We start from the raw sequence: 72,089 nt of genomic DNA, 5'->3' as shown, positions 1-72,089 counted from the left end.
GTAAGAACTACTTTAGGTGACGGGAAAGACAACACACAATACAGGCGAGGTCAGCACAATTGGACTAAACCAAAAGCAGTTTCCTGAATAAAGTGAATGTTTTGAAGGCCAGTGTAGCAGGGACGGAGGTTCGGGGACCATGGTTTCAGGGGACATCTAAGTCAATTGGCATAATAAAATTTATTAAGAAAATATTCTGCATCCCACTTTGGAAAGTGGTGTCTGGGGTTTTAAACCCTACCAAGCGGCCATCTAAGATGCATCAATCAACCCACCTGGATGAAAGGAGAATGAAGTACACCAAGGACACAAGGTAGTTACGAGCCCAAGAGACAGAAAGGGCCGCAAAAACCAGAGACTACATCAGCCTGAGACCAGAAGAGCTAGATGGTGCCTGACTACAACCGATGACTGCCCTGACAGGGAACACAACAGAGAACCCCTGAGGGAGCAGGACAGCAGTGGGATACAGACCCCAAATTCTCATAAGACCAGACTTAATGGTCTGACTGAGACTAGAAGGACCCTGGTAGTCATAGCCCCTAGACCTTCTGTTGGCCCAGGACAGGAACCATTCCCAAAGCCAAGTCTTCAGACAGGGATTGGACTTGACAATGGGTTGGAGATGGATGCCGGTGAGGAGGAAGCTTCTTGGATCAGGTGGACACTTGAGACTATGTTGGCATCTCCTCCCTGGAGGGGAGATGAGAGGGTAGAGGGGGTTAGAAGCTGACAAAATGGACACAAAAAGAGAGAGTGGAGGGAGGGAGTGGGCTGTCTCATTAGGGGGAGAGCAACTGGGAGTATGTAGCAAGGCGTATATAAGTTTTTGTGTGAGAGACTGACTTGATTTGTAAACTTTCAATTAAAGCACAATAAAACTTAAAAAATAAAAATTGTGGTACTGGTATAACAATAGACACATAGACCAGTGGAAAAGAATTGAGGGTCCAGAAATAATGTCACACATCTATGGTCAACTGATTTTTGACAAGGGTTCTAAGTCTAACTGAGGGGGAAAGAAGAGTCTCTTCAATAAATCCTGTGGGACAATTGGATTTCCATATGCAGAAAAAATGAAACAGGATCCATGTCTCACAACATACACAAAAACAAATTAAAAATGGATTAAAGATCTAAATGCGCAAACTGAAACCAAAAAATTCTTAGAATAAAATGCAGGGGCAATGCTGTCATGCCCAACTTTTAACAAAGAATTATATAATAACAAAAGCACAAATAGCAAATGACAAAATAAATGGGATCTCATAAAAATGAAATTTTTTTCTCTTTTTTTATTGTATATTAGATGAGGCCTTACAGAGAAAACTAGTTTCTCATTAAACAATTAATACACATATTGTTTAGTGACATTGTTTGCCACCCCCTCGACATGTCAACACTCTCCCCCTCTCGACCTTGGGTTCCCCATTACCAGCTTTCTTATCCCCTCCTGTCTTCTTGTCCTTTTTATCTCATTTTGTTTTATGGGCCTGTCTAATCTTTGGCTGAAGGGTGAACCTCAGGAGTGACTTCAGTACTACGTTAAAATGGAGCCCAGGGGCCATTCTCTTGGGGTTTCTCTATTCTCTGTCAGGCCAGTAAGTCTGGTCTTTTTTTTATGAGTTAGAATTTTATTCTATATTTTTCTCCAGCTCTGTCTGGAACCCTCTATTGTGATCCTTGTCAGAGCAGTCAGTGGTGGTAGCCAGGCGCCATCTAGTTGTGCTGGACTCAATCTGGTGGAGACTGTGGTACTTGTGGTCCATTAGTCCTTTAGACTAATCTTTCCCTTGTGTCTTTGGTTTTCTTCATTCTCTCTTGCTCCAGCCAGGGATGAGACTAATGGAGTATCTTACATAGCTGCTTGCAAGCTTTTAAGACCCCAGATGCTACTCACCAAAGTAGGATGTAGACCATTTTCTTTATGTACTATGTTATGCCATTTAAGCTAGATGTTCACTTGACAACATGGTCCCCAGCTCTCAGTAATTTCCTCAGGGAGTTTGGTTGTGTCTATGCAGCTTCCATGACCTAAAAATGAAAAATTTTGTTCATCAAAAGACTTTACCAAGAAAGTGAAGAGACAAGCTACTGATTGGCAGAATATCTTTGGAAACCATATATACAATAAGAATCTAATAACCAAAATATATATAAATCTTTGACAACCTAACAAAAAAGACAAATAATACAATCATAAAGTGAGCAAAACTTGAATATACATTTCACCAAAGAGGAAATTCAAATGGCCACATAATACATGAAAAGATACACAACATCATTAGCCATCAGAGAGATACAAATCAAAATCACAATTAGATTTCACTTTACTCTCACTAGGACGGCTAAGACAAAAACAAATGTTAGCGAGGATGTGGAGAAGTTGGAACGCTTATCCATTTCTGGTGGGAAGGCAAAATGCTAAAGTCATTGTGAAAACAGTTTGGCAGTTCCTCAAAAAACTAAAAATGGAACTGCCATAAAAAAGACCCATCAATTCTACTCCTAGGTATATACTCAAAAGACTTGAAAGCAGAGACTCAGAGACTTGTACACCAATGTTAACTGCAACACCATTCACAATGACCAAAAGGTGAACATAACCTAAATGTCCATCAACAGATGGATAAACCAAAGTGGTGCATACATACAGTGGGATACTACTCAGCCAGTAGAAGAAATGAAGCCTTGATACATGCTACAATATAGATGGAGCTTGAAGACATTATGCCTGGTGAAATCAGTCAGTCACAAAAGTATAAATATTGTATGGTCTCACTTACATAAAAAGACAAGAAAAGGCAAATATTTATAGAGACCAGCCTTATTAGTGGCTACCATGGGCAGGAGAAAGCAGGAATGGGGGGTTAGTGGTGACGGAAATACTGCATTGATTAAGGGTAGGGTTCCACAGTTGATTATTGTAATTGCTGTCAATATGTTGTGCGCCTATAAAAAGTTGAACTGGCAAAAAATTGTGATACATTTATTTACAGAAAAAAAAAAGAGTAGCTCCTGGAACTGTTTTTGTACAAACAAAAATCTCATGAAATCTGGCTCCTTGGTTTGGAGGTTTAGGGTCATAGTTTCACAGGATATCCTATTTAATTGGCCTAATAACGTGTTTAGCGCTCCTGTTCTACCTTTCAGTTTGTTGATAGTGCCTGCGGTCTTAAAAGCTTACAAGCAGCCAAGCAAGGCATGGCAATTGGTCTCTATTCACCTGGAGCAACAGAGAAAAAAGGAGAGTCAGGAATAGGAGGAAGATAAGGAATGTGTGGCTAATTGTCTCCATGAACAACTGCTCCCTTTTCCGTGAGTCCAGAAAGAGCTGGATGATGCCTAGCTACCATTACTGGACAATTGATCAAAGATTCTATAGAAGAATCTTGGCCGAAAGAGGGAAAATGAAGAACAGAATTTCAAATTCTCATGAACTCTAGACTTTCTGGAGCCATGAAGGCTGGATGAAACCCTGGAACTATTGTGCTGAGATAATCTTTAAAACTTAAACCAAAAATGTCCTCTGAAGTCGTCTTAAAACCAGACAAAAATTTAGCTTAAATAGTAAAGTTCTGCCTTGAACATATGCTCTTTTAAGAACTATCTATATAGGATCAAAGTAACAACAACAACTTGAAAGATTAGATAGGAACCCTGAGGGGTAGTGAGTTTATGTTAATGGAGGAGGAACAACTCAGAAAAGGAGGATGAGGGTGATTGCACAACTCAAAGAATGTTACCAATGTCACTGAACTGTACATGTAGAAACGGTTGAATTGGTGTATGTTTTGCTGTGTATATTCTTGACAACAACAAACTAAGAATATCTACTGTCTTCCTGTTAGAGGCAATGCAAGCCAGGAAACAATAGAAATAATAAAAAATTAAAAGGCAAAAACTGGCTAATATCATTGCAGCATACATGGAAAAGGGTGGTCATGAATATATATGTAACAGTAACAAAATGAATAAAGGACACAAATAATTCACAAATGAAATCTAAATGACTGAGCACTACATGACAAATTTTAACCCCTTTAGGCATGTAAAGGCAAGTTGAAATGAAGTCATTTTTCACCTTTAAATTTGACTTTTTAAAATATTATGTAATAGTTGTGAGCTGATGGATGCATATATTAATGGAATTTTCCTGGAGTTTTCATACTGTGGTTATATATACACAAATGTTGATAAATGTTTTTAGTCTTTGACTCACTAATTTCATTTATTAGAAATGATTCTAAAGGTCTAATGGTGAATATATAGACAGATTTAGCTAGGACAATCATTTTACCACTATTCGTAATAACAAATATAAAATTTAGAAATGGCCTAAAGTTACATTTATATAATAGAACATTCTTTGGCAGCTATATAGAATGTTTCAGCTGAATATTTACAGACATGTAAGGGCTAAATATAAGATATAGGAAACATATACATATACACACACAGAGATCTGAGTTAGAAGATTATATATTAGAGTGCAGTAAACCTTGACCAAAGAAAGGTTTGGCCCTTGACTGACCCTGGGAGGAAACTTCTAAGCCCTTGGGATATCCCACCGGGTAAAATTGTCTTTGTATACCTTGGGGTTATGGGCCATGCTGGATAGTTTATGCTAACAATGTGACTTATGGTAGGGGCTTTGGCCTACACTGTATCAGCTTAACCTCTGGAAGGGTTGGAGACTAAGGTCAGCCACATGGGTAGTCAGCCATGCTTATGTGACCAATTCCCAATGAAAACCCTGGACACCAAGGCACTGGTGACCCTCCCTGGTTGGCAATACTGCATGTATGTTGCCACACATAATTTCTGGGAGAAGTAAGCACTGTCTGTATGACCCCACTCAGAGGGAACAATTGGAAACTCACACATGGATCTCTCCTGGACTTTGCCCCCTGTGCATTTTCTCACTGCGATTTTAGTTTGTATCCCTTCAGTGTAATAAACCATAACCGTGAGTATAACAGCTTTGCTGAGTTCTCTAAGTCCTCCTGGTGAATTATTGAACCTGAGGGCTGTCTTGGGGACCTCCCAAACTTGCAACCAGTACATTAGTTGTGTTTGAATATGTGTGTATGATTACGGGGTTCTGGATGGTCTGTAATTTTTCTACAGTAAACATATTTTGGTGATTTAATAAGAATCCGCCTACTAGTTTAATTCTTTAAATGTGTGTATTATTTGACATAGAACTACTTTAAGAAAGCAATCATATGGATGATTATGGTAGTGTTGCTTATAATAACTAAAATGGAAAATAACCTAAATAAAAAAAAAATTTTTTTATACAACAGAGGATTCACTCAGTAAATCATGTACAAATTTATGCTTTATAAGAATATTCACTGTCATGAAAAAATGTCAAATCTATATTGCTAAGTGGAAAAAACAGAGTAAAATATTTGTATTTCTATTATTGTTAAATATGCATTACAATCTATATTTCCAGAGGAAAAAATACAGAAAAGTATAAAATATGATTACTTTTGAGTGGTGGGATTAAAGACAGTTTTTATTTTTTACTTTGTGTTTATCTGTTTTACACATTTCTTTTTGAGCATGCATTACATTTATAATTAAAAAAAATAAACTTACTTTAAAAATTATTTCCCACCCCATCCCACAAGAAATTTTTAAATCTCTTGGACTAATTTAATGATAAATAGAGCCTAAAATTGTTCAATAGAAATGGAAAAAGTGACAAATTCAAAAGATATTTGGTAAATATAATAAAGTGCAGTTAGAGAATGGTTGGAAATGGGGGCAGGCAATTAGTGAAAGGTGATGAAATTAACACTATGTTTTCCAGTTTGGAGGCACTTTTGGACACTGAAGCCCTTAACTAAGGAGACTACCAGAGGTTGGGTACAGGGATATAATTAATTTACATTTGAACGTCCTGTATTTGAGGAGCATGCAGGATGCTCAATTAAAGACAGGCATTTTGAAATACGGGCCTAAAAGTCAGGATAAATTTAAGCCAGGGAGATATAAATTTGGGGCCATTAGCACATAGTTGATAATTTCCCTGAGAAAATATACTGGATATGATTGATAGTGGCCCAAGAATGGAACTTCTGGACACACAGAAGCTAAGGGATGACCCAGCAAAGAAAATGAAAGCAGTAGTCAAAGAGGTAGGAGGAAAACCAAAGGAAATGAGGTCACTGAAATCCAAAAGAGGGAAGGCAGTTTCCAGGAAGGGCTAATCAGCCATAGCAAAATTCAAGCCAGAGAGGCATTTATTTGTACTTGGTAGTTTGGGAGGTCACACAGATGAACTATCTGTAAAATGGGAATATTTGCCTTCCCTTTTCTGGGTTTTTGCTTTTGTTGTTATGAGTCATTGAGTCTATTCTGACTTATAGAGACCATATGTAATCTTTATGAAAGCAGATCCCCAGGTCTTTCTCCCTCAGAGCAGCTATATGGGTTCCAATTGCTAACCTTTCTGTTAGCAGCCAAGTGCTTCACCATAGCTCCTTCATGGATTCTTTTGTGAAGCTGAAATAAGAAGTGTAAAAAATTCTATACAAATTATCTAACCGTCTTCAGATGCAGATAATCAGAAGAACTGATGTATTTGAATTAAGATGTGGGCAAAGAATATTGAACATACATACCATGGACTGCCAGAAGAACGAACAAATCTGCCTTGAAAGAAGTACAGCCAGAATGCACCTTAGAAGCAAGGATGGCGAGACTTCGTCTCACATACTTTGGACATGTTATCAGAGGTGATCAGTTCCTGGAGAAGGACATCATGCTTGCTAAAGGAGATGGTCAGCAAAAAAGAGGAAGACCCTCAATGAGATGGATTAACACAGTGGCTGCAACAATGGGCTCAAGCATAACAATAATTGTGAGGATGGTACAGAACTGGGCAGTGTTTTGTTGTATTGTGTATAGGGTCTGTATGAGTTGGAGCTGACTCAACGGCATCTAACAACAACCATCCTCAGGTGCAGTCAGATTCCTTACAATTACAGGTATACTCATGACACTTATCTTCCTTGAATAATTCCTGAATATTCACTGTTCTTTTGTTCCCTTTTACCACCTTACCTTTCTTGACCTTGACTCTTCCAGACACTGCCTGTCTTCACATAACCCATGACAAAAGCTGTTTCAATGGTACGATGCTAGACTCTCCTTTTATTTTTGTAGGGGAAGAAGGTCATAGGAAATAATGATGCTAGCTTAAGTTGGTTTTCAAGGAACAGAAAAGTTTTTTTTTTTTTTTTTTCATGTCAGGATATATGATAGCCAGAGCAAGAGAATTATCAAAGAAAGGCCCTAGAGGTTATCTCTAACATTTCATGAAATTAAAATGTACTATTTTTTTATGAAGAAAGCTCACTAGCAACATAGACACTCCTGATGTTTTCTGAGTGGATGATATAGATTTGAAGCAGATTCCAGGGGTTTAAATTTTTCCCATCTCAGCAAAGGTAAAAGAAATAGTGAGGGGGAGCTAGAAAAACAAGGGATATTACCCACCCACTGCCCTTCCCTGAACTGCGCACTTGGTATAATAAATGCAATTTTTAAGGTAAATTTATGGAGTATCTAATACAAACCCAACACTACAAAAGATTCAGACAAGAAAATCACATCTCAGAGCTCTAAAAAACAGCAGAAAGTCATCTGCTTCTTTCAGTACCAAACAGGTCTTTCATGCTTCTTCTATGAAATTGTGGCGTGGAGAGAATGGCTGGGTGTGGAAGAAGTGGGATTGGATTCAGATACTAACCACCGGAAATTCACAGTTGGATGGGGTTTACCAGCTTTGAGAGCAAATCCATACATCTCCCACACCTGCCATCTTTATACTCACTGTTGTCAAGGGGGAAATGCTAATCTGCAAAGTTGATAAAAACTTTTTCAAGAACTACTTTGGGAATTTAACAAGCACAATTTCAGAAAAATTGTGGAGCATTTGAAGAATGTCAATTTATATTTAAACAGTGTACCTAAAGAAATTAAAATAATGTTGTAGGTAACAAGCAACAGCTGATCAGTGGTGACAGAATGAAAAGTCTTGCTATTCTGAAACTTTAAAAGAAACCAAATTATAAAGTAGAAAATCTTAAAGGGACCACATGGCATGTCTTTTTGTCATCTAAAAGACTTGAGAAGAACAAAATTCTTGGATATCATTTTCATTACACTTTTTCTATTATTACCCTTCTACAATTTAGTTCTTTTCTTTTGCTGTCTGTGTGGGACAAAGAACTCTATTTGGCCTTTTGTCTCTGGCTTCTGAAAATAGCTCTTGTAATTAGCCAGCAATCAAGGGACTTCTGTTTTATAAAATAGCCCAGGCAACACTTAAATATGAGTAGGGGGCTACACAGGCCTCACCCTGGCAAGAGGTTTCAGGAAGGGAGGGGGCATGATGTAATCATACAGATTCATTGGTTGGATTGATCATAACTTTGCATTAAGGCCCCAATTATGCATATTTATTGAAGTCCCAATGACTACAGGACACTGGACCTTGGGACCCTTTTTCTGGGCCTCCTGGTTTGGTGAGAAAATCCATGAACAGGAGGGGGCAGTACAAGCCTAGGGACAATGGAGGCCTCAGGCTGGGAATTCTCCCAGACCTTGACAAATACATCTCTTCGCCTGTATCATTTCTGGTTGGAATTAATGGGTAACTGTGAATTTTGTGATGTTTTAGAGAATTAATAAACACATAAGGGGCAATTGAGCCTGTTGCCGTCAAGTCGATTCCGACTCACGTTGACCCTATAGGACAGAGTAGAACTGCCCCATAGGGTTTCTAAGGAGCAGCAGGTGGATTCGAACTGCCAACGTTTTCGTCAGCAGCCATAGCTCTTAACCACTGCACCACCGGGGCTCCTATAAGAGGCAATAGGATTCTGAAATAGCTCAGGGTGGCTAATCAGAAGTCAAACTAGAGAGGAACCAGCTCTAGGTGGCTGGGTGTCAGAGAAAGGCTGCATGGGCAGTTGATGAAGAAGGACAGAGTCCTTCTAGCTTATGACCCAGATCCAGGGGGAGAAAGAGGGACAGAGGGTGTCTTAGGCTGGGTTCTCTAGAGAAACAAAACCAGTAAAGCGTATAAATATATATTCAGAGAGATTTATATCAAGGAAAAGACTCACACAGTTGTAGAGGCTGGAACATCCCAAGTCCATGAGTCAGACTGGAGGCTTCTCCTGATTCACATTGCTACAGTGGCTGGCGAACCCAAGGTCAGCAGGTCAGACAGTAGGGCTTTCGCTCACAGGCTGAGAAGATTGACGAATCCCAAGATAGGCAGGCAAGACGCCAGGCAAGCTCAAGTTCCAAGAACGGGAGGGCAGGCAAACAGGGCCAGCAGCAGGATCCATTGCAAGCAAAATCTCAGGAGTCTTGCCAGAAAGCCCACTTGTATTGAATGCAGGCCACACCCCCAACGGAACTCCCTTTCAACTGATAGTTTGATTACTCATAAGATCCCATCATGCATGTGATCATATTATACCAAATCTCATTATGGAGATGATCAAATCATAATACAACTACCAAACTACATCATAACCATCAAACCACCGAGAATCATGGCTCACCCAAGTTGACACACAACCTTAATGATTACAGAAGGGCTGGCTGGTCTGAAGTGTAGAGAGTTGTACAGACTCCTGAGCCTTCAACTGGTACCTGATGACTTGACTCAGGTGGCCAGGGATGAGATTTGACTAAGTGCGAGTGGTTTGTTTCAGAGAGAGGAAGTGCCATGGAAGTGGCTGATGACAAGCAAGTGATAAAAGGTGTGGTTTGCCCACTTGTCCCTCTAGAAGTGCAGTTGGCAACAGTGTCACAATCTCCTCCTATCCTTCATCTTATAAAAATCATAGTTTTGTTTCAGCTGTTTGTCCATCCGTTCTCAGACAGATGTCATTTTCGTGCACGGTAGGAGGGGGAGCAGAGAAGCCCATACAATTCAGAATTCAAAAGCAGGTGTGGCGCACCATCTCTTTCAGTCATGACCAGTTTATTCAGAGAATTCAAATTTTGTTTTGGCAAAGTGTATCCTGGGGCAGTTTGGGATAATCATTTTATTGGAGGCAATTACATATTCTAGAGCTAATTGTCCATTTTAGAGCTAATTGAAGGAAAGAAGGCAAACACCTTTAAATAATTTAGTGTGGGGTGGGGGTGGTAATAGCCAACTGCACAACAAAGAAAACACACAGCTTATACAACTAAGTTATGAAACACGCTGATAATAGTATTAACTCTTTATTCAATTTAACACGTATTAAGCACCTAATTTGGGCAAGACACTAGGCTAGGTGTTGGGAGTTGAGATGAGAATACAAAATTCAGCAAGAGGCGAAGTTTCTGATCTAGTAACAGCGCATTAAAAAAATGAGTGCCGTGAGTTACAAACAAGCCCATTGCCATTGAGTTGATTCCCACTCAGAGCACCTCTATAGGACAGAACAGAACTGCCCCGTAGGGTTTCCAAGGCTGTGAATCTTTTTTTTTTTTTTTCAGTTGTATTGTTTTAGGTTACAATTTACAACGCAAATTAGTTTTTCATTAAACAAATTTATACACAAATTGTTTTGTGACACTGGTTGCAAACCCTGCCATGTGTCAGCACTCTCCCCCTTTCCCTTTCCATCTGGGGTTCTCTGTGTCCCTTCGTTCAGTTTTCCTGTCCCTTCCTGTCTTCTTATCTTTGCTTTTAGGCAGGTGTTGCCCATTTGGTCTTGTATACTTGGCTGAACTAAGAAGCATGTTCCTCAGGTGTGTTGTTGTTTGTTTGATGGGCCTGCCTAATTTTCGGCTGAAAGATGGACTTCGGGAGCTGCTCAGTTCAGCAGAGTGTCCAGGGGCCACAGTCTCGGGGCTCTTCCAGTCTCTGTCAAAGCAGTAAGCCTGGTCTTTTTCATGAGTTTGAATTTTGTTGTACATTTTTCTCCTGCTCTGTCCGAGACCTTCTATTGGGATTTCTCAGAGCAGTCAGTGGTAGTAGCTGGACACCATCTAGTTCTTCTGGGCTCAGGGTGGTGGAGGCTGTATTTTACGTGGTCCATTAGTCCTTTGGACTAATATTTTCCTTGTGTCTTTGCTTTTATTTATTCTCCTTTGATCTGAACGTGATGGGACCAATAGATACATCTTAGAAGGCTGCTTGCAAGCTTTTAAGACCCCAGGCGCTACTCACCAAAGTAGGATGTAGAACATTTTCTTTATGAACTGTTCTGCCAGTTGACTTAGATGTCCCCTGAGACTATGGTCCCCCAGCCCTCAGCTGTAAGTACATCCCTCAAGGTGTTTGGATGTGTCTCCAAGGCTGTACATTTTTATGGCAGCAAATTATCACATCTTTCTCCAGTGGAGCAGCTGATGGGTTCCAACCATTGATTATTTGGTTAGCAGCCAGCTGAACATTTAACCACTGTGCCATTAAAAACGTGGAGGGAGGAGAGTTTACTTTCTGGCAGAGGTTAAAATTTGGTAGTGTCAGTGAGAGGCGGAACAGTAGCACTCAAAATAATCTCTTGTATCTAAACTTGTCTCTGCAACGAGAAATAATCCAGTTCCTCTACACCTTCAAATGTGTTAATGGGGTAGCGCATTCAAAGCTATTTTTATTTTAATCCCTTTCTTTATTAAATTAGAATGAAGATGACAATATAAAGCTTGAAGAGACAGGGACGTAAACCAAAAATGAAACCCACTGCCATTGAGTCGATTCCCACTTATGATGACACTATGTGTTACAGACTAGAACTGTTCCCTAAGGTTTTCTTGGTTGTAATCTTTATGGAAGGAGCCCTGACGGTGCAGTGGCTAAGCACTTGGCTGCTAATCAAGACTAGTGGTTCAAACTCACCAGCTGCTCCAAGGGAGAAAGATGTGACAGCCAGCTTCTGTAAAGATTACAGACTTTATGAACTGCTCTGCCAACTGATTTAGATGTCCCCTGAGACTATGGTCCCCAGGCCTATGGGGTATTTCTACTGTCCTATGGAAACCCTGGTAGTGTAGTTGTTAAGAGCTACAGTTGCTAACCAAAAGGTCGGCAGTTCGAAACCACCAGGTACTCCTCGGAAGCCATATGGGCCAGTTCTACTCTGTCCTATAGGGTTGCTACAGCCGACTCCAGGGCAAAGGGTTTTTTTTTTTTTTTTTTAATAGGGTCGCTATGGGTCGGAATCGAATCGACAGCAACGGGTTTGATTTGGTTTAGTTTAGTCATTATGGAAGCAGATCACCGGGTCATTCTTCCACGGCATTGTAGTTGGTTTGAACCACCTACCTTTAGGTTAGTAGTCTAGGGCAAACTGCTTGGCCACCGAGGGAATAACCTAATTGCTCTACAGCTTCAAATGCATGAAAAGGGAGAGCATTCCAAGCTATTTTTATTTTAATCCCACTCATCATTAGTGTATTATAAGGAAGGGATTAACAGGAAATGGTGACGATATAAATTTTGAAGAGCAGGGACTTAAGAAACACAATTTTCATAGTTTTAGTGCAAACCCAGCCCGTCTGTATATACACATCTAGTTGCTTAAAGAACACTGTCAAACGGGAAAGCCAAGCACTGATAGGGCCATTGTTGATCATGCAGAACATGGTCCCTCCTGTTAGACTTTAGAAAACTAGTGCTGGCTACTGCCAGTGATAGATAGTAATGGTACACGAAATCAAAATCCTTATTTTAGACAGAAGGTTCACAAATGTGCCCTCCTTAATGAAGCATGAATGACAGAACAGGCTAGATCATTTGGGGACAGAGGTGAAATCTTTTGGTAGGTTAAATGATCTCATGATGACTCTGGGTATGCTTTATTTCTCATTTAAAGATATACAGGATGAGCATGTCTTTCTTGAATAAAAATGTACCATGCACAAAAAAGAGAACTTTAATGGATACTACTAACCAAACATCAGTTTCTGCTTTTATAATTACTAACCAAACATCAGTTTCTGCTTTTATAATTTATACAAATTATGTTAATTATAATACTTTCAGGAACCCTTACAAACACCACCATATATAATAAGCTGTTTTATTATTATTCATCATCCTTAACTTCTGACAGTTGGGCTTATTATTTTATCTCAAAGGAAAATTACTTATCTCATTTTCCCAAAGAATACACCACCTAACTTAAAAAAAAAATTTTTTTAAGCTGTCCTGTAAGCCTTTCCCAGTGGTTAACTGGAATTCATACACTTGCCAGGCTTTAACGAAAAAAAAATAAATAAACATAAATAACTGACATAAACTAAAAAAAAACCTCATAAACCCAAAGCCTTTGTTTGAAGTATAAATCTCAATTCTTCTCATCCTCTCAGTAAACTGTTAGTCAGAATTGGAGCCCTCTCCCTGCTAAGAACTGTTCTGGTCTGTTACTCACACAAAATATAGTATCGCTTAATATCAATGACTAATATCCTACCATGGATAAACAGCTTTTTTTTTTTTAACCAAAATAAATTCTAAAGGACTGGGAGAACAGTTATAATAGCACATTGAAATGATTTATTAAAAAGTGGAAAAAAAAAAAGTCATCTATCCTGGTCTTAATTTAAATTAAAAATCAAAAGATGAAGTACCATTTCAGACCTATATACATCAAGGTGCCAGTTTCTTATAAAAATGTACCTTAGTTGAAAATGCTAGACTATGCAAAAATATTTTATATTCACTTTATTTTATTTGAATGAATTTCCCCCAACCTAATATTAAAAAACATTAAAAGAACTTAAATTTTAATGGCAAAAGTTCCTATTTTTTTCCCATCTATTTAAAAAAGGTTGTTTTCCCTTATTAACATACAATGCCCTATTCTTAAGGCACAACTTTTTTTTATGATAAATATGAAACCATAGTTGACTAGGTTTATTTTATACAACAGTTACAAGACAGACTTTTTGCACACATATACTAAAAATAATTAAACGAGTCTTCAAATTCATTCAAGATCTAAAATGCAAAACGATTTTTCTTGTCCAGGACCAATCCAACACGTAGCCAAGAGATAGGTAGTTACAACTAGAATAACCTAAGATTATCTCCATCAGGCCATCTCGAAGAGAGGAAGCTGGGTATTTTCCTTCCTTTGGGATAGGGGAGGCACCCCAGCTTGCTTTACTTAGGCTGGGCTATCAGAACTGGTTGTCACCTTTCAGGCCTGAGTGCAATCCCTTCTTTGAATTAAACATCGGAGATGAGGGCACGTTCCTGATGGTACGGCTCAAGGCAGATGTTTACTCTGCAGCTGCCCCCTGCTATCCTTCCACTGAGGGACTTTACATTCTTTCCATTCTCTTCTGGCCTCTGCTCCTCCCTCACCTCCTCTGACATAATTTGCAAAATATTCAAAGGGTGCATCCAGCAAACAGGAAAAATTTGCCCAACTGTTATTTAAAATAGACAAAAATGCTTATGTTATTTCATTATACAGCTGTGAACACTTAATTTGAATATTACTGACTTAAAGAAAAAACACTAAAATTCAGGAAGAGGACAATCGAAACACATAACAAAAACAAACACGACCCATCTTGTAGGCCCCTGTAAGGTCAATGAAATGGAGATACAAGCATCAAATCTTACAGGAAAACAAAGTTTTCTTAAACAGACTTATCCACCCAACTCTCCTGTACTTTCTACATTTTTATAATTGAGGGATGGGTCAGAATGCTTTGTAAAGACAAAGTACTAGATTAGAGCTTACAACTTAAAGCTTTGTGGTTTTGAAGGTGGTTTTCCTTTCCTTTGTAAGGCCAGTCTTTGAAAACAAATGGTCAAGTATGCTTCCGCTAGACTTGATCTCCTCCAGTGAGAAGTTTATTACGGTCTCAGTTCTATTTTAAGAGTGCAGTCAATCCTGACAGAAATGGGTACATAAGAAAATTTAGGGGTGAGTGTTCAGAGCAGTACACTAAGAAAAGAGGAAAATGGGTGAGGGAAGTAGACAATGAGGTAGAGACGGGACAAACGAAGGGGCCAGCTGATGGATACTGAGGTTATTGATGTCATGGCTTCTACTAAATGCCATGTGCAAAACTGACTTTTAATTGAAAATTATCCTCTAAATAAGGGTCAAAATCAAGGGAAGAGAAGACCAGGAGTTGGAAAGGTAGGGATCACTAAAGCAAATTGCCTACTTAGTTATTTTGCTATGTGTTAGAAATAATTTATGTAACCTTGGGAGACATTACGTGCCTCAGTAATTCTACTTATTCATGAAGATATTTTACAGGTATGTTCTGGCACGATATCTCACATAAATAAATATAAATACTGTTCTTTGTACTCATAGTAATTCTGTAATGTATATTGATTTTTAGAAACAAAAAAATTAAAAAAATAACATTCTGTAAAAGCACTTAAAAATCATTAGTAACTAGACTACACCCAACATATTATAAAAACAGTACATCTGTCAGCCAATATCTTAATTTTTGCACCCAATATGAACCCTTCACAAAGTTATTATCTACTTGCAGATGAATGAAATTAAAAATAAAACCAAAGCTATGTTTAAAATATGAACGTTTCGTTTCCATTAAATCAGAAAGTTTCCATATAATGTTGAAGGAAAAAAATAAAATTCCAATTCTATTCCCTACTCTGCCAGTCCCATTTCCCAAGAAATTTGACATATGCCAAAAAAACTTAACCCACAGGTCTCTGACAATAACCTAAGTGAGCCTTTACCATCTCTTCTGAGAAAAAAAGGTTTCCTCATCTCACTGCAAACTAGAGATGAGGCCTCTGATAGTCTTTTCAGAATTCCTAAGGTCTGTTTAAATGCCAAGTGTTCCAACCATCAAAAATTTCACTGAACAGAAGCCCACTTGATGAGGCCCAGCACCTTATCAGATCTGTGACCAGTTGCTGGAGAACAGGTGGAAGAGTGTGCATTGTACTGGATTCAGCTCACTAATGAGGCATTAAAAGTTTGGAGAGTGTAACATCCAAACCTAAGTTGTATGCAGAATCCATCAGGCTAAAATATCCATTCTTTGGTCAATTTTACCTCCAAGATAGGAAAAGAAATGGAAAGTTGCCCTAGCGTTAAAGTTAAAAAAAAAAAAAAAAAAAGAAACAATGAGATATCCCTCTCCTTATCAGTGTATTATATGACATAAGGACACTGAAGTCACCTAAAATATTGTTTACACGAAGTTTTCATGTACCACACTGAGACAAACTAGACTTCCCGAGGAAAGACAGCTCACAAAGCTAGGTTCCAGTGACAATGACACAAGAGAGTGTGTCACAACATTTCTTCCAACCAGATTCTGCAGACTGAACTAAAAAAAAAGTCATTAAAGAGCAGCTTTAACCTTGAATGTTTTAATCTGAAGGGAAACTATTTTCTCACAAGATATTACTTTGAGAGTCTGATCAGGTTAGATCCATTTATTACTGGTAAAAGCAACCATGGCAAAAGTAACTACGACTCATTCTGAAAACAAGGGAAGCTTCTACATACAAACCTGTCTTTTTTTTTTTTCTTTAAGTACTAAAACAAAGTTAAGTTTTGTGTTTTTGAAAATAACGAAAGCTAGTTCAATTCATGTAATGTCAAGTAACTTTCAATTAACAGAATCATTCATATTCTCACACTGCCTTATAGTATATCTTAACCCTAATGAGAAAATGTACCAAAATCCTAGTCCTAGCCCTGAAACCTTAAACCGAATCTTACGGGATAAAGACTGAATGTTGGTAGAGAAGCAAAGACGGATGGAACCAAGCATCTTTCACAGGGAAAGTGAAAATCAACAGCAAGATGGTAGAAATGTTAAACTCATGGGTTTAAACATGTCTTGCTTAAAAGCAAAACAAAAAAACCCAAAAAGCCATACACACAGAAATTACAATTACAATGCAAACCATCATATGTGTACATTTTCTATTAGCTGGTGAATCTGTTACTAAAATATCAAAGAAAAAAATCAACTTAAGCTTTTTTTCTATTTTAACCCATAAGAAAGAGTAACACAGCATTTGTTGCATATTAATTGATGTGTGGCTTCTTGTGCTTTCCATCCAAATTAGGGGTAGGTATCCCCAACTGCTTTATTTTCAATGAGATTTCAAAGTTATATTAAACATCTACACAAAATCAATCCTTTCTTCAGCCAAATTGTGTATGAAAACACTAACAAAGTGAAGTTTCATGATGTGTGAAAATGGTGACTCATAACCATGTTGACTCAGCTACAGATTTTAATTTGCAAATATATATATGCGCCTTGTGTATGACAAGTGTACGAAAATAGTCTCAAAAATAAAGACAATACTTGAGACACGAAGCAACCCATTTTCTCTGATCTGGCATCCTGTTACAGGGAAAATAAGTCTCTGATGCTTCATAAATACTCAAAAGTTCGATGGCCTTAACCATGCATAGTCTTCACCTAGAAATGCCCCTTGAAGCCTCCGGACGTTCGTGGTCCGGAAGAACTGGGCCCTGTAGTCAATTATGCTAATTGTGTCCTATCTTCTCCAGGTCCGGGAGTTTTCTGACCAGAGCCTGGTGGTTCATCTTGATGCTGGCAAGGAGTCCCCCTTCAATGCCGTCAGAACCAGTGTAACTGATTTCTTCACCACGCAGGGTAGTCATTTGCCCCCCAAGCGCTTTCAAGATGGCATTGCCAGCACATATGTCCCACTTCTTGATGTATGTCACGTGGATATACAGATCAGCGCTTTCTTGACTCTTATCTGGCACATCCAAAAGCGCCAAAACTTTATAACCTAAAATAACAACACAGGATTGTGGTTATTATTTAGATGATTTTAAGAAAGCAGCTTACTTTTTTTGATTAAGTACACTGCTAAAGGTAACAGCAGGGGTGTGCGGGAGGCCTCGGTACTATGTTTGTAACTGCTCTCTACATCTAAAATTATTCCAAAATACAAAGGTTTTTAAAAAGTAACAGCACAGACATTAAACTCAAATGAGCAAAAATATGCTGCAAAGTAAACTTATTAAGCTAATTTCAAGTATAACCAAATATATGCCTGTAACTTTTTAAATCTGTTTTTTGGTTTTGCTTGCTTTCTATGGAATGAAACACAGTATGTGTCATTTCCTATGGAATGAAATATAATGATGCTAAAAAAATATATATACTGATGCTAAACACCCCTAATTTTCACCTGAATGTCTAGGCAGGATGATTTGAATAGAGACAACACAAAGTAACAATATCATTTAAGTCCTTTTATTAGCAAGGTGGGTTTTAAACAGTGAAGTAGTAAAACAAGACAAATGCAGAAGAAACTTGTTCTAGAATCTAGTTTAACCCATTCTTGGTGTTTTGGACGTTACCTTTACCAGCCAGTCTAACAGAGAACCCTCAAGAAAATAATAAAGTTATATTATGGAAGGCAGATATATGCAACCAGCATATTAAAATCATTAGGCTTAAAAGTTAATAAGCTATACTTCTCCCTTTACTACTGTGTTGATAAGGTTTTCATACACAAATATTTTCTGACCATAATTTGCTGTTTATCTGGATTAAAACACATCTGTCATGATGAACAACACTCATAACAGAGGTCAGCAAACTCAGGCCCTAACCTCTTTCCCTGCAGTCCTCAATCTAAGAATGGTTCTTATATTTTTAAACAAACAAAGAAACAAAAATCAAATAATATGCATCAGAGACTGTATGTGGCCCACAAAGCCTTAAGTATCTACTGTCTGGCCCTTCCTGAGAAAGCCTGCTGACCGCCAACCTGTAACAGGTAGGTATACCCTGGTATAGAATCAACAAGAAGCTAGACAGGCACTAGACACCCTGGCTCATCCCAGCCATGTTGCTGCCTTGGGACAAGCTGTGGAGTTCAGGGTGTTAAAAGTAACCCAGAGATCAGCCATCCTAACGGTCCCAGGAAACTTCTGGCATCTTTCTGCCATATAAAGCACCCTGATGAGCTTGATCTTTCCTCTCCTCCCCAAAAGCCCCATAGTTAAACTAATAGGACAATTATTTCGTAATCACACTGTATATGAAACATTCACTGATGGCACAACACTGATGGGAAAATGCTTCTGTGCTACTTCAGGGTCAGGGCATCACTGTTGTGAGACCGTTTCTTTCTTACAAGAAGGCCAGTGCGAGTGAAAACCCACCCTCCAGGTTACCAAGTATGAACCAGGCCTGCCATTAAAGAACACTCTTTATTCTCATGTTCTTCCCTACTTGGGACAACCAAGCTGGTCTCCTGACACAAGCCTGGAGCCCGGTGGCAACATTCCCTGTAAGCAGAAGGGAGCAGGAACATACCAGCACCACCGGCAGGAATAATTGTAGTCTGGTTTCCAAAAGTCTGAAGAGCAACCTGTTTGACCATTCCTGAATGAGAACGGGACACAACGATCCTTGGGGTCTTCTCATTGTAAGAAGTACGGGCTTTCACATTTGAACCACCATCTACCATTGCCCAGGCTGAAAAGCAAAAATAATACCCATTAATAAACTTTGGGGGTTTTACGGATTGAACTGTGTCCCCAAAGATAAAAAAAAAAAGATATGTGTTGTAAATCCTAATCTATGGATATAATCCCATTTTGGATTAGGACTTCCCTTGTTATGTCAATTAGGCCCTAGCAGTGTAGGCTGTGTTTTAAACCAATCACTTCAGAGATATAAAAAGAGCAGAATAGGCAGAGAGACAAGGAAGCACACGTGGGGAATTGCCACGTGGGCACCATCAAGGAACTGAGGAGGAGAAGCTGAAAGAGACAAGGACTTTCCCCCAGAGCAGACAGAACGCCCCTAGCACTGGCACCCTAAATTTGGACTTCTGAACTCCTAAACTGTGAGATAATAAGTTTGTTTGTGAAAGTCACCCATTTGTGGTATTTCTGCTATAGCAGCACTAAGACACTAGCACAGGGAGACACTGGGGTTTTTAAACTAGATGTTAGAGTCTTCAGAACTCAAAGTACCAAGTAACTGTAAAAACGTATGCTCTTTCACAGAATTATTCGCACTGATTTTTTTTCCAAAAGAGAAAGCTTTATATTTTTCTGAGTACAAAGCGACATTTACATTTTTTACATTAAAATAGACACGTATTAAAAAAGTTAAAAGTAAAAAAAATCCCACATAATCTTGCCCAGCCAGAGATAATGACTATCCACCATTTGGCCTAAGAGCGCCCAGGCTCCAGAGCACCCTGTGAGGTGTCCCCTGAGACTACACTGGGATTGCACAGCCACCCACCCACCTTCTCCTGCACCCAATCCTACCTACTTCCTTCCCTCCTCTCCCGCGTTTGATCCTAACAGCACACCCCAATGAACATCTTACATGCTCGTCTCCATCTCAGATGCTGTTTCCCAGGAAACTAACTTCCTGAATAATTCAAATTTTAAAATTGATTTTTCTCCTCTATTTTTGGTATATTCATGCTTTCACTTATTTGCATATGAGCAAAAAAAAAATTTTTTTTTTCAAGTTCCTAAGTGGTTTCAGAAACGTAAAACAGTTAAAGAGGTAACAGTGTTAGTTTTACATGTTTGTTTTATCAAGAATACAAAAAGAAAAAGCCCTAGATGTTAAAAGAGAACAGAAAATTTTAAAAGGGGAGCACACCCCTGAGATGGCTTGAGATGTCTTTTTGGTTTGGAAGTTTTCCTCACTGACTATACCAATCTGTACAAGGAAACAAACTTCCTCAGATTTATCCTGATTAGATTGTTGTTCTGGTGCTCACTCCAGTGGTATATAACAGTCCACCACGCTAGCAACGAAAACTGCTGCCAGCTTTCTTCTGGCTGCAGGGAAAAACAAAATCCAGCAGAGCTTGTGTTTCTGAGTACCCCAAGGATGATGATAGTCCCCTAGGATCTTCTCATACTTTTTTCTTAAAACCATACAGAGCAGCAAGGAGAACAAATAAAAACTCCTGGAAGCTATACATAGAGAGTATGCAGGGATGAATTTATGAGAAAGTTGGCAGTAAGCAGTGAAGATCAGCGGAACAAGTGCTGGAGCCCACCCCAGTGTGGGGAATATGGCAGGAGCCTCAAAGAAGTGCCAGGAAGTCAGAAAACTCTATAGGGTCATAGAACTCAGGTAATTTCAGCCAGGATTTCTCCCCAGAAGGAAAAGGTCCCACCTTAACTAGGAACTACTGAAAGTGGGCCTAACACATGGCAGCAGACCATCAAGAGGAAACTTGGAGAAGACCTGGGACCAAAGTGCTATCTTGAGAAACACTGCAGGGACAAGGTGGGGAGGAGGAGAGACAATCTGGAAGGCAGCAGCTAGAGAAGGTGATGACGATGATAAGGGCCCTACTGAAACAAGACAGGATCAAGGAAATTAGAATAAACCTGACAACAAAAAGATGCTGAAGACAAGGGCTTCCCTCCACTAACAGAAAGAAAGCTTCTGAACTGAAAAAACTCAAAGTTACACAAATTCCCTTCCTGTCACAACCCTCCTGCTGACCCCACAGGAGCTGGCCCAAACATGAATAAGAAATATAAAGCTGCGGTGTCCATTCAAACATATAAGGAAAAGCACAGCACATGATTAGACTAATAAAACAAGCAACAATATGAAAAAATGTTACGGACCAGAAATGCTGTTAATTCAGAAAAAATGGACAAATAACAGGAACATGTGAAATGGGAACTCACATAACAAAAGAAAGAAACTGAAAAAAGAAAAGGACATGATTACTGCAGAAACAGGACTAAATCACAGCTTACATAAAGGAGAATAATAAATTTGTCCAAAAGTAAAGCAAACAATTAGAAAAGCAAAGAAAAAGAAACAAATAAGTAGATCAGAGAGAAAGTGAGAGGTATGGAAGCCAGTGAAAGAGCCAACATACATATATTAGGAGTTCCTGGAAAAGAAAAACGAAATAATGAAATATAAAAATAGAACTTATCTTTAAATTAATGAGTCAAGAAGCTGTCCCTGAAATAAAGGAGGACCTAAATATAAACAATGGGAGAATATACTATGTACCTAGCAAATCTGTCCAGAGTGGTCAGCTCTGAGATGTAGCATAGATCTGTTACCAGCCTTTCAAGATCAAGTCCTTTGGCACCCTAGGCAAAAAGACAAGTCACTTACAAGTGGGGGGAGGAGGGGAATCAAGTTAGTATCAGTGGTTTTGCCAACAAGATTCAAAACACACACACACACACCAGATCAACAGCTTTTATAAGCAATCAAGAAAAAAGGGTTAGTCAGAGATTTGCAACTATCAGTCTTTGAAGTATACTATAGGAACGTTTGTTAGAAATGTGAGAACTCAGGTAATACCACATCCATGATCTAGCTCTTCTCAGGTAATCTACTGGTGGACAAGCTATTCAATCAAGAGATGACTAGGGAGCCCTCAGCAAGAAAACTTTTGATTTGGCAATGAGTAAATTGCTAATGTGGATCTGAGAGGAAGCCAAAGATGGGAGTAATGGTAGAAGAGTGAGTAAATGATGTTACCTCATAGCTGATTGGTGAGAGTCAAAGGATATTTAAAGCTGACAGGTTGAACAGTAGAAGTTAAGCGTAGAAAGATAAAACGCCAAAGAAGATACGAATGACTAAAATGAGATGGTTGCCAAAAAGAAAACTAAAATAAAGCTAATTTTATTGTTGCTCATAGTAGAGAACCAACAGAGACTGTCTAAAGAGAAAAATAACTATATAAAGGTATATAAAGAAAAAGTCTACATAAGGATACTAATAAAAGTGAGCAACCAAAGAACACATTTAACTAAAAAAACAGGAACTAATTGTCTGGCACACATTAAAGGAAAAAAAGCATCAAACAATTATTCTGCCTTTCGATTTCAAGCAGTAACTACACCTTGAGGTAAACCAACTCCCGCTGACGGAGAAGGTTCTTTACAGAAGAATTCCAGTGAATATATATTCAGAAGAAACAAAAGAATTAGAAAATCACATACTACAGTATTTCCAATAGATCTTACAACTTTTACATGAAAGGCTTAATAGAAACTGAATCTCAAATGGTGCCAAAATATCTTCTCGGATTACTTTCTGGTAGCAAGGGAATCAAATAATTCTATACCTGACAGGCCAGGTCAGGACCACCTTAACCATGTTAGCATCATTAATAGTGAGACAATGAGGCATTTTATGTTCTAAAATATGATGCAGTATGAAGCACAGGAAGAATACCTACAATATATTCTTGACAAAAAATGCAGAACCTCAATCCAATCAAAGCTTTAAATGTAATTTGATCTGTATAGAAAAAATAAGGTTTAAAAAAAAAAGTCACAGGACATCCTGAGGAAGCAATCAGACAAATTCAAAAGGTGGGACATTCTATAGGACAACCAGCAAGTCAATGTCAAGGGAAAAGGGAGGTTGGAGGTTGTTCTAGATTAAGAGAGCTTAACAAGCAAAAGCAATGTTTGTGACTTGATTGGATCTTGGTTTGAACTAAACATTTTAGGTATGACTGGGGAAATGTGAAGATTAGATGACATTAGGGAATAATTGTTAATTTTATTAGTATATTAACGGTATTGTCCTTACGCAGAAAAATGTCCTTACTTTTTAGAGATGCACATTGAAGTATTTAGGGATAAATTTCATAATCCTTAAAGTACATAGCTTCTTCCCACAAAAATGCAAATATATAAAATATATTAAACCAAAAAACCAAACCCACTGCCGTCGAGTCAATTCTGACTCATAGAGACCCTATAGGACAGAGTAGAACTGCCCCACAGAGTTTCCAAGGAGCACCTGGCAGATTTGAACTGCCAACCTCTTGGTTAGGAGCCATAGCTCTTAACCACTATGCCACCAGGGTTTCCATAAAAGATACTACCAACTGTTAATTTTTTTTAATTAAATATAAGTGGAGTATTTGTTATAATTTTAAATTTGCATCCAATTATTCAACAAAAAAGTTAAAAAAAAAAAAAACCTCTAAATTCTTTTTACAAATGTTCAAAAACCATGGTTTTTCTAAGAAGTAAATTTACAATGCTGTATCTCTAGAGGTCAGTATTGTATAAGAGAATAAAAACTGCAATTCAGTAGATCCCAACCAGAGTTAAGTTTAGACAAGAATTAGTCTCTCAATATTTTTTAAAATGTATTTCCTGTACTATAAACTCAATGCATTCTGTCATAAGACTTACATGGACACAATTATTTCAAGCGCCTTAAAAAACGGAGTAGGTGCTTAGATAAATACATTGATGATGCAGTAATAGTGATGAGGTAAAACAGCAGCTAAAAAGCCCAGAAGGAAATAAAAAGTAGCTGGTACTTTGTCATATACTGGAGTTTCAACATTAACAGGTCCTATCACAACACACAATTTATGGCACTCAGGCTGTTTACCATGAAACCACTGTAAGAGGTAACAAAAGGCCTTCATTTAACATAATATTTAACATAACATTATCTAGTAACATGGATCCTGCACATAGAGTCCCAGGACAATATTAAGCAAATTCCAAACACTCCTCAGTGCAGAATAATGTAGTAAAACAAGCACCGAACCTAAAAGGCCAGGATGTGAAAGCAAACTACTACCTGTGGGACCTCAGGAAAGTTATTATTTCATTCTTTGCTGCACAGTGATGATGACAATCATGAAAGCTGTCATTTATGGAGTACATACTATGTGCACAACACTGGTACAGTATTTCAATTACTCATATGAAATAGGTGTCCATACTTCTCAGTTGACAAAATTATCTATTATGTGCTTAGAAGAGCACCTGGCATATACAAACTGCTATATAAAAAGTAAGTGCTAGATATTATTTACATATCAGTGACTTCCCTGTGATAGTCGAAAGGGCCCTATATTTCTTCTCAACAGTTTATGTTTTAATAATGCCTCTTACATGATATCACCCTCTGGCTGGCCCATGACCTGCAACATATTTGATCACTCTGACTTAAGAAAAGCTTGGCACTAGCTCTCTGAGGCTCCTCTCCACTTTTTCTGCTTCCTTTCTTCTCTCATCTCCGTATCTTCCATTGTATCTGCACTGTTAAGTTCTTCGCTCAAGTCCGCGTTTCTCTGACAAGGCTTTAAGGGAGGGTTTTAAGAGAACCTGATGTTTCTTGATGAACTACTATCACAATGCCCTTGAAGATACATTTTTAGTAGAATCTGTACCACTTTTTCATTCTAATCACAGTGAACTTCATCTCTATCTCTTTAGACCTCTTGGCATATTTATTTTTTGAAAGTCATAGAGATCCACAGTTAACGTATAGACCCTTTCCTGTTGTCAACAGGTTGCTACTAAAAAGAAAACATGAAAACACGTGACCTAGGGCCAGAGGATTCTTACCAGGTTCCACCAAAGACAAGGAGGCCTGGTGGCACAGTGGTTAAGCACTTGGCTGCTAATTGAAAGGTCAGCAGTGAGAAGCCACCAGTCACTCCACGGGAGAAAGATGTGGTAGCCTGCTTCCATAAGGATTTACAGCCTTGGAAACCCTAAGGGATAGTTAGTGATAGTTCCATTCTGTCTTGTAGAGTTGCTATGAGTCAAAACTGACTCAACAGCAATGGTCTGGCTTGGGTTTTTCACCAGTGAAGACAACACTTGGATAATTTAAATTCACATACTTCCCATCTGTGGATATTTTAATCATAGCACTTATGATTCTAACAGAACAAAGCTTCTGAGTTACTTTCCCTAAAAATTAAAGATTTCTTGAACATGTTTTTCAGTCTAAAATTAATTTTTCACATGTTCATAGATTTTAAGTTATTGTATATTAAACTACTTTTGAGAGGGGTTAACATTAAACCATCATCAAATTGTATAGACTGTATTTATTATAAAAGTATTTTGGCATGGTTTCTTCAAGTCTTTTCCCCAATAAATTTGTTTTTTGATTCCTACCTAAATATTGTAGCAGTCATATTAAACATACTAAAATTTCCATATCTTGTCTTTTTTTTTTAACTTAACACTGTAAAGCTCTTTTTAAAATACTGCTGCACAGGCTTCAGATGTTATAACTTATTTTTAACAGGCACAAATTCCTATGAGTAAATATACTAGCCTTAATTATACATTCACACATTAGCTCACTAAAATACTATTCAAGTATCTCTTATTTCTAAGAATTTCAAACTCACAGAAATAATTCTAAGTCTGATAAGAATTTTGATCAACTTTGCCCCAAATGCTGCCAGCAACTGTAATATCTAGTTCCCTTTATGGCCAAGTACAGCTAAGTTCTGGTAAACATTCAATACTTGACGACTGGTACTCTGCCAACATCAATATACAGTCTGACTCTGAAAATAACTGTCCAAAAGGAGGGCATAAGCCAAAGAAATCATTTCCAGGAATAGAAGGTCAAGCTACACATAATGGGCTTATTGATTCTTTTAGAGTATGTCTTAACTAGCAAGCATCTTTATCCTCCAGCATACTGGGCAAATCCACCTCGTTACAGAAGGGTGGGGCATTTCATTACTAACTTACAAAGACATTTCTGGAACAGAACTGGATCCTAAATCAAAGACTTCTGGCTTCTTTAAGATGGTAAGCTTGTGGGGGGAAACATACATTCCTACGGAATAAAGGTTTTTAAAAATGGACACTATCCTTATTCTTCTCATACATCACTCCACCCCCGCCCCCACCATATGAACAGATGTGGAAACCAAGTAGAATGTGAATCTATTTGCTTAAAAAAAAAAATGACATCAATTTCTTCATTTCTTTTATTGAGTTCAAAATGTTACTTTAAGAGCTCAACACTCCTTAGTAATATTTCACATTTGTTTAGTATTTTAACAGTTTACAAAATGCACTGATATAAATTTTTTCATTTCAGCCTAAAAATAATGCTAGAAGGAATATAAATATAAAACAGGAAATATGATGACTTTTATTTTTTTTGAAATAAGGAAAAGAACAAATAGGCATATAGAGGTTAAGTATAGGGCTCAAGCGTTCTGGAGTCTTCTCTCATTCTTTTAACATTGTCCCTAATTGCTTCCCTAGGTCAGTTGGGATTGCATTTAGCTGCAGGTAGTGTTAACTCCATTGCAGTAGTTAAACAAGTCCCAATTCTATCTAAGTTCCTTTGTAGCTAAGAGATGCCATATGACCTTTGGCCAATGAGATTAAAAAAGAAAAAAAAATGAGATAAAGCAAAGCTTTAATGAATAGTTTCAAGTTTTTGTTTTTCTAATAAAAAGAGTATCTGGGACAGACCTCTGTCCCTCTCCTTCTCCTTCTGCCTTTCTTCCTGTCTAGAACATGGTAAATGAAGCAGCCATCTCTGTGAGCATGCAAACAAAAGCCATATTCTAAGGATTGCAAAGCACGAAGACAGGAGGCAGGTCCTCAAGAGTATCATAAAGCCACTGAGCCAGGCTTACCCTTTGGCTTTCTTGCTATGTGAGAAAAAGAAATTCCTTGTTTAACTACTGCAATCGAGTGAACATTACATGCGGCTAAATGGAATCCCAACTGACCTAGGGAAGCGATGAGGGACCATGTCAAAAGAATGAGAGAAGGCTCCAGAAGACTTAAGCCCTATACTTAACCTCTATATGCCTATCTGTTCTTTTCCTTATTTAAAAAAAAAAAAAAAAGTCATATTTCCTGCTTTATATTTATATTCCTTCTAGCATTATTTTTAGACTGAAATGAAAAAATTTATATCAATGCATCTTATAAAAAACTTAAAATACTAAACAAATGTGAAATGTTAACAAGGAATGTTTAGCTCTTGAAGTAACATTTTGAACTCCATGGTTTTCATGATAGGAACTGCTTGCCTTCCCTTGTCACAGAGAGTTCCTGAAAGGTTCCAATGCAACAGCATTAAGTGTGCTGCAAACTGTTGAACACTATGCAAATGTTAGGTATTATGGAGTTATTATTAAGAAAGCAGTGTGACACAGTGATCTGCACACAACTCCTGGGGCTGGTTCTGCCCCTAGGTTAGCTGGATGACCTTGAGGACTGTATCAAATTCCTAAGTCTCATTTCGTCATCTGAAAATGGGAGTACTAAGGGTACTGTGTTCCTCCCATACAGGCCTATACTAAAGGTGGTGGTATTGGTAAATTACACTCCAATGTCCACTTTCCCCCTTTTTTCCTTCAGTAACAGAATCTCTAAATTTTTGCTTAGATGACCACTGAAAATAAAGTCTGCATTTCTTAGCCTTCCCTGCAGCGGGGTTCTGGCTGTGACTGACCAGTGAGATGAGAGCTGAGTGATGTATGTAGCTTCCAGATCAAGCCCTTAGTGGGACATGTCCTCTGCTTCTCCCTGCTCACGCTCTCTACTGGGTAGCATGTGGACGGAGTGGTGAGCCATTCTGAATCATGCAGACAAGGACAAAAAATGTTAACCTTAAGGCGTATTATTACAGCAATAATATAAATCTTTTGTAGTTCATCAAATTGTCAACTTTAAAGACTATCTAAATCACCAAAAGGAGGTAAAAGTTCATACAGCACAAAGTAGATCTGGTTTTGAAATGCAGAGACATCAAATATGCTAGAAGTTCTAATCCCCAAGGTTTTTCTGCAAAGCAAATAAATTAAGAGTATTCCAAAATTAACCCATCTGCTTCTTCCCACTTGACAGAAAGCCTCTTTGTGCAGCGTTAGCCACACCAGAGACACAATGAAGGAAGGCCAGAGCAAACAACATTATCAAACAGGATGTCTGCGTATTAGTATCCTAGGGCTGCCATCAAAGTTAGCATGAACTGGGTAACTTACAACAACAGAAATGTGTTCTCTCACAGTTCTGGAGGCTGGAAGTCCAGAATCAAAGTGTTAGCAGGGTGGGTGCCTTCCGTGGGCTCTGTGGGAGAATCCATCCCAGGACTGTCCTGGCTTCTGGTGGTTCACCGGCACTTTGACATTCCCCGGTCTGTGAAAGCATCACTCCTGCATGCACATTCTCATTGGATTTAGGGCCCGAGCTAATTCAGTATGCTCTCATCTCAATTCTTACCTTAATTACATCTGCAAAGACCTATTTCCAAATAAGGTCACATTCTGAGGTTCTAGGCAGACATCAGTTTTGGGGGGATGCTATACAAACCACTATAGGTGGTCATTAGGGCTGTTCTTAACACTGGAAAAATGGACACTGTCACCATCAGGTACTTCATCATCTTAGAGAAGAGCAGAGCCTTACTTTATCATCTCTGCCACATTTTTTTTTAAATTGTACTTTAGATGAACATTTACAGACCTAGCTTCTCGTTAAACAATTAGCGTACATATTGTTTTCTGACAGTGGTTGCTAACCCCACACAACATGTCAACACTCTCCCTTCTCAACCTGGGTTCCCTATTACCAGCTTTCCTGTCTCCTCCTGCCTTCTAGTCCTTGCCCCTGGGCTGGTGTGCCCCTTTAGTCTCATTTTGTATTATGTGCCTGTCTAACCTCTAGATGAAGGGCGAACCTCAGGAATGACTTCATTACTGAGCTTAAAGGGTGTTTGGGGGCTGTACTTTCATGGTTTCTCCAGTCTGTCAGGCCAGTAAATCTGGTCTTTTTCTGTGAGTTAGAATTTTGACATATGTTATACATTAATCTCCAGCTCTGTCTGGGACCCTCTATTGTGATCCCTGTCAGAGCTGTTGGTGGTGGTAGCCGAGTACCATCTAGTTGTGCTGGACTCAGTCTGGTGGAGACTATCATAGCTGTGGTCCATTAGTCCTTTGGACTAATCTTTCCCTTGTGTCTTTGGTTTTCGTCATTCTCCCTTGTTCCAAACATGGTGAGACCAGTGGAGTATCCAAGATGGCTGCTCAAAGGCTTTTAAGACCCCAGACACTATTTACCAAAGTAGAATGTAGAATGTTTTCTTTACAAACTATGTTATGCTAATTGAGCTAGATGTTCCCTGAGACCATGGTCCCCACAGCCCTCGGCCCAGTAATTCGGTCCCTCAGGGAATTTGGATGTGTCTATGGAGCTTCCATGACCTTGCCTTGGACTAGTTGTGCTGTTTGTCCCATATTTCTGATGGGTGTTCATAAGAAGTATGAATCTAGGAAAATTGGAAGTCGTCAAAAATGAAATGGAATGCATAAAGATCGATATCCTAGGCATATATGAGCTGAAATAGACTGGTATTGGTCATTATGAATCAGACAATCTTATGGTCTACTATGCCAGGAATGACAACTTGAAGAGGAATGGCGTCACATTCATCATCCAAAGGACCATTTCGAGATCTATCTTGAAGCACAACACTGTCGGTGGCAGGATAGCATCCATACGTCTACAAGGAAAGCCAGTTAATATGACTATTATTCAAATTTACGCACCAACCACTAATGCCAAAAATGAGGAAACTGAAGATTCTTATCAATTTCTGCAGTCTGAAATTGATCAAACATGCAATCAAGATGCATTGATAATTACTGGTGGACTGGAATGCAAAAGTTGGAAACGAAGAAGAAGGCTTGGTAGTTGGAAAATATGGCCTTGGTGACAGAAATAATGCTGGAGATTGCATGGTATAATTTTCCAAGAACTATGACTTCTTCACTGCAAATACATCTTTTAAACAACATAAACAGTGACTATATATGTGGACCTTACCAGGTGGAATACACAGGCATCAAATCAACTATATCTTTGGGAAGAAATGATGGAGAAGCTCAGTATCATCAGTCAGAATGAGGCCAAGGGCCAACTACAAAACAGACTGTCAATTGCTCACATGCAAGTTCAAGCTGAAGCTGATGAAAATTAAAACAAGTCCAGAGAGCCAAAGTCTGACCCTGAGTATATCCCAGCTGAATTTAGAGACCATTTCAAGAATAGATTTGATGTACTGAACACTCATGACCAAAGGCCAGATGAGTTATGGGATGACATTATGCACATCACACATAAGAAAGCAAAAAGTCATTAGAAAGAAAAGACCAAAATGGATGTCAGAAGAGACTCTGAAAGTTGCTCCTGAACGAAGAGTAGCTTAAACGAACAGAAGAAACGACGAAGTAAAAGAACAGATTTCAGAGGATGGCTCGAGAAGGCAAAATAAACTATTACAATGAAATGTGCAAAGACCTGGTGTTAGAAAACCCAAAGAGAAGAACATACTCACCATTTCTCAAACTGAAAGAACTGAAGAAAAAACTCAAGCCTCGAGTTGCAGTTTTGAAGGATTCCTGTAATTAAGAGCTCAGCTGCTAATCAAAAGGTCAGCAGTTTGAACCCACCAGCTGCTCCTTGGAAACCCCATGGAGGCAGCTCTACCCTGTCTTAGAGGGTTGTTAGGAGTCAGAACTGACTTGATGGCAATGGGTTTGGTTTTGTTTTATGGGCAAAATATTGAATGATGCAGGAGCATCAAAAGAAGATGGAAGGAATACACAAGAGTCATTGTACCAAAAAAGAACTGGTTGATGTTTAACCATTTCAGGAGGTAGCATATGATCAAGAACCGATAGTGCTGAAGGAAGAAGTTCAAGCTACATTGAAGGCACTGGAGAAAACCAAGGCCTCAGAAATTGACAGAATGTCAATTGAGATGTTTCAACAAATGGATGCAGTGCTGGAAGTGCTCACTCATCTATGCAAACCAATTTGGAAGACGGCTACTTGGCCAACCAGCTGGAAGAGCTCCATTTATGTGCCCATTCCAAAGAAATGTGATCCAACAGAATGAGGAAATTATAGAACAATACCATTAATATCATACCAAGTAAAATGTTGCTGAAAATCATTCGAAAGTGGCTGCAGCAATGTATCAACAGGAAACTGCCAGAAATTCAAGCTTGATTCAGAAGAGGAGGTAGAACCAGGGATATCATTGCTGATGTCAGATGGATCCTGGCTGAAAGCAGAGAATACCAGAAAGATGTTTACCTGTGTTTTATCGACTATGCAAAGGCATTTGACTGTGTGGATCATAATAAATTACGGATAACATTGAGAAGAATGAGAATTCTGGAACACTTAACTGTGCTCATGAGGAACCTGTACTTAGATTGAGAGGCAGGCGTTTGAACAGAACAAGACGATACTGCACGGTTTAAAATCAGAAAAGGTGTGTCAGGGTTGTATTCTTTCACCATATTTATTCAATCTGTATGCTGAGCAAATAATCTGAGAAGCTGGACTATAGGAATAATGTGGCATCAGGATTGACAGAAGACTGATTAACAACCTGCGTTATGCAGATGACACATCCCTGCTTGCTGAAAGTGAAGAGGACTTGAAGCACTTACTGATGAAGATCAAAGACTTCATTATGGATTACACTTCAAAGTAAAGAAAACAAAAATCTTCACAACCAATAAAAAACATCATGATAAACGGAGAAAAGACTGAAGTTATCAAGGATTTCATTTCGCTTGGATTCACAATCAACATCCATGGAAGCAGCAGCCAAGAAATCAAACGATGTATTGCATTGGGCAAATCTGCTGCAAAAGATCTCTTTAAAATGTTGAAAAACAAAGATGTCGCCTTGAGGACTAAGGGGCAACTGACCCAAGCCATGGTGTTTTCAATCGTCTCATATGCATAGGAAAGCTGAATAACGGATAAGGAAGACAAAAAAAGAATTTATGCCTTTGAATTATGGTATTGGCGAAGAATACTGAATACACCATGCAATGCCAGAAGAACGAACAAATCTGTCTGGGAAGAAGCACAGCCAGAGTGCTCCTTAGAAGCGAGGATGGCAAGACCTCACATCATGGACTTCGGACATGTTATCAGGAGGGATCAAGTCCCTCGAGAAAGACGTCATGCTAGGTAAAGTAGAGGGTCATCGAAAAAGAGGAGGATCCTCAACAAGACACACTGGTAAAGAAGCTGCAGTGATAGGCTCAAACACAGCAATGATTCTGAGGAAAGCACAAGACCAGGCAGTGTTTCATTCTGTTTTACACAGGGCTGACATGAATTGGAACCAACTCAACAGCACTCAACAACAAACCAATGAAAAGTATGATAGTTCTCTGAAAACTGTCAGCAATACGGCTATTATCATTGTTTGCTTCCCCCCCTCCGCCATCACAACTCATGGTGTCATTGTGGACTCACGGCCACAGTCCACACCATCATGCCACCCAGAGACCATGGCTAACCCTCCCATCCAGTTGCAGTGTAATCGCTGTGGTGCTGCCAAAATGCAGTCCCTGTACTGGCAAGGAAGGCTATGGGCAAGGTCACTCCTGAGCTAAATGGGAAGCTCTTCGGCATGGCCTTCCCTACTCCACTCCCAGCATGACTATCATGGATCTGATCTGTTATCAACAAGTTGGGGAAGCAAGGACCCTTAGGAGCTCTGAAGAACATCCTGGGCTACAAAGGAACAAGCTTGACTCTTGAGAATTCCAGTGACACCAACTCTTCCACTTTTAATGCTGATGTTGGCAATGCCCTCGACCACCACAATGTCTGATATGACAGCTGATTTGTCTAGGGCAATTGCATGGTGGACCTCAGGATCCACACAGAATACAAGGTATAACAGCCTTAAACCTCAACCCCAGCAACAGCATGAGAGAAAAGGAGACGACCTTGGCTGTTGCACAGTCTGTACCCACATGTATCCCCCACCACAATGAGAGGCTCTCATCTTCAACACAGTTTCTATTCCCTAAAGAAAGTTTTGAAAGCCCTGCTTTGTCATCTATCATCAGGACCAATATTAAAACCCTCACTGTATCCAGGCAATAGGTGAGGTCAGGTAGCGGTCTGACTTTAACAATTACTTAGTTACAGTTGAGATTCCCACATGATGCTAAGCACTATAGACAAATGGTTCAATAACTTTAACTTTTCTAAGTTCTAGGATATTTCATACCTGTATACTCAGAAAATGGCTTATGTATCACTCCTAGCACAGGTTTGCCATTTACAGCCACACACACCATAGTAGTGACATACTGTCGAAGATCCTCTGAGAACAAAAACAAAAATATCACACAACTGTCAGAGTAACAAACTACAAATTCAGGTTACAATGGTACACTTTGTTTTATCAAAACTTATTTAGATGAAATTTAGCCAAGAGTCCCCTCAAGCACTGATGAGAGTCCACTGATGAGAGCCAGCTTAAGACAAGCAGTGAGGACAGTAATTTGGTTTTGCTACTCACTTGCTTTCTGGGTACCTAGGAATTGACTATTTTGAATTCCAAGGTCAAATGCATATGCAATAAAATCTAAACTCTTAACATCGCAAGTAAATACCGTATTCTGGCTAAATAAATTTCCTGAGTAAATGGGTGTTCAATGGAAACCACCTTAAGGTTATTGTTGAAAACTTCCCTTCCCTGAAGAAACAATCGGCGACAGAGGGAGCCACTGTCACTGAAAGGAGTGGGCTATAATACAGTGGATTGGGGGTGTAGAGGAGGCTGATAATCATTGATCCAGTCCGATGTCTCATATCCCGGTGCATTAATTCAGCTGTCTTAAAATCTAATTGGAAAAGTTGTTTCGGATTTGCAAAATATCTACCTTCATGTATATGCCACCTGCATGGGGTGGGGCGGGGGCGGGGGCGGGCAGGAGAGGAGTCTAGTTTTCCAAAATTCAATGGCAATCTAAAGTTTGAGATCAGTGCTTTAAATTACCTGTATACTCCTGTGTGGCATCAAGTGGGTCAATCCAGACGGTAACGCTTTCTGCTGGAACCTCTTTAGGAGTAGTTATTTCCCTCAGGATATCCTCAGGAATATTATGATCCCATAAGATAACCTCCTGATCAGCTGCATCCACATGTTCCTCAGTATTTATCTGCATCAGAAACGGAGTTAGAAAATTAAAAAATAAGGAAGAAATTACCACCTGAGAAAACACAAAAGAAATATCTCAGATAAAATCACAAATTGTAAAGAGGCAAATCCTTATTTTTTGTTTGAGGCATTGTTTTTGCAAAATGAAGCTATATTACAAAAGAAACTTCAGCAACATCTTGTCTTCAAATACTGCTCAATCTAATACTCACTTGTTGGCTAAACAAGACAAAACCACCAAACCCACTGCCGTCACGTTGATTCTGACTCACAGCGACCTTATAGGACAGAGTAGAAACCGCCCCATAGGATTTCCAAGTAGCAGCTGGCGGATTCGAACTGCTGACCTTTTGGTTAGCAGCCAAGCTCTTAACTGCCAAACAAGACAGAGAATCCAAAATACAGAGTAACTAAGTATCAATGAAATAAGCTATTTTATTCAAATGCCACCTCATCAAAAGACCTCCTCTATCCGTTCATAATATATAGACAGAAGAGAAATGTCCCCAAAATGTGGATTTCTGCTAGAGACTAACACTCTTCACAGGACAGCCTTTGGAGTCCTGTGCTTTCTGACATGCTCCCTTGTCCAGGTAGGTCACCATGTTGATACAGCATGTGACATCATGGCCAGACCTCTAGCGCCACAGTAATTACAGCACTGACAATACATGAGTAAAAAGTCACTTAGTGACTTCATGTACAATGGAACAAAACGCTATTTGGTCCTGTACCATCCCCATGGTTGGCTGTGGATGGGACTGTTGTGAGCCACAGAGTTTTCACTGGCTGATTTTTGGAAGCAGATCGCCAGGTCCTTCTTCCTAAAAAAAGCCACTAACAACAAAAATTTCACAACTATCAGAAGTCTCTGGAAGGTACCCTGAAACATGGTAAATTATTATAGAAGAGGTTGAAAATATTCCAGAATCTAACATCAAACTACTTAAATCATAAAATAGTTGATTTTATGTTTAATACCTAATTCATTCACTCATTAATTCCTTTATTAATTCAGCAAATGTTTATTTATTGCCCACTATGTATTTTATATGCCAGGCACAGTTCTAGGACCTAAAGACACAATAGTGATCAACTTGAGACAAAAATGTGTCTTTATGGAGCTTGGATTCTAGTGAAGGAGACAAATAACAAACAAGATAAATAAGGAGAATGTATAATACGCTGGATATTGGCAAATAATGAGAAAAATAAAGCAGGGAAGGACAGAAAGTGTGCTGCTGGAGAGGAAAGGTTATTCTTCAAGATATGGGAGCTATGACTTCCCATAATAGCCAAAAGTTGGAAACAGCCCAAATATCCATCAACTTATAAATGGAAAAACAAAATGTGGCAAATATCCACACAGTGGACTGTCATTCAGCCATAAATAGGAATGAGATACTGATTCATGCTATAATATGAATGAATTTCAAAAACATGCTAAGTTAAAAAAGCGAACACAAGAAACCACATATTATGATTCCATTTATATAACGTGTCCAGAATAGGCAATTTATGGACAGATAATAGATTAGCGGCTCACCTGGGACAGGAGTGAGAACAGTGATTGAAAGTAAATGGGGCACAGGGATATTATTAGGGTGTCTAAAATGTTCTAAAACCGATTATAGTAATGGTTTCACAACTTAGCAAATTTAATAAAAATTACTGAAGTGTACACTTGAAATGGGAAAATCATATCGTATGTAAAACATGCGGCTATAAAGTTGTTTAAAAAAGCAAAAAAAAAAAAAAATTAGGGCAACTAGGGAAGGCCTCACTGGAAAGGTGATATTTGAATAAAGACCAAAGGAAGTGAGGAAGAGAGCCAGGCAAGAATCTGGGGGAGGCACACTCCAGCCTAGTGACCAGCAAATGTAAGGACCCTGAGGTTGGCATGTGCCTTGTATGGTCAGAGAACCCAAGGAGGCTAGCATGGCTAATTCAGAGTGAACCAAGAAGAAAGGAGCTGGAGATGAGGGCAGAGAGTAATGGCAGTAATGGCCAGATGAAGAAGGGCATTGCAGGCTGTAACAGAGTCATAACCTCTGTTAACATTGTGCAGAAGGCCCTAGCCATTACTGTAAGCTAAAGGGGATGGGTGGGCGCTAGGGGAGGTATAAGGATTAGAAAGGAAGCTACAAAACCATAACATGTAGTTGATGACTGAGTACTGAGTCAGTCGAAAAGCTCTTGCAGGTAAGTTAAAGAATTAACATGAAAATATAGCAAATTGTTAGATATAAGATCAATGTATATCAACAACAACATTTCTATATACGAGCAAGAAATATTTAAAACATACTTAAAAAAAAAAAGAGAGAGAGAGAGAAACCATTTAAACTAACATCTGAAATAATGTACCTGGAAATAAATCTAGGAAAGATGTGCACCATTATGGAAAAAATTAAACTTTACTGAGACACATTAAAGGAAACCTATATTGAGCAAGATCCCATTTTTTTTTTATATTGAGCAAGATCCCATTTTAATGGACAGATTTAAAAAATGGTAGAGATGTTGCTATGGATTCAATTGTGTCCTCTCAAAATACGTATTGAAATCCTAACCCTTGTAACCTGTGCCTGTAATCCTGTTGGAAATAAGGGTTTTTCTTTTATGTTAATGAGGTCACACCCTTGTAGGGTAGGTCCTAAACCTAATCACTTCTAAGTTATAAAAAGCAGATTAGACAGAGGCATGCAGAGGGAAGACAGACTCTAGGAATGGCCAAGGAACTATTGACAAGTAAGGAACTACTTGAGCCACATCCTGAATTCGAACTTCTAACCTCCTGAACTGTGAGAAAATAAATTCCCCTTCTTTAAAGGCACCCCATCCACTTGTGGAAACCCTGGTGGCACAGTGTTTAAGAGCTATGGCTGCTAACCAAAAGGTCAGCGTTTGAATCCACCAGGCACTTCCTGAAACCCTATGGGGCAGTTCTTCACTGTCCTACAGGGTCGCTGTAAGTCAGAATCGACTCGACAGCAATGGGTTGGTTGGTTGGTTGCTTACCCACCTGTAATATTTTTTGTTACGACAGCACTAGATAACTAAGACAGATGTCAATTCGCTCGTCAATCAAGTATAGACTTTATGTATCTCCAATCAAACTCCCTACAGGTTTTTTCCTCCTCCTTGGAAAATGGACAAGCCATTTTTCAAATTTATATGGAAAAGCAAAAAGCCAGGAAGAGCTACAACATTTGGGGGAGAGAGGAAAAAAAAGAACATTGTGTTGGGGTGGCTTTCCCTATCAGATATCAAGGCTTATCCTAACGCCAGGATGATTAAGGCAGTGTGGTACTGGGGAAACATTTTCACCTATGCTCTTAACGGCAATGTGAGGATACTTTAGGTGAAAGAACGTAGTAGTAAACATCAAAAAATCAAAACCGTTATCATCGAGTCAATTCTGACTTACGGAATAAAAGAAATAAACAAAACTTTGACTCCGTAGTTCATGGGTCTTGACCTCTGCAGTTTACAAAAACAGCAGTGCCAAATCTAACTGGCAACTACTAAGCCTTTTGTCTCGAGTTCAAGTCAGTGCTGCATATACTCTTAACTGAGTATAAGCTAACAAAATCACAGAATTGTATTTGAAAAGATCTTCCCCGAGTCAGGTTACGCAGAAACACACGGAGCAGGAGAACAAGAACATTAGCACCATTACCCAATCCACTCTTAGGTGCGACTATTATTTGCAATCTTGCCACTACCATTCAAAAAACTGCCAAACCACTGAGGGCTGTGGGGACCACGGTCTCGAGGAACACCTACCTTAATTGGCATAACATAGTTTATAAAGAAAATGTTCTCCATTCTACTTTGGTGAGTAGCTTCTGGGGTCTTAAAAGCCTTTAAGCAGCCATCTAGGATACTCCACTGTTCTCACCCCTTCGAGAGCAAGGAAGAATGAAGAAAACTAAAGATACAAGGGAAAGATTAGTCCAAAGGACTAATGGACCGCATCTACCACGGCCTCCACTAGACTTAGTATAGTACAGCTAGATGGTGCCTGGCTACCACAAATGACCGCTCTGACAGGGATCAAAATAGAGGGTCCCAGACAGAGCTGGAGAAAATGTAGAAAATTCTAATTCACAAAAAAAGACCAGACATGCTGGCTTGACAGACACCGGAGAAACCTCAAGAGAATAGCCCCCGGACACACTTCTAGTTCAGTAATGAAGCCACTCCTGAGGCTCACCCTTCAGCCAAAGATTAGACAGGCCCATAAAATAAAATGAGACTAAGAGGCACACTAGCCCAGGGGCAAGGACTAGAAGGCAGGAGGGGACAGGAAAGCTGGTAATAGGGAACCCAGGGTCGAGAAGATAAAGTGTTGACATGTCCTGGGGTTGTTAACCAATATCATAAAACCATATGTTTACTAACTGTTTAATGAGAAATTAGTTTCTTCTGTAAACCTTCATCCAAAGTACAATAAAAATAAATAAACCCAAATAAATAAAGCACAATTAAAAAAAAAATAAAGCTGTTCTGAACCAGAAAAGAAAAAAAAAAAAGTGGCCCACTATGCACTCACAAAAAACTGCCAAGCCAGGGGCCATCAAGTCAGTTTTGACTCATGGCAACCCCATGTGTGTCAGCAGAACTGTACTGCAATCAGTTTTCAGTGGCTGGTTTTCTTGGCACCAAATCACCAGGCCCTTCTTCCAAGGCAGCTCTGGGTGGGCTCACATCACCAGCCTTTAGGTTAGCAACCAAGTGCGTTAATAACCACTGCACCACCCAGAGACTTCCCACCACTATAGCACACTTATGCCTTTAATAAATTCACTATCCACCACTGCCAACAGCCTTCAGACAATTATCGCACACTTATGCCTTTAATAAATTCACTCTCCACCACTGCCAACAGCCTTCAGACAATTGCTATGGTCAAAAGCAGGGTGTCTTCCTCAATTCTTTTCCACATTCCACATTCAGTCGGTATGTCCTGGAAATTCTATCCCCCAATTCTAAATATGTGGCTTCATGTCTACTAAGAAAATCGCAGTTAAGCCACCCCTATCTCTCACTTGATTCCTGCAATAGCCTTCAATTGCTCTTGCCCCAATACTGCATGCATTCATTCAGCAAGTATTTAATGACTACAGACTCTGAACTGTTTTAGACATTGAGATATAATAAGGAACAAAACAAATAAAAATAATGCCTTTACAGACCTATCTTCTCAACCCAGCAGCCTACCATCTTCCTAAATCCAGACTTCTTATCATCATCTACAAGGTTAAGTCCTACATGATCTGTTCCCAGCAACCATTATCTAACAACTTCTATTTTCACCCCTATTCACTGTACTCTGGGCTTACTTCTGGTCCTTCAAATAGACCAAGTACGACTTGGCCTCAGGGCCTTCATACTTGCTGTACTCTTCTGTTAAACACGTTCGATGGCCTGCTTCGTGCCATCCAGGTCTCAGCTCAAATGATATTGCCTCAGTGTGACCTTCTCGGACTACCATGTCTGAAGCAGCATCTGGAGTCACTCTTCCCAAATGACCTTATTTTTTATTCCTCGAAGCCCTGATCACTATCTGATATCATCTTTATGTTCACATGTTTGCTTTCTATCTTGACCCACTAGAACCTAAGTTCCATGAGTGCAAAGATAGAGTGTTCTTTATTACTGCAGCCTCATCCCCACTGCCAAAATCAGTGCCTGGCACAAAGCAGGTGCTCGATAAACACTTCTTCATTGACAAGGTTCTTCTTAACCACTGTGGTTCCTCATTTCTTCCTCATAACCCTCTTCCACTCAATCTACTCTTCCTCTCCCATCTCTGCCACAGACCACAACAGGGAACTAATGCAGAAGAAATTACCCTCACACTCATTAAAAAAACCATACATACACAGGACAGTCCCAGCCAAGCCTCTGCCCTGGCCACCCGCTCACTCCCAAAGAAGCCCACTGGCGGCAAGAATGAAAAATGCAGCTTTAGAGAACCTATGATTTCAGCAGGATGAGAATAAAAAGCTTCTAGAAATCAGAAAACAGTAAGTTAATTTTAGGCTACACCCAGACATAATAGCCCATCTCACAGTTTCTGCCCATACCTGACAACTATCTAAGTATAGCCAAGTCCAGATTTACTTAGGTTAACTTGCCTCCTAAGGTTCCTAGGTGGCAGAGACAGTTTACACTCACCTGCTAGCCTAAAGGCTGGCGATTCAAAAGTGCCCGTTGGCACAATGAAAGAAAAGACCAGGCAATCTGCTTCCATTAAGAAAGATTACAGCCAAGACTGGCCCGACAGAGACTGGAGAAACCCTGAGAGTATGGCCCCCAGACACCCTTTCAGCTCCATAATGAGGTCACTCCTGAGGCTCACCCTTCAGCCAAAGATCGAACAGGCCCATGGAATGAAACAAGACTAAAGGGGCACATCAGCCCTGGGACAGGGACTGGAAGGCAGGAGGGAAGAGGAAAGCTGCTAACAGGGAACCCAGGGTTGAGAAGGGACAGTGCTGACATGTCGTGGGGTTAACCAATGTCATGGAACAATGTGTGTACTGTCTGATGAGAAACTAGCTTGTTCTGTAACCCTTCGTCTAAAGTACAATAAAAAGATTACCGCCAAGAAAACCCTATGGGGCACACTTCTACCCTACAACACATGGGGCTGTCACAAGCTGGGATTAATTCGACAGCAAGTGACAACAATAATAACCTCTTTCCAGTGTAGGCATTTCTAATGCTCACAATATCAGGCCCTGCCCCCTCCCTGGCATGCCAAAGACTGTACTTTCCGTCCCCCTTGCAATCAGAGGCACATGACTGGTTCCAGCCAAAGAAATGTGGACAAAAACATTAATATGCAACAGGTTCGGGCTGAGGCAGTGAGAAGGAAGCTCTGCACAATCTCTAATCTCTTCCTCTGCCATGTTGAGATGGCAGAAACACAAATCAACAGCTTGAGTCACTGAGTCACCGCATGGTGGACAACTGCCTTGGAAAGTGTTGGGCTTCTGAGATCAGTGAGTTGTTACCACAGCATTGCCCACTGAGTCTTTCCCGATATGCTTGCTCTTTTATATCGAAGTACTTCCAAGCCCATAAAGAACCAAAAGAAATTTACGTATCTCTGTGAATCAATTTTGTTTCTGTTCCTCTAAACTTCAACACTGGATCAGCAATTTGAGAGGGAAAAAAAGTTATAAGTGGGTGGCATGCAGGAGAAATTGAAGAAATAATTTAGGACACAAAGAATGGTTAGATGGAGATGTGAAGGGGAAGCACAATTTAAAGGATGCAGCGTTAGATATAAGAATAGGATGCAGAATAAAAATTGTTTGAGAGCAGAAAATATTTAATCTATATGCTAGATAACACCTAATTCAGTCCAGCCATGTTAGTGGCCAGTAATCAAATACTTACTGAATACACAGTTCTTAAGATAATTTGTTTATAAATTTTATCTAATTGTATGCACACAATACATGTCCATAAACACACAAAAATACATACATACACACACGTATTTAGGCTGGGTCTGTTTCTTAGGCTCCAGAAAGGAGAAGAGTAATTATTCTTCATCAGTATCGTCAAAGCTCAAGAGCCCAAAACACAGTATGACAGTTCAGTTACTTTGGGGTCAAAAGGGCTTTGGTTAGTTTTACGTGTTAACTTGCCAAGGCTATGGTGCCCAGCAATTTAAATAATCAAACACTAATCCAAGTGTTGTTGTGAAGGTATTTTGCAGATGTGGTTAACTTCTACAGTCAGGTGACTTTAAGTAAAGAAGATTACCCTCGGTTATACGGGTGGGTCTCATCTACCCAGGTGAAACGCCTTAAGAGCAAACACTGAGGTCTCTCAGGAGAAATTCTGTCCCCAGACTGCAGTGTTACCTCCTGCCTCAGTTTCCAGCCTCTTGGCCTGCTCTACAGATTTCAAACAACACTGCAACATCAAATCTGGCCTGAGTTTCCAGTCTACAAGCCTACCCTGTGGATTTTGGACTTGCTAGGAAACCCTGGTGGCATAGTGGTTAAGTGCTACAGCTGCTAACCAAGAGGTCAGCAGTTCAAATCCACCAGGCGCTCCTTGGAAACTCTATCAGGCAGTTCTACTCTGTCCTGTAGGGTTGCTATGAGTCGGAATCGACTCGACAGCAGTGGGTTTGGTTTTTTTTTTTTTTTGGTTTAGCTCCCAAAATCACACGAACCAGCCAGTCATGAGCCAGTTCCTTAAGATAAATCCACATATATATATTACAGGGCACTCCCTCATCCCCAAGGAAACACCAATGTGAAAGCCAGAAACAGAAGAAGCATTTTGATATGTTTTCATATTGCCTAAAAATTTTCTCACGTTCTCTTGCATCCATCTTCTCTACAACCGTAACACCAATTCAGTACACATCATTTCTCACCTGTGAAATAATCCTCTTAACTGGTCTCTCTGTATCCACTTTGCCCCCTTCCAAAGTATCTCCAAGCACCTACTCTAAGCCCTTGCAATCATTCAAAACACTGCAGTTAAGACTTCTGTACTTCCTTCTTATAAACTAATGGCATTTAAAAAAACTTAGGCCAGTGCTTGGCATTTAAAAAAAAAAAAAACAAAAAACTGAGGACTAAATAAATGTTAGCTAGTAAAACAAGCTAAGAATAACTCTCCCAATGCCTGGATTCTGGTTCCCCTCCCTCACACGCCTTTACTGTAAGTCTCCCAACTGGTCTCTCTCATCTTCAAATGTACAAGCCCAAAGTTTCGCATACTGCAGGCCTCAAGAAAGTCAGCTAAATCTGGTTATTTTAGTACACTAGGATTAAGCTAAAGATTAGGCCCAAACTCTTCTGAGCTTGGCAACATGAAGGTGCTTCATACTCTAGCCCCTGCCTACCTTCTTCATCATGTCCATAGTAATTCTCCCATGTGCAACTTATTCAAACTTATGAGCTTATTAGAAATTACCATACTACCTCCTCTCTTGGGCCTGTTCTTTGAACTTGTTTTGTTTTTTTCTCTGCTACAATGTTTGTCTGTACACCAATTACCATCATCTAGGTGTTACAGAAAAGGAAACTGTGGCTGAAAAAAGTTAAATAACTGCCTAGGATCAACATGGGCAGGCAACTGGAAAAAATATCAAAGCAAGCATTCCATACTAGCACTTCTCGAACTTTTCCAGTGAGTACTCCTCTTGACAGACAAAAAGCTTTATCAACTCCTAATTCTCAGCCTGGACATTACTGACAAGTTGGGCCAGATGACTCTTTGTTATGTAGGCTGAGCTGCATACTGTAGGATGTCTACCCACTACCTGCTAGATGCTAATAGCACAGTTCCTCTCCCTCCAGGTGTGACAACCAAAAATGTGTCCAGACATTGCCATATGTCCCTTGGGAGACAAAATCACTCCAGATGAGTATTCTAAAGTGATTTCTGGTATATCTTCTACTTACAGGTGAACATTAGATAAGAGAGCCCAGGACTCAGACTCTAGACCTGGAAGTAGTAGGAAGAAGGAAAGCAGGGCTTTGAACCAGTTCTGCAGTTCAACCCCTGCTGAGAACTTGCATTTCTAACAAGTTCCCAGGGGATGCTAATGCTGCTGGTTAGAGACCAATTCTGAGAACCACAAGTACAGCAAAATTTATTATACATAAGAATCATCTGGGGATCTTGTTAATATGTAACTCTGATTTAGTGTATCTAGGGTGGAAATGCAAATTCTCAGCAGGGATTCCAACGGAACAAACCAGTTCAAAGCCACCAAAGCACTCCTGTTTCCTTTACGCAGGGCACGTGGCTTCTCAGAATTTACTGTCCATTAAGAAGTAAACTGGATGGGAGATGATTTAAGCCCCTTATCAAAAAAACTGAGGTAAGATTTCAAAAGTATCCAGACATTTAAGACTGTACTTCTGAGTGTTGGGGAAGGGAAAGAAAAGAGGAAGGAATCTAAAGCTGAGTCTCTTGTTTCTTCTAGGAGTGTAACATTTGGCCTCCAGTCTAACAATGTTGTTGCTGTTGTTAGGTGCCATCAGTTTGGTTCTGACTCATAGTGACCGCATGTTATAAGAGAACAAAACACTGCCCAATCCTGTGCCATCCTCACAATCATTATGTTTGAGCCCACTGTTGTGCCACTGTGTCAATCCATCTCGTTTAGTGTCTTACGCTTTTTCACTGACCTCCTCATGATGTTGCTTATTGGTCCAGTTGTGAAGATTTTTGTTTTATTTTGAAGTGTGACCCATACTGAAGGCTGTAGTCTTTGATTTTCATCAGTAAGTGCTTCAAGTCCTTTTCATTTTCAGCAAGCAAGGTTGTATCATCTGCAAATACGGATCTCTTTCAGTTGGTTGGCCAAGTAGCTATCTTCCAAATTTCTTGGCCTAGACAAGTGAGCACCTGCAGTGCTGCATCCGCTTTTTGAACCACCTCAGTTGATATTCTGACAATTTCTGGAGACTTGCTATTCACCAATGCTTTCACTGCAGCTTGAACTTCTTCCTTCAATACCATCAGTTCCTGATCATAGTCTACCTCCTGAAACAGCTGAACATTGACCCATTATTTTTGGTACAGTAACTCTTTGTGTACTCCTTCTATCCTCTTTTGATGCTTCCTGTGTCATTCAATATTTTGCCAGTAGAACCCTTCGACACTGCAACTCGAGTCTTGAATTTTTTCAGCTTGAGGAATGTCAAGCAATGATCTTCCCTTTTGGTTTTCTAATTCCAGGTCTTTGCACATTTCATAATACTTGGTCTTCTTGAGCCATCCTTTGAAACCTTTTGTTCAGCTCTTTTAGTGCATCATTTCTTTCTGTCATTCGCTTTAGCTACTCCAGATTCAACAGCAAGTTTAAGAGTCTTTTCTTACATCTATTTTGGTCTTTCTTTCCTGTATTTTCAATGACCTTTTGCTTTCTTCATGTATGATGTCCCTGATGTCATCCCACAACTGTCTGGTCTTCAGTCATTACAGTTTAATGCATCAACTATTCTTGGGATGGTGTCTGAATTCAGGTGGGATATATTCAAGGTTGTATTTTGGCTCTGCAGGCTTACTTTAATTTTCTTCAACTTCAACTTGAACTTACATGTGAGCAATTGTCTGACCCCGACCTTGTTTTGACTGATGATACAGAGCTTCACCATTGTCTCTTTCCACAGATGCTGTTGATTTGATTCCTGTGTTTTCCACTCAGCAACGTCAATGTGTACAGTTGCCACTTATGTTAAAAAAAGGTATCTGCAATGAAGGAGTCACTGGTCTTGCAAAATTCTATCATGCAATCTCCAGCATCGTTTCTTATCACCAAAACCATATTTACCAACTACTGATCCTTCTTCATTTCCAACTTTCTCATCCCAATCATCAGTAATTATCAATGCATCTTGCTTGCACATTTGATCAATTTCAGGGTCACACATGGTGAATGGGTTTCAGCAGAACTTCCAGACTAAGACAGAATAGGAAGAAAGACCTGACAATCTACTTCTAAAAAAATTGGCCACAGTGAAAACCTTATGAATAACAACAGAACGCTGATATAGTGCTGGAAGATGAGCCCCTCCGGTTGGAAGGCACTCAAAAGACGACTGCGGAAGAGCTGCCTCCTCAGACTCAACCTTGACGATGTGGATGGCGTAAAACTTTCAGGACCTTCATTTGCTGATGTGGCACTACTCAAAATGAGAAGAAACAGCTGCAAACATCTATTAATAACCAGAACGTGGAATGTATGAAGTGTGAATCTAAGAAAATTGGAAGTCGTCAAAAATGAAATGGAACACATTAAGATTGATATCCTAGACATTAGTGAGCTTAAACGGACTAGTACTGGGCATTTTGAATCAAACAATCATATGGTCTACTATGCCAGGAATGACAAATTGAAGAGGAATGACATCGTATTCATTGTCAAAAAGAACATTTGAAGATCTATCCTGAAGTACAATGCTGTCAGTGACAGGATAATATCCATATGCCTAAAAGGAAGACCAGATAATATGACTATTATTCAAATTTATGCACCAACCACTAACACCAAAGAAAAGGAAATTGAAAGATTTTCACCAACTTCTGCTGTCTTAGAGGTACAAAAAGAAGTAGCTCAACATGACCCCAACCCTACTTTGACACTAAATAGATGAATACAACCTCCTCTATTCCATCAATTACCAACCAACATAAACACTAAAAAGATGCCCATGCAAACATTCAGTCACAAGAAAACGCAAATTTTTTTTTTTATACTGAGACAGACTCTTCAACATCTGCAATTCCAAGAACTGAGTTTTTACGTTTAAAATGCAGCTCACGACCGTTGGCAGTTACTCCCTTAGCATTTGCTATTGAAGTGAAAAAACAAATACACTATTCTATGGAAGTTACCGAAGACAAAAGGTGTGAGGATGGGAGGGTGTAGGTTGCATGAGAATCTGTACATGTGCACACATACTTTTTTTAATATTTAAGAATATTTTTCTTTGCCCCTTTAAAAAAATTCAACTCTGCTTCCTATATTTTGCTATTATTGCTTCTAAGCACCTACAATTTAATGCTTTGCTATGAATTCATACTATAAGTTTTGTTTTAAGTAGTCTTCTACAGATCTAACTAAAAATGAAGTCAGATAGTTTATTTAAATATGGCATGGAGTGCCGTAAGTCTCAGATTTCCCATCTGTAAAGTGGGCATAAATAAATTTACTTATTAAAGTTGCTGTGAGGATCAAATGAAGTCCTGTGTGGCCACTATCTGGGCACCTAGTATATACTCAATAAATAGTTATTACTAGTACTCTTGAAGAGCCCTGTTGATGCAATGTTGAGCGCTCAGCTGCTAACAGAAAGGTTGGCAGTTCAAACCCACCAGCTGCTCTGTGGAAGAAAGACGTGGTAGTCTGCTTCCGTAAAAATTATAGCTTTGGAAACCCTATGGGGCAGTTCTGCTTTGTCCTACAGGGTCTCTATGAACTGGAATTGACTTGAGGGCATTTTTTTAGTGCTGTTGTAACTATCTAGCTCTCAAGTTTTCTAAAACTCCTGTTTCTTCCACAAAGTCATAGAGAAATATATGTGTGTGGCGTAGAAGAGTGCGAGCACATTTAACATACTAGATGAAAACACAAGGTGAGTATTATTTGTGATGACAAAGCAGAGTAGAGCAAAAGAAAAACTGAATATGTTCTGTGTTTTGTTTGAACAGACACTCGAAAAAAATTTTACTAATGTCAATTATGTCTGTTATTCAGCAGCCAGCCAATGTTCCTTCCTGCTAAAAAAAGGAAGAAAAAGAAAGGAAGAAAGAAAATCAGAGCAATAATCTATTAAATGGGAGGGAGTGTCACACAGGATATGTAATTCTAAAATGACAATACTCTACTATTCTTCCAAGAACAACACTAAAAGGTCAAATACCTTCCGACAAAGCCTGGGTTTAGATTTCTCTGTTCAGTTAATAAAATTCCACTGGAAACAATTTTTCTTCCCAGTAGCCAAAGTACTGTTAGGTGACTTAAGACATAACACTAAGAAGCTATTGCTAGAGTGCTAAGCTCTTCCTCTGGAATCGTAATAAATAAAAGCATAATTCAATTCGAAGGCAGCGCCACTTGTAATGATAAATTCAAAGAGTATTAATAACAAATCTAAAATGTCTGGATTCCCCTATGAAAAAGTCAACTCCTTTCCCAGAAAACATACTTAAAGGAAACACAAATGTTCTTCAATTCCTATTCTCTGGAGTAAATATGGATTAAAAAACCAAAAAAAAAAAACAAAACCCAGCGCCGTGGAGTCGTTTCGGACTCACAGCGACCCAGAGGACAGAGTAGAACTGCCCCCTAGAGTTTACCAGAAGTGCCTGGCGGATTCGAACTGCCAACCCTTTGGTTAGCAGCCGCAGCACTTAACCACTACACCACCAGGGTCTCCAAATATGGATACAAAGTGCTATATAAGGTGCTGGGAAATACACTTCCAACACGTCCACTAAGGGTCCCATTAAGAGGGTCCAGATAAGAATACAGTTAATTAACGAGCACCCCCCAAGTGCCCTGCACAGTCACAGCTCCGCAGCAAGACTTGTGCAGTTCTTGGCCTTTAGGTGGCCACTGGCAAGCCTGCCAAAAAAACGTGTACTTTACAGTCACGATCTTCCCAGTAATGAAATCATGGAAGGCCAGAGCAGGAGGGGCCTTGGGGCTCCTACTCCAACCTCTCCGTTTTACGGAAGCGGCTGAGGCACCGGGTCAAGCTGATCCTCTCGGCCCTCTGGAGGCAAGCCCACAACCTCACCCGGCTTTCCCACTGCCTGAATGACCTTAACCTCGGCCTCTCAATCTCCCCCCGTCTGCAAGGCGGGCACCAGACGACCGGCCTCGCGGGGCTGCGGCGAGGGCGAGCGCGGGGTCACGTCCGCCGGCTCGCCGCGCCCGCCCGCCCGGCCGCCCGCACCCACCTGCACGCTGGGGAAGGCGGTCTTGAGCAGGTAGAACATCTTGCGGTTGGACAGCACGTCGCCGCTGGTCATCTTATCGTCGGCTCCCTCCCGCGTCTTCCCCTTGGACTTCTCGTGGAGGGCGTTGCTCTCGCGGACGCGCCTCACCTCGTCGCCGCCGCGGGCGGCGGCCAGCACCGACACGGCCAGCAGCTCGCGCAGGTCCACCGTGCCCCCCTCGGCCGCAGGCGCCGGCCCTGCCGCGCCGCCCGGCTCGCCGCCCAGGCCGAAGAGGCTGAAGCGGCCGGCCAGGAAGCCCGAGTAGAGGTGGTAGAGCACGCCGAGCCCCAGCAGGCAGAACACGGCCACCCCGAGCGGGGACAGGCGGATGCCCATGGGGGCCATAGCGCCGCAGCCGGCGCTCGGGCGACCGCCCTTCACAGGCCTCCTCAGCCAGGCGTCGCGCGGACTACACCGGCGACCGCTCCCCGGCGCCCGCGCGCCCCATGGCTCCCTCCGGGGAAAGGCCGACTCCCGCCGCGAAGGCCCCGCCGCGGCTCTGCGCGCCCGACTTCCGCGGGCAGCGTGGCCCGTGTCTCAGCCGGCCAGCGGGTGGGACCTCCACGTTAGCCAACGGCAGCGAGGTGAAAGGGGAGCGTGGGTGTGTATCCGGGTTACGCGGGGGCGTGGCCAGGCCGCGGGCGGCGGGCATGCCCCTCCCCCTGGAGGCGTGGCCGTGGCCGCCCGGCCAGCGCGTCCTGGGGGCGGGCAGTGCAGCTCTCCGGGAGGCACTGGCCACGCCGGTTGATTTCATCTGGGTTTGAGGTTTGGGGTTTTCGAAGCACTGCCCGACGTGGCGTAGCTGCTTTCCATGCAGGAAAGGATACTGAGGGTCTTGTATATACTCAGATCTGCCTTTGAACGACAATCTGTGGCTGAAATAAAGCCCCACTGACAGTGTAGTCTTCTCCTCACTCTCTCATTATTCAGGGACGGAGGGAAACATTAGTAGATTTAAAGGAGTGATTTGTGAGCTCTTTACTCCGGCGCCCACGGCGGCGCCGTGTGTAGACAGAGGATATTACATCGCCTCTCTGAGCAGTTCTGTCAAGGCGGGGCAGCAGGGTAGTGAGGAGAAATTTTACTTGGTTCTTTATTTTGTGGGCATCTCCTGTCTTCATCTGAACGCTTATGCGTATATATTTGTGTGTATAAAAATTTTCCTTTTACCTCCACCAGTCAGAATAAACCATCCTCTAAGCAGCTGAAAAGCATGCCTTAATCCTGGGCTTTCATAATGAAAGAAAACACAACTGGCTTCTCACTTCCGAGGATACCTTACCTCTGCCATCTTCCCAAAGGGTGGGGTGGGAAGAAAATTGCCTGAGAGAGTCCACTTGACATACGGGTGGTTCCGGGATGGTCAGCCTATGTAGAAAATGTAACCCTTGAATCAATACCCATAACTCATTGCCATGGAGTTGATTCCAACTCATAGGGACCCTATAGGACAGAGAAGAATTGGGTTTCTAAGGCTGTAAATCTTTACAGAAGCAGACTGTCACATCTTTCTCCCCTGATTCAATACAGGCACTCCAAATACACTATGCAGAAGCGTTAACTGGTCTTAGCAATAATAGTGAATGCATACTCATTACATTTTGATAGGTGTGATAACAAGCATTAATGTTTACCTTTGGTCTTAAAAGTAAATATTAAGATGTGGTATCATTTTAAATGTTAGAATATTTATACAAAAGCAACTTAAATGAAGCTTACATTAATGTTCAAAAGCAAAAGTCATTGGTTTTACCAAAAAAAAAAAAAAAAATCCATTGTCATCAAGTCCATGCCAACTCATAGCAACCCTTTAGGACAGAGTAGAACTGCCCCATAGGGTTTCTAGGAGCAGCTGGTGGATTTGAACTGTTGACCTTTTCGTTAGCAGCTGTAGCTCTTTCCACTACCAAGTGGGCTTTAATCTTAACTGTCCTAAATAAAGGTAAGTTTGGTTTTTTTAAAGGTAAGTACACAGAGTGAATTGTGAGGCCTCATTGCTAAACAGTCATAAAGAGATAGCCTGACCTTTACAGCTTCCTTACAGTTGAAGACATTTCTGGAATTTGCATATGGTTGCACAGATACAATGAACAAGGGCTATTAATTGCCTGGTTTCCCTGCCGGTTACCTGTAAGTAGTTTAAACATAATTACAGCACAAAATCAAGTACAAATACAGATCAATGAAAGTACAGTCCCTGGGTGTTGACAGCACCAGATCTCAAAGAACTGGCACTGTTGTTCTTGTCAGGTTTTGGAAACAACTTCCCAAATAAGCAAAGCTGCTTTCAACAGAAATTTGAAAGTGAAGATCCCAGATTAATTATGGTTACCCAACCCAGGGAGGTATAAAGATAAAGATCAGAGTTGAAACAGAAAAGTTTAAATTCATGGGAACCACCTCAAGCTGCACTATGAACTGGACAAAAAAAATGAGTTGGGTAATAATCATGGAAAGAAATATTAAAAATGTCACTGGGAAGTCTGGCTGAAGTTTATGAAAATAAACTGAACATCGTTTTCCAAGGATATTGGAAAAGAATACAAGACCATGTTTACTGTGGCACCATACGAAGCTCAGCAAGGCTGCTAAAATATACTAAAAACTAAATACTAAAAACTCTGGAGAATTTACACTGCTGGAATGGAATATAAAAATTGAGGGAAGAAATGTCCACGCAAGTGAAAAACATGAGAGTGAGTCTAAAGATCATAACTCTAGGAGGTGCTCTAGTCCTCACGTGATAGAAAGAATGAAGCAGTAATAGATATGGACTCCATTTAATCATTAAGAGAAACGTTATGAGAAGAGGAAAACATTTAACTAAATGCCTGGGGGACAGGGATGTTGTGTCTCAGGAAATCCTTCAAAGGAATTTGATTGAAAGAAACTTGCTTTTTCAGTATCAAACTGTTAGAAGCTCCAAAAAATGAAAATTGTATGAAATTAAATATAAAATAGTATTGTGAATTTGAGGCAAACTGGTCTTTCAAAAATTACCTTTTCTCTAGGTGTTGAAGAAGATGAGGACTGCCATATATATATATATATATATATTTTGGTATGAATACTGATAGCAACAAGAATTGACATACAGTAGAAATTTTTCTAACCAGCTTCCACTTCACTGGCTTGCCAGACCCATGACAGTCACAATTTCCACATTTTCAAAATCACTTTTGGTCTACGTACCAGGCTTTAGTCTTGTCCCCATTGAGATTTCTCTATGTCCTTAACTTGACAGCACTGGGGGCTTAAGTTAAAATCAAAACAAAATATTAAAATTAAAAGATAATCACACAAAGGAGGATATATTTTTAAAAACAAAACTTTTTCAGAGATGACTGAGAATACTTATAACTTCCTGTAACTTTAAAGAAAAGTTGAACCATGAAAATAAGAAACTTTTTCAAATATCATGGTGTTTCGTGTATATGTTTGGCATGTCCACAACTGACCCGAAAAGGGCCAGTAACAAAGCCAGCTCTTTCAATAGCAAAACCAGCTCCCAAATTTATTTCTTCAACTTAGTCGTAAAACAAATAGAAAATATCTGTTTCTGCAGTGTCAACCTACTAATACTGTATTACGCTGCAAGGTGTCTTCCTGAATGACCTTTCCTTTTAGCAGAATTAAGCCTTCTACTTATCTGTCTTCCTCCACAGCCTCATTGAGACAGAGAGAGCCTCCTGCCTGTCCTTCAGGCTTTCATAGTTAAAAAAAAACGAGACACACCCAGATTGCTCTAGGTGATAGGGGGTTATATAAGAATATCTGCAGTAATGAGGGACTCCAGGAACATACTCAGCAACTATCAAACCACTCTGTGCCTCAGTGCTTCTGAAACTATTCAGCAGATCACGAAGACCTTGTAAGCATGACTCACGGTCATGTAGAATACAAAAGTGGCTCAGGTAACTCACTTTTGCTTCTGTGTATCGTGTTTATCCCAGCACACAGAGCTCTGCTTGGCTCACTGGTATGGGCAATGCTTCATGCCATGTTACCTGTGATGTTGGAGTCCCCTCTTATACCAACATGGGTGTCTTTGGCTCTGGTCAAGTCATTTCAGCCATGGTAGCAGGGTTAGCTTCACTTGACATCTGCACTCATGGCAAAAGCCATAGCAAATCTCAGAAGACTAGCCTGATTGTCGTAGTGGTTCCCTGACTCTATTCATCAAATTGAACACTTGAAATTGGTGAATTTTATTGCATATAAATTATACCCGCTGCTCACTTATCAACATGGTTCGGTTCTAAAGACCAGGTCATTATGCTAAAACTGGCATTATGCAAAAATGGAGGATGACCACATCAGATCACAAAATGGGGGTTGACTACATATTACATAACTGCCAAATTACATCGTTACTTAACTGCCAAACCACTGAGATCATGGCCCAGCCAAGTTGACACATAACCTTAACCATCGCAGCCAGTGTTATTCTCACCTCATACCTTGGCATTTATTACTGCCAGATGTATGTTGTTGTTGTGTAAAATAGTTGGTTAGTAGAGTTTTTACTATTACTGTAAATGTGAAATATCAGATAATGAGATAGCCGATAAGTGAGGAGTAGGTGTACACCTCAATAAAGCTGATTTTTAAAAAGAAAAAGTGAGGGAAGGAGGAAGGAAGGAACCAAAGGAAGACACAGCTCTTCATGTGATCTTAATAGAATTCTTTGGAGACAATATGAGATAGTGGGGTGGAGCTGACGTCCACATACCTGCCAAGATCATGCTATAACTGCATGTCCCAACAAGTTTGTCTTGTGTCTTAAGCAAGTAAGAAATGCCTTCTTTTCTTCTCTAGCAAGATCTTCAAGCTCATTCTACCCACTGACTTGCGAAGGTAGAAATAAATACAAAATAAACAGGGAGACAAGACAACCTTTCCAGGAGGGAAAACCGGAATGCATATGACTAGTGTCAGGTGGCTGTGGTGGGTGGGGAGTCCCTGGGGAAGATCTGAAAGTGGCTGCCATATGCAGAAGGTAGGGACAGACCAAAGAAAGAGGCAGACCACTCCATGTTGAATAAGTGGTCTAAGATTTATTATGGGGAAAACTTAACATACAAAGCGAGGTCCTGGTGGCAGCAGGACAGGTCTATCTCCGTGCCCCAAGCTCGAGAGATTACACAGAGTTGCTAATGTGGGTTTGTCACACAGCCCTCGAGTCTAACATATCTAGATGTTATCATTTGGATCCAGTCTCCTTTAAGGATGTTGTATTTCTTGCATCGAGGATATTATATTTATTGGTCTCCTACTCATTTTCAGGAATGGGATTTTTGTCAGGATTGTGGTCAGCTTCAGGCCTGGAGGCAGCTCACAGATCCAGGATTGGTCACATCCTCATTTGTCCTCCCAACAACTAGGAAACGGGTGAGATGATGTTCCTTCCTGAGTGAGTACAGATCATGAACATCAACACGGTTGCCAATTTGGCTGGACTTGTGACCCAAGGCCCCTCAAATACTGGCCTGGATGGGAAGAACTAGGGAAGCATTTAGTAAGTGAAGCCACATGTTAACATCAATCCCAGAAGAACTGGTGCACACTGATACGGCAAAATAGAAATGCGCACTGAAGAGTTTAGAAAGGAGCTCTGGGGCTTCCTAATTGGAGCGCTTCACGCTGACATCAGCCCATACTTCCATGTCCAGGAAAGGGCTCCCAAGACTGAGACTAAAGAGGGAACAAAGATTCAAAAGAAAAGTTTTTTTTCTTTCTTCCCCAGCATAAGTGTTTTTATCATGGCTATTTTTTCGGTAGCTGGAGCTGTGTCACTCTGGCTCTATGCCCTCCCTGCCGTTCCCTGACTAGCCCAATCTAAGGGCATTCACACCCAGGAAGCTGTCCCACTTCCCACGCTAGCCTACTCCCACCATTCTGTTCTCTGAATTTGTACTGCACTCATCCTCTTGACTAATCAATTTAGCTCTTAATTATCTTCCTAATTATGTGTGCATAGTATTCATAACACCCCACCAACTGATCTAGTCTGATGCAATCAGAGAAACACAGTCTAGAACCCAAAATTTGTTTCCCTCAAATTCACATTCTTTACTTGCACATGCTTGTGTGTCTCATCCACTTTTCTCTTCCACCCATCTTCCTCAGACACTGGGCACATGTCGGCTTCCCCCACGGCCGAGGAAGGCTGCCTGCATCCCTGCAAAGCTATCTTACAGGGGACGGGGAGGCTGCCTCCTGCTCCTCTTCCTCACATCCTCTCCCCTCCAAATCTCCTGGCTTAGACCTCTGGACCCCTGTCCTTTGAGTTGTTGAGGAATGGTTGAAGATGGTCAGGGGTGACATCGCCTGCCCCTCCAGGGGGTTCTAGCCTGGGAGACTGCCCCAGGTACCTGTCTCTACTTTCAGGTGCCTGGTCTGCCCAGCCCAAACAGGCCAGGCTGGAGGGCAAAGTCTGCTGTTGACTTAACTCGTGTTTTAAATTAAAACTCTTTGTATAAGTCACAGGGATTATTTGTTCTCAGGGACATGTAATCTTGTCTTCCTTTTTACTTCCTCAGTACCTGGCGCAGACCTAGTCACATATAATTGTTCATAGATTAGTTTATACACTGTGCCTGAAAAAAAAAAAAAAAAGAGGGGGAAAATGCCAATTGCATTAATCCTCTGCAACAGGACATAAGACCTACGTTTCTCATTGTTTTATAGTTTGGGGTGACCTACCAAGCTAAGGAAGTTGGTCTGAAGGGCCCACACATTCTCAAGGAGGGACTGCGTCTGCCCTTCTACCCAGGACTGCTGTTGGTCCCAACCAGCCTGAGCCAGGCGCACCCTGCAATTATAGAGAGATGAGGAGCTTGACTGGGGAGATTGGGGAGCAGAGTTTCTTTAGAGTGAATTGCTGAATGCTGTGCTTACCACCACCAAACCCCCATCTCAACCTCAAAAAGAATGAGAGGGACTTGAGTGAAACCATGGGGAAAAAAGATAGTGCACCCTAGAGTTTGAGGTCGCAGAGACTAGAAAAGTCTAAAGGTGAGAGGCTGGTGGAGACCCTGGGAGAGAGAGGCATGCCTGGGCATGGTCCTGGTTGTGGAGGTTGGTGAGGCAAAATTGCTAAGTTCTGCCCTGGACCAAGTGGATGCTAGACAAAGTGGCCAGGCTGAAATGACATTCCTGAAATGACAGTGTCCAGAGACCTGCCAGCTTGCCCAGGCAGGGTGACTCTGACAGAGAGCCTCTGTGAAGTACCACTTCCAAGCCAGGCTCTTAGTATTCTAGAGAGCTACCAGGGAGACTGTTTTTACTGACTCCAAGGTAAAGGGTGTTATACCTGGAATCCATTTCACTACAACAATTAACATCTAACAGCTGAGCCTTGTGCTAAATTCTTTACATCAATTATCTCATTTAATATTACAGTAAACCCAACTTTTACTTTACAATTCCAGATGAGAATTTTGAGACTCCGAGAGACTAAATAACTTGGCCAAGTTCTTAATTCTAGAAAGTAGCAAGGCTGGAATTTGTGCCAAAGTCTGCCTGCCCCCAGCACAGATGCTCTTACCTGCCTCCACACACTGTCTCTTCGCAGAAGAAAGTGTGAAAAGCAAAATGCCTTATATTTCTGAGAAATTCTTTCAGTCCTTAAATACGTATAACTGGTTGCCTTCAAGTCAGTTCCAACTCATAATGACCTTACAGGACAGAGTAGAGCTGCCCCATAGGGTTTCCAAGGAGTGGCTGGTGGATTCAAACTGCCAGTCTTTTGGTTAGTAGTCTGAGCTCTTAACCACTGTGCCAGCAGGGCTCCAAATACATATATATACAAAAAAAAAGAAAGGAAACCCTAGTGGCAAAGCGGTTAAGAGCTGCAGCTGCCAACCAAAAGGTCGGCAGTTTGAATCCACCAGTCTCTCCCTGAAAACCATATGAGGCAGTTCTACTCTATGCTGTACAGTCTCTGTGAGTTAGAATCAACTCCATAGCAATGGTTTTTTTTTTTTTTTTTTTATACACGTATATGGAAACCCTGGTGGTGTAGTGGTTAAGTGCTACGGCTGCTAACCAAAGGGTCGGCAGTTCAAATCCACCAGGCACTCCTTGGAAACTCTATGGGGTGGTTCTACTCTGTTCTATAGGGTCACTATGAGTCGGCTATGACTCAACTGCACTGGGTTTGGTTTTTTTTTGGTTATAAGTGTGTATATGTATATATATATATACACATACATATGTATATATATAGTCTAATTAAGTGGACAAAGATCTTAATAGAATATTTTTTAATATATATATATTTTTTTCAGAAGCAATCTTCTTAATGAAATGTTTGTGAAGGTTGAGAATTAAGAATTCTGAATCTCAGGGTTGGTGGTCCAGATCACAATGTATTTTAGCATTAAGATGTCAGCATTCTGTATTGTGACTAAAATGCCTATCAATGGGACAAGTGTGAAGAGATATGGTGGAGGGATAGGGGCCAAGACATCTACCTTTATAAATAAGTAAAAGATGATGACAGATCCATTGTGAGATCATGTCCCTCCACAAGCACAAAACATCTCCAGAGCATGAGAGGATCTGGGAGTAGAATGTTTAATAAGGGTAGAGCTTTCTAAGGCCAGCTATTGGAGTAGCCGGGAAAGATACAGGAGCATAGCTCCCACGGCCAACACAAAGGCTTCTGCTTATAGCTACTCCGATCTCCTGGACTTGACAGCAATGGATTTGGTTTCATTTTACAGTGCAATGGATCCAACTTTATTTTTCTTAACATGACTATCCAGTTACTCCAACATCACCTGTTAAGAAGTTCATCTTCTTAACATGACATCTTTATCACATGCTAAATTCCCATATGCCACTGAATCTATTTCTAGATTTTATGTTTGTCTATTCATCCTCTGACACTATAGAGTTGTAGTTATGTTGTTGTTGTTAGGTGCCTTCGAATCAGTTCCAACTCATAGTGACCCTATGTACAACAGTTCCAACTCATGGTGACACTATGTACAACAGAACGAAACACTGTCCAGTCCTGCGCCATCCTCACAATCCTTGTTATGCTTGAGACCATTGTTGCAGCCACTGTGTCAATCTATTTTGTTGAGAGTCTTCCTCTTTTTCGCTGACCCTCTACTTTACCATGGATAATGTCCTTCTCCAGGGACTGATCCCTCCTGGTAGCATATCCAAAGTATGTGAGACATAGTCTCAACATCCTTGCTTCTAAGGAGCATTCTGGTTATACTTTTTCCAAGACAGATTTGTTCATTGTTTTGGCAGCCCTCCAATCCTGATACCCTGTTCTTCTCAGCATACAGACTTAATGTGTATGGTGAAAGGACACAACCCTGACACACACCTTTCCTAATTTTAAACATGCAGCATCCCCTTGTTCTGTTCAAACAACTGCCTCTTGATCCATGTACAAGTTCCTCATGAACACAATTAAGTGTTCTGGAATTCTCATTCTTTACAATGCTATACATATTTTATTATGATCTACACGGTCAAATGCCTTTGTATAGTCAATAAAACACAGGTAAACATCTTTCTGGTATCCTCTGTTTTCAGCCAGGATCCATCTGACATCAGCAATGATATCCCTGGTTCCACATCCTCTTCTGAATCCAGCTTGAATTTTTGGCAGTTTCTTGTCGATATACTGCTACAGCTGCTTTTGAATGATCTTCAGCAAAATTTTACTTGTGTGTGATATTAATGATATTGTTCAATAATTTCTGAATTCAGTTGGATCACCTTCTTGGGAATAGGCATGAATACGGATGTCTTCCAGCCAGTTGCCCAGGTAGCTGTCTTCCAAATTTCTTGGCATAGACGAGTGAGCACTTCTGGTGCTGCATCCTTTGTTGAAACATCTCAGTTGGTATTCCACCAATTCCTAGAGCCTTGTTTTTTGCCAATGCCTTCGGTGCAGCTTGGACTTCTTCCTCCAGTACCATTAGTTTCTGATCATATGCTACCTCCTGAAATAGTTGAATGTCGACCAAATTTTTGGTACAGTGACTCTATGTATTCCTTCCATCTTCTTTTAATGCTTTCTATGTTGTTTAATATTCTCCCCTTAGAATCCTTCAATATTGCAACTCGAAGCTTGATTTTTTTCTTCAGTTCTTTCAGCTTGAGAAATGCTGAGTATGTTCTTCTCTCCAGGTCTTTGCACATGTCATTATAATACTTTACTTTGTCTTCTTGAGCCCCCCTTTGAAATCTTCTGCTCAGCTCTTTTACTTCATCATTTCTTCTTTCACTTTAGCTACTCTGCATTCAAGAGCAAGTTTCAGAGTTTCTTCTGACATCCATTTTGGTCTTTTCTTTCTTTCCTGTCTTTTTAATGATTCCTGGCTTCCTTCATGTATGATGGCCTTTATGTCATTCTACAACTCATCTGGTCCCTGGTCATTACTGTTCAGTGTCTCAAATCTATTCTTGAGATGATCTCTAAATTCAGGTGAGATATGCTCAAGGTCATACTTTGGCTCTCGTGGACTTGTTCTAATTTTCTTCAGTTTCAACTTGAACTTCCATATAGGAGCAATTGATGGTCTGTTCCACAGTTGGTCCCTGGCCTTGTCTGACTGATGATATTGAGCTTTTCCATCGTCTCTTTCCACAGATGTAGTCAATTTGATTCCTGTGTATTCCATCTGGCGACTTCTATGTGTATACTCGCCATTTATGTTGGTAAAAAAAGGTATTTGCAGTGAAGAAGTTGTTGGTCTTGCAAAATTCTATCATGCGATCTCTGGCATCGTTTCTGTCATCAAGGCCATATTTTCCAGCTACCAATTCTTTTTTTAACTCCAGCTTTCGCATTCCAATCACCAGCAATTATCAATGCATCCTGATTGCATGTTCAGTCAATTTCAGACTGCAGAAATTGGTAAAAATCTTCAATTTCTTCATCTTTGGCCTTAGTGGTTGGTGGGTAAATTTGAAAAATAATCTATTAAATGGTCTTCCTTGTGGGTGTATGGATATTATCCAATCACTGACAGTGTAGTATTTCAGGATAGATCTCGAAAATGTTGTTTTTGGTAATGAATGCAACGCCATTCCTCTTCAATTTGTCATTTCTGGCGTAGCAGACCATACGATTGTCCAATTCAAAATTGCCAATACCTGTCCGTTTCAACTTATTAATGCCTAGGATATTGATGTTTATGTGTTCCATTTCATTTTTTGATGATTTCCAATATTCCTGGATTGATACTTCATGCAGTCCATGTTCTGATTATTAATGGATGTAATTATAGAGCTTTATAATATGTTTTAATGTAATATGTTTAGTATAATACCTCTACCTAATGCTATAGGGGTAATATCCAAGATATATCACTAACCTCCTTTGCCTCCCTTCTTTTTTTTCTTTTCAAGGTTTTTTTTTTTTTTTTTTTGGATTCTTCTTTCTTGCTTGTTGTAACCAGCTTACCCTGCTCTAGAAAAAATGAGGATATTTTGTAACAAGTACATTTCTAAATTAACTGAGGGAGAATTGACAATCTTATAATGTGTGTTTTCCTATCCATAACAAGTCCAGTCTATTTTTGTGCCTTTCAAAAATATTTTATATATTCTTTTTCATATAGAATTTAGACATGGCCTTTTAATTTATGCCCAGGAGTAAAGCTACCACTGGTCTGTCAGTGGAAGCTTGCATGTTGTCATGATGCTGAATAGGTTTCAGTGGAGTTTGCAGACTAAGATGGACTAGACAGAACGGCTTGAGGATCTGCTTCTGAAAATCAGCCAGTGAAAATCCTATGACTCACAACTGTCTGATCCTACTATGCATGGGGTTACCATGAGTCAGGGGTTGTCTCCATGGCAGCTAGCAACAATTTTGTTATTGTTATTGCTTTTTGCTACTGGAAATGGATTCTGTTCCATTTTATCTTCTGATTGGTTAGAATGTTGTTTTTAGGTGTCTAAGTTTACTGAAAAAAAGAGCCCTGGTAGCGAAGTGGCTGAAGCACTTGGCTGCTAACCAAAAGATCTTCAGTTCAAATCCGCCAGCCGCTCTGAGGTAGAAAGATGTGGCAGTCTGCTTCTGTAAAGATCACAGCCTTGGAAACTCTATGGGGCACTTCTACTCCATCCTATAGGGTTGCTATGCGTTGGAATCGACTCTAGGGCACACATCAAGTTCACTAAATTCTCTTATTTTTTGGAGAGTTTTCCATGGGTTCTTTGAGATTTTCCAGATACATAATTATATATTTTTTTTAATTATATGTTTTGTAAATAGAGGCAGTTATATTTCTTCATTTCTAATTCTTATACCTATAACTACTTCATATTGACCAATTGCTTTGGTAAATACCTTCAACATAATTGTGTAGAGTAGTGTTGATAGTGGGCACCCTTTGCTTGTTTTGATTTTGGTGTGAAATCCTTTAGTGTTCCCGCCTTAAGAAAGGTAGATCACAGGTATTTTTATTCTTATAATGCTAAAAGTGCCCATTTCCTTCCCAGCCTTGAGCTATTAACACCAGGCCCCTTTTTCTTAGTTTAGCCCTGAGGGAGGCTAGTCTCCAGCTGTCAGGGAGAGGAGTATGGAGAAAAGTGTCCATTTCACCATCTCCACTACCTAAGGACTGTACCTGGAACTGTATCCCAGCTCCCCACCAGCACCACCCATTGCTGAGGAATAGCACTGCCACCCCTCATTCTTCAGCGTCGCCTTATCCACTCAGCTATTCTTGTATTCCTTCGCCTTCCCACTGCCCTTCCAAAACCAAACTTTTCAGGAGAACATGCTGGATTGGTGTGTTCTTGTACTCTTTTGCTTCATTTCTCTTAAATTGAGTTAGGCCTAGCCACACAGAGGACTGATATCTTAAATGATTAACGTTCCTTGCTCGATTCCTTCTGTTTTTTTTCACCTGATTAGAAATCAGGGACACAGGAAGCCATAAATGATAAAATAATGAAAATAAGCCTCTTATCTCAGTTTTCCCATGAACGTGAACACCTTGGTGTGGCAAAACCCTAAGCTTTGATAAGGATCATAATAGTAGCTTGAAGTCTACAAGTGAAGAGATGGGTGTTAGATGAATTGTTACTGGAGCTTGTTCTACTGTCTTTAATCTAATCATGAAGCAGAAAGTTAATTTGCTTTGTAAAAAAGGCAGATTGAATTGGAGACTGTTCCAGTAGCATAATCCACTGCCACTGAGTCGATTCTGACTTATAGAGACCCTGTAAGACAGAGTAGAATTGCCCCATAGGATTTCCAAGGCTGTAAATCTTTACCAAAGCAGATTGCCACGTCTTTCTCCCATGGAGCAGCTGGTGAGTTTGAACCACTGACCTTTTGGTAAGCAGCCAAGTGCTTTAACTACTGTGCCACCGGGGCTCCTGTCCAGTAGTATAACTTAGAACAAATACCTGATGCTTATCTCAGTAGTACATGGTGTTACTCAGCAAATATTTGTTTGTTGACTAAAGGATGAATGCATGCCTATTTCCAAGTAAGGAGCTTACATTCAATGGCAATATTTCAAATAGCATTTTTATTTGTATGACAGTCGTCCTACCATCCCATAAGATCACTCAGCTCTCAGTTACTGGGTTTCTAACACAGTGTTCTTTCCACCATGTCAGTGTCTTTTAGTTTGTGTAATTTTCCCTGTACCTTGAGTTCTTTTTTGTTGCTTTGTTGGTGGTATTTTGTCCTATGCTTATTTATTTTATTATCACTATTCTTTTCCAATGACAGAAGGAGAGTACAACCCAAGTCAGAGCTGTTATAAAATTTATCCACATTAGTATTTTTAAAAATGCATGAATAAAGCATTAACTGTGGTACTGAAATCAGTTTGTTGAAAATAAAAAGAAATGTTGTCATATCTACATGTAGAAAGCTGGTCAAAAAAGAGAAATCAGTCCAAAAGATTTTCCTTGCCTCATCTATGGAGGAATCTCTTTTTAGATGAAGTAACAGCTTCCTTCAAAGAGGCACTTTTAGATCAAAGCTCAAGTAAAAGAACCCACCCAGGCTGCTCTGAGGTGGCTTACCACCAGCCTGGTTTTGTAGCTGGGGGGAAGACTTTAAACCATTCTATTTTCTTTCTACATTCTGTATTCTACATTCTCTATTCATTCAAAAACGGCTGCAGCAGTATATCAACAGGGAAATTCCAGAAATTCAGGCTGGCTTCAGAAGAGGACGGGGAACCAGGGATAACACTGCTGATGTCAGATGGATCCTGGCTAAAAGCCGAGAATACCAGAAGGATGTCTACCTGTCTTTTATTGAGTATGCAAAGGCATTCGACTGTGTAGATCATAACAAATTATGGATAATATTGCAAAGAATGGGAATTCCAGAATTCTTAATTGTGCTCATGAGGAACCTTTACAGAGATCAAGAGGCAGTTGTTCGGACAGACCAAGGGAATACCGATTGGTTTAAAGTCAGGAAACGTGTGTGTCAGTGTTGTATCCTTTCACCATACCTATTCAATCTGTATGCTGAGCAAATAATCCAAGAAGCTGGACTATATGAAGAACGGGGCATCAGGATTGGGGGAAGACTCATTAACAACCTGCGTTATGCAGATGACACAACCTTGGTTGCTGAAGGTGAAGAGGACTTGAAGCATTTACTAATGAAGATCAAAGACCACAGCCTTCAGTATGGATTACACCTCAACATAAAGAAAACAAAAATTCTCACAACTGAACCGATGAGCAACATCATGATAAATGGAGAAAAGATTGAAGTTGTTAAGGATTTCATTTTACTTGGATCCACAATCAACAGCCATGGAGGCAGCAGTCAAGAAATCACATGACGCATTTCACTGGATAAATCTGCTGCAAAGGACCTCTTTAAAGTGTTGAAAAGCAAAGATATCACCTTGAAGACTAAGGTGTGCCTGACCCAAGCCATGGTATTTTCAATCGCATCATGTGCATGTGAAAGCTGGACAATGAATAAGGAAGACCAAAGAAGAATTGATGCCTTTGAATTGTGGTGTCGGCAAAGAATATTGAATATACCACGAACTGCCAAAAGAACGAACAGATCTGTCTTGGAAGAAGTACAACCAGAATGCTCCTTAGAAGCAAGGATGGCGAGACTGTGTCTTACATACTTTGTACATGTTGCCAGGAGGGATCAGTCCCTGGAAAAGGACACCATGCTTGGCAAGGTACAGGGTCAGCAGAGAAGAGGAGAACCCCCAATGAGGTGGATTGACACAGTGGCTGCAACAATGAGCTCAAGCATAACAATGATTGTAAGGATGTCACAGGACCGGGCAGTGTTTTGCTCTTTCATGCATAGGGTCGCTATGAGTCAGAACCGACTAGATGGCACCTAACAACAACAACAATGTATTCTTTGTGTAGCTTTTAAAGTCCAAAAACTTGGATGGTTTTTCTGACTTTCTAGAATCCTGAGCCATAAGCTGCTTGGAGATGTGAGGAGTAATTGTTAGTAGCGTATTCAAATTTGATCACTGAGTTCTTCTTCCCGTGGACCTGCTTGGGGGAACCATGGTAGTTCAGGCAAGAAGCATTCTTGGCATCAGGTCCTCTCTGGAGAGTGGAGAATGGAATGTAGGAACCGGCGGCCTGGGCACATGAGAGAGGATGAGTATGGACATGTTCAGTTTGACATGAGAGTCGGGCAGTGTAGTTTCAGGATAGATTTGAGTCAGATATGAGGGAGGCAGAGGTACTTGGGTGCTCAAATACTAAAAGCAGGTAGCCATACCCATGCTGTTTCACTTCTGCTTCAGACGTGATCACCCTTAAACTGATGAGTTATGGTAAGCAGAGGTGGTGTGAGGACAGACTTGCACTTGAGGAACTAGCAGAGTGAACCATGAGAGTCTGCAGTTCTGTGAAAATACATCCAATAAAAAAAAAAAAAGTGAGGCTGGAGTGGTCCTTCATGTTGCTAGAAATTTGAGCCTTCTTGCTAACTAATTGTATTGTCTCTTACTTATTGCATAATTGCCATCCAGCCAGCTCCAACTCAGGGTGACCTTAAGCATAACAGAATGAAATGTTGCCTGGTCCTGCTTCATCTTCATGATCCTTGGTATGTTTCAGTCCATTGTTGAGGTTGTGTCAATCCAGCTCACTGAGGGGTTCCCTCATTTTCACTGACACTTTTCTTCACCAAATGTGATGTACTTTTCTAGTGATTGGCATTTCCCAATGATGTGGCTGAAGTAAGCAAGTGGAAGTCTTGCCGTCTTCACTTCTAAGCAACATTAGGGTGGTATTTCTTCTAAGACTGAGTTGTTCATTCTTTTGGCAGTCCATGGTATATTATTGCATAATAACACCTTGTAATTATTTATGCAGTTAGACAGTAACGCATCATTTGAGAGACATGGAATCTTAGCCAATTACTTAGCCTCTCTGATGTTAAGTTTCTTCCCTTGTAAAGAGTTGTTGTCGTGCGCTGTTGGGTCTATTTCTACTCATAGCAACTCTGTAGGACAGAGTCGCTGCCCCACAGGCTTTCCTAGGCTGTAATCTTTACGGGAGCAGATCGCCAGGCTTTTTCTCCCATGGAGCTGCTGGTGGGGTTGCACCACCAGGGCTCCTGCAAAGTAAGGATACTACCTACATACCAGAGTTGCTGCAGGAATTAAATGATGAAATACACTTGAAAAAGGTTGCACTACACCTGACTGGGTTTTTTTGTGGATATGTTATAGTAACTAGAAGCTCCAAAAAACACGTGGTGTGTGTCTGTGGGTGTGGTGGGGGAGGCAGTAAGGAGCTGAGTGACATGACAAGGCATGTGTCAAAACTCAGTAAAGTTTGTCTTGTGATGGTTGATAAGAAGCCATGTATATTTACTGGTTTGTAAGGCTTGGGAAAACTCAGGTGATAGTTACATTACTACAGGTAGGAAATTCATAGCATGGGGGATAATAGCTTTATTATATTTTGTAATTATCAAACCATACCTGGAGAACTGTGTTAAAATCTGGGCATCATATTAGGGGAATGTATTAACAAATTTCAGTGTAGATTTTCCACACCTAGGGGAAGGACACAAGTCCATCAATGATGGAGATTTGGTCCACAGTGATTCCCAGACTGGAGAAGGGCATTCCACCTTACGGGGCATCTTGGAATCTCAGGGTAAGGATGAAAATGTGGGGAAAAATGCTACCCCCTCCCCAGGCAAACCTAATTCCCTGCTGAGCAGTATGTCTCCCCATCCCAAATGAGAATAATTCAGAAGATGATCAATGTAGTGAGAAGTCTCTAAACCATCTCACCATTAATGGTGGAGAGATATAATCATGTTTTGGCTTCAGACTAGATGAATATTAAAGGCAGACATTATAGCTATGGGTGCAGCGGGGTTAGGGAGGTGGGAGATGCCTTACTAGAAATGATACATCTAAAATCATTGGGAAGAAGTTATACTATAAAGACTCGTTTTTATTCAAAATTAGGTGGGTCTCTCCACCAATTGGAAACCCTGGTGGCGTAGTGGTTAAGTGCTATGGCAGCTAACCAAAGAGTCGGCAGTTTGAATCCGCTAGGTGCTCCTTGGAAACTCTATGGGACAGCTCTACTCTGTCCTGTAGGGTCGTTATGAGTCAGAATCAACTTGACGGCACTGGGTTTTTTGGTTCTCCAGCAATTGGAGCCCTGGTGGTACAGTGGTTAAGAGCTGTGGCTGGTAACCAAAAGGTCAGCAGTTCAAATCTACCAGCAGCTCCTTGGAAACCCTGTAGGGTCACTGTGAGTTGGAATTGACTGAATGGCAAAGGTTTTTTTGTTTGTTTGTTTGTTTGTTTCTCCAACAATTAACTTTAACAGTGAAATTGTCTGGTAACGCTGTGAACACCTGTTCATTAAAAGCATTCAAACAGAGACTGGATGGTTACCTGCCAGTAATACTTTAGAGAGAATTAGAGAGTTGGAGTATAAACAAAATGATCTTTAATGACCATCACAACTTGGGAATGTGTGATTTGTAACTGCTCTGAGTATATATGCATACCACTTTTTTTCATAGATACCAAACTATAACTTTGCAATCCAAGTGGCATTATTTGAACAAAAATGTAGTGCTTCACAACTATACCCAGATGAGTAGTTTTATTCTTGAAGAGCTTAGAAACTGTCTTAAATCTGAGCTAACTCAAAGCACTTCAAGTATAGATAACAAAAAATTTTTTAAGTAAAGAAGATAAAAAGAATAAGTAACAGTTATTTTGATCATTTATTTGACGCGATATTAATTTATTGTCATATCAACTCTTGTTGTTTAAGGGTTGTTGCCTTGTATTCTCAATTTAACCTGAAAGTAGTGCAAATGGCTTTCACTGAAGGCTCATCGGCTGCTTTATGAACCATATGCATACTTCCAAAATTATGAAGAGATGATTAAATATTAATTGATTAATGGCCTCCAAGAATCTTCTCCCTGAATTCTTAAGTGCTAAGAAAAGCAATGCTACAATGGGAGAATGCCACAATCTAGAGAGATGATGTGTGCTTTTTCTATGCAGTGTAGAGCTTTTGAAATAGTAGTAAGACCATGGTTGTGATTAAAATGGATTTTTAATTAAACCTAAGGAGAGAAACAAAGATGTTGTATGGAAGAAACACTTAATAATGAAATTTGTTATAGAAATATCATAAGCCCCACTTCATGCTTGAATTGAACTGAAATCATTAACAAGCACATTTATAATCAGCCTTGATGACTGTTAAACCTCCCTACAGGGACTGAAGGAGTTAGGAAAACCAATAAAATCCATAATTTATAATGGGAGATATAAATGAATGTAACTGAGTTTAGAAAGCAGATGTCAAAAGAGCATAGTTTTTGTTTAAGAGCGAACTGTTAGCTATTGATATCTGACTAACAACGTTTTTTCTTCCATACTCCCAAATAATTTGGTACTGCATAAATATGAGTAATGTGCATTTCAAGTCTAATATTACTAAATTTGACTCTCCTAGAGAAGAGCCATTCTCTCTAGTTTTCCCAAACCTAGAAAAGGGATGTGGTAAAGACAATTCATGCCCATTTCACACCCAGGTGCCTCCCTTTATCTCCCAGTCTCCTTTGCAGCTAGGTTGATACTATGTGACTAGTTCTACCCAACCGAATGTGAAAGGAAGTGAGGTATGCCACACCCTGGCCATAAAGGTGCCAGAAAGCCCCTGTGCATCCACCAGCTCACAATTTCTTTTTCATGTTAATCGAGTTGGTTACCACTGAGATGATACAGCCACAGAGGAAATCAGCATGGATACCTGTGTCAGCATTTTAAAGGCACCTGCCCTAGAGAGCTAATGGGCTCTCAGTGGACTTTGAATGGGCAAATATTTATGTGCCTGACCCTTGAGATTTCTAGGTGTGTGTGTTACTGTGGCAGAGTTTAGGTGATCCTCTAGGTCCATACGTATCACTGTGTGGAGGAGCTGGAGTTGAGTTGCAGAATGTTTATCTCCCAAGTATCAGAGCTGTGATATTTCAAGGACACTCTGGTGTACCTGGGGATGTTTTCTACAACAAAATGTAGCCCCTATTCAGAATGTGCAGAGGGTGGAACCAGGTGCCCCTGAAGTATGCACGTTGCAGGTTCCTGCTCCTCGCTGCAAGGCCCTTTCTACAAACACAAGAGAGCAACAAGAGCTACTTGTTTTATCATTGCCATATGAGGGAAGAGTGGGTCTGGTTGAGCTTTTTCATTGCTCTCTGCTTTCGGAACTGTAATATTAAGGAATCAAGGCGGACTGGAATGAGGCAGCCAGAGGGCTGTATTGTTCTCGTTGTCAACCCTATGAAAGCCCCTGGAGTGGAAAAAGTTCAAGCTGGAGCCTGGAAAGAGCTTGGACTTTGAAGCATTCCCAACATTTGTTGGTAGTGCCAACAGACATACTATATCACAACACCCTAAGTAGGAGCACAAAGCCCATCATGAAGACATGTAGGCTCCCCTTGAACCAACAGGACCCAACTCTGCTCTTTGCCCCTCAAGCATAAATCTGGGCCACTTTTTGGGGATTCTTATCTGCATCTTCTCCCTTAAAGAATGTATTGATCCTAAAAGACTGTTACATCTCTTACGATATCTCACATTCATACACTGCCAAAGGAGCCAAAATATGGCCATCTTCTAATTGGAAGGCACTCCCAGGATTAATGCATTCAGCAATTTTCTAGAAAGGGCATATTGTGAGATGGTTCCCCACAATTCCCCAGGATATAGCCATGTTAAAACCTCAAGCTCTCAACAGAAATCTCCAAGTTTGTATCTAGAGCCTTGGAGGAGTCCCCTCTAATCATATATGTGAACCTGATCCCCCAGAGCCCCGAATTTAAAAATGGATCAGGTGTATTTTATGGGTCAATTTAGAAAATTCTTTCTGCAACTCAGGGTGCAGCAATCACCACCATCATCTATATTGCCTAATAAGGGGCTTCAATGAAATTCATTGACGTACACACTTATCATTAAAATGAACTATTTTTAATTCCTCCAGCTCTTGGATGTAATGCACTCAGGGGAGCTTAATTCTCTTTCTATGTATTGTCACCCTTCTACCTATGCTAGTTATTCCCCCAAAAGCCCTTCGTTGATATACTGTGTAATGAAGGTTTCAGGTCTAAGCAGTTGGACTGCTCCAGCCACTCCAAAGCTTGCCTGGTGATGACGTGGGAGCTCTTTTCTCTTCTTTATCATCCTTACGGTTCAAAAGGACTTAGAGACTACAAGGAAGAGGCAGGGGATAGAATTACAGGGAAATTTGTACCTTTTGCTTCCTTTTAATGGTAGACTTGCCACTCTAGGGCTTCCATAGTCTATGGTATAAACCACATAAATTTCAATTGCCTTCAATCCAAACTCAGCCAACTGACATTTCCTCATCCTCAAAGGGGACACCTCTCACTCCTTTTGGTGGGGGTCAGGAGACAGCCAACCTCTTCTGCTATTTCTAAAAGCGTATGCAACTGTGTTTGCTTCGTGTTGGGCACCAGCTGGGGAGTGTTAGTGAAAGTATATGCCACAGCATCACATGTTACAAGGCAGCTTTGCTGGAGTAGTAACATGTGAGAATTCCCATAATCACTCATCAAGCCATGGAGAGGGAGGCGGGGGCCCAGGGGCAGCTGGATACACCGTGGGCTATAAGAACCTTACAACACTACTGAGGAACCCCACAAACAGATGTGCTAGGATTCCTTCTTCCATACCTACCAAACTGGTCAACCACACTTTAGTTGAATATGTCTATTGAGGGAGTACCATTTAACCAGGGTTATCTAAATTGAAAGAGTGTTGAACGTAAAAAGAAGCATTGAAAAGAATTATAACAGACATAAACCAGGACTGTTCCTGGAAAACGGACACATATGGTCACTGTATCTTTAGCTCCCAGCCAAAGCATTTCATGTCCAGGTAGTTGTAACCAGGGCTGATGTTTGTCCCATCACACCTAAAGGAAGTACCAGATCTTTACAGCTGGCATCCATTTGGATGTTCGATGTATGTGACATATCAGTTGTTAACTATTTTAAATATTACCACTCCTTAGAGTGGTCTTTCCTTTATGAAACCATCATCTATAACTTAACCCACAAGTTTGAATTCTCTGTCTTGGAACCAAAAACCTAAAAGCCCAATGCTGTTGGTTTGATTCCTACTTATAGTGACCCTATAAAACAGAGTAGAACTGCCCCATAGGGTTTCCAAGGAGCTGCTGGTGGATTCAAACTGCCAACCTTTTGGTTAGCAGCCGATCTCTTAAGTACTGTGCCATCAGGGCTCCACCCCTTGAACCATGCAAAGCCAATTTAATTTTCCAGCCAACACACATTCTGCCCACATAACATCCACTTAAATATTTGAAGATAACTATTTGAGGGAAATCACTTTAAAGCTTCATTTTGTCTGAACCTTCCAAAGTACCAATACAGCCTAAGGAATTAAATATTAAAAAATCCCCTTAAAAGCTACAAGAAAATAGCAGTGAATATTGATTTACTCTCTGAATTGGAATGAAATTTCTAAACTTAAAATACATTGGAGGAAAATAGAAGAGTTTAATAATTTTAAAACATTAAAATTTAAAACTTCTACAGATAAAATGATGAATAATAACACGAGAAAAAATACCAGAAAAAAATTAACTTGACAGATACAGGGTTGCTGTAATCACATCACACAAATAACTAAGGAAAACACTAAGACTCCTATGGCCAAATTACATGAAAATAGAAGGAATTTACAAATATGGACATACCCAGCCCAGTGCCGTCGAGTCCATCCAATATGGATATATAAGTCATTAATAAACTCAGAAAACCATTCAATCTCACTAATAATCAGAGAAACACAAATTATAATATTTTCTCTCTATCAGAAAAATATTGTTTTAATTAGTATGAAATGGTAGAGAAGGTATGGTAAAATATGGATTCTTAGTCATTTTCCAGTGGGAGAAAAATATTGGAAAGTGATTTGGCAATACACATGAAAAGTCTTTATGTGTGTAGACAGTATTTTGGTTAAATGAGTTGGAAAAGGCCTCTGCACAGAAATATTCACTTCAGTGGTATTTATAATAGTGAAAATTGGGAAACCGTCTCACTGTTCAAGAGGAAATGAGTGGATATGATATATCTTCACAATGGAGAAGTATGTATTGTTAGGAAATGGTGCTTATGAATACTTTCTAAAAACATGAGATAGTGCTGATGTTTTCATACATGAAAAAGCACAGCAAAAATTAGAAAGATAGGTATATATGTGTATCCAAAAAAAAAACAAAAAACCAAACCTAGTGCCATCAAGTCAATTCTGACT

General features: G+C 40.2%; 1 protein-coding gene across 1 annotated transcript; it reads right to left on the bottom strand.

The window, feature by feature from the left end:
• Nucleotides 1-14,170: 14,170 nt before the first annotated feature.
• On the bottom strand, nt 14,171-49,837 carry BPNT2 (3'(2'), 5'-bisphosphate nucleotidase 2). The gene is made up of 5 exons (XM_049860097.1): nt 49,231-49,837; nt 34,606-34,768; nt 33,832-33,927; nt 19,312-19,473; nt 14,171-17,770 (listed from the first exon to the last, which is right to left on the bottom strand). The coding sequence occupies exons 1-5, from the start codon at nt 49,612-49,614 to the stop codon at nt 17,499-17,501; spliced, it is 1,077 nt and encodes a 358-aa protein (XP_049716054.1). The 5' UTR covers nt 49,615-49,837; the 3' UTR covers nt 14,171-17,498.
• Between the last annotated feature and the right edge of the window lie 22,252 nt (nt 49,838-72,089).

This window comes from Elephas maximus, chromosome 19 (assembly GCF_024166365.1).
Source record: "Elephas maximus indicus isolate mEleMax1 chromosome 19, mEleMax1 primary haplotype, whole genome shotgun sequence".
Classification (NCBI taxonomy): Eukaryota; Metazoa; Chordata; class Mammalia; order Proboscidea; family Elephantidae; genus Elephas; species Elephas maximus.
This window is presented reverse-complemented; position numbering and strand designations above follow the sequence as displayed.

Excerpts from the sequence above, each read along its gene's own strand:
- BPNT2 (XM_049860097.1), bottom strand. The coding sequence starts at position 49,614 with ATGGCCCCCATGGGCATCCGCCTGTCCCCGCTCGGGGTGGCCGTGTTC. Across the intron at positions 34,769-49,230 it reads CCGCCTTCCCCAGCGTGCAG|ATAAATACTGAGGAACATGT; the intron begins GTGGGTGCGGGC and ends TTTCTGATGCAG. Across the intron at positions 17,771-19,311 it reads TATTCCTGCCGGTGGTGCTG|GTTATAAAGTTTTGGCGCTT; the intron begins GTATGTTCCTGC and ends TTGTTATTTTAG.